Raw genomic sequence first — 72089 nt, 5'->3', positions numbered from 1 at the left:
CTCTACCCAAGTCCACCTAAGTGTTCAAGGCCGAATTTGGATCATATTTCCTCTAAAAAATCTTTGCTAAATACTCTATTTCACTGAATCATCCCTTCTAATAACAAAAATAGATACCATTTGTTGAGTAGATACTAAGTACTAAGACTTCTGTTAGGTTCTTTTATGCAAATTATGTTATTTAATGCTCTCATTGACCTTATGAAATTAGTATAACGTTATTATGGAGGAAAAGCTAGCTTCAAAGTTATAGAGTGTCTTGTTCAAGGTCACAGAACTACAATATTTCAGAGAAGGAGTTCGAATCCAGATATGTCTGGCCATATAACCAGAGTTTTTACCCACTTATCATATTGTCCCATGTTAGAAGTACACCTGCCTCACCAGGCATGGCTGGTTATGGATAGTGTGCTAATGTGAATAATTTGAATGAAGTCATCCTGATTAGAAAAAATGACAAGGAGTGACCAACACAAACGACACAGATCCATATTAAAGATTATAAATTGGATGGTTATATTCGTTTCTTATTGCTGCTGTAACTAACTACAAATTTAGTGCCTTAAAACAACAAAAATTTATAATCTTACTGTTCTGGAGGTCAGAAGTCCTAAAATCAAGATTTTAGCAGGGCTGCATTCCTTCTGGAGTCCCTAGGAGAGAATCTGTTTCCTTGTCTTTTCTTGTTTTTACCGGCTGCCTGCATTCCTTGGCTTATGGTCGTATCCTCCATCTTAAAAGTCAGCAGTGTAGCATCTTCCAGTCTTTCTTTCTGACTCTTATACCTCTCTCTTAGAGGGACCCTTGTGATTACATTGGACCCATGTGGATAATCCAAGATCATCTCATCCCATCTCAAGATCTTCCACTTAATCACATCTGCAAAGTCCCTTTTGACAGATAAGGTAACACATTCACGTTCTCAGGATTAGGACATGGACATCTTTGGTGGGGGGACATTATTCAGCCTATCACAGTGGTGGTGTACAGGACATTCAGCTATCAAGGGCTGAGGAGAGGGAGTTGAGGACTAATTGTTTTGATCCATATTATGGGTCCTTTTCTTTTAAGAAAAGACAGAGAGTAATGTTTAATTCAAAGGAAGAAGCTTAATGGTGAGATTTCAGACACTGCTAACTGCAGTATTTTTCAAAATTCAATAGGCAAACAATTTCCCATTGTACTAACACAGAACACCAGCCTAAGAAAAATTCCCACAGAAATTTCTCAGTAATTTCTTGCCAAGGATAAAAGTTTGGTAATCAAACATCATCTTTGTGAACCCCTTCAATCCCATTGGAGTGCTGTGAGTGGAGACGTGGTCAGATAGCAGGGCAGGGTCGGCCTAGAGTGCCTCCAACTGAAACGAGCACGTCTGTTTTCTAGGTGATGGAGAGATGGCATCCAAGTGCCTGGCCTACATCCAAGTTTTCACAGCAAATGGGTTGAAGAGTTGGAACTAAATCTGTGGTTGCTTGAATCTCAGTCCAGTGCCCCTTTCCATTCTGACTCACTAAAACTGATGACTTTTTAAAGGCAATGGGAGAAAAAGAGGTGTCAGCTAAGAAAGAACAGAGTAGATTGCAGAGAGACTTCTAGAAATGGGGAGTCAGTGGAGCACCAGATTTCTTTCCATGCTTCACTCTTAAATAGGGCCCTACTTTCCATTGTCTTCTCTTGGTCCCTTTGCCCTCTTTAAGACAATGTCAGAGTCTGTGGTGGTAGCCCAAGGTGTGGTTGCCTGGGATAGGAAAGACGAGTTGATGGAGGGGTATAGGCAATGCTTTTTGTCTCACCTCAATTTCTGTCTATGTTGCTCACATGACTCAAGGGTGAAATGGTTAAAGGAGGAAACAGAGTTGCTGCAGCCACAGAAAATGTTTCAGGTTGTTATACTAGGTATATCATGTTATCTGTATTTCCAAGTGAATATACCCTTGAAAGCTGGACTGTAAACTTGGTATTACTCTTCCTTTCCCAGTTCTGCAGCATAGGCGAAATTCTGCAACACAGGCAAAATGGAGAATGCTGAGTTTTTTAAAACCACTTTATTGAGGTATGATTGACACATAAAAAGCTGTAATTATGTAATGTATACAACTCGATGGGTTTGGGGGTAAGCATACACCCATGAAGCCATCATCACCATCAAGGTCGTGAACATATCCATCACCTCCCAAAGTTCTCTCCCATCCCCATGATGATGATAAGAACACCTAACATAAGATCTACCTTCTTAGCAAATTTTAAGTATAAAATACAGTGTTGTTAGCTGTAGGCACTATGTTGTGTAGTAGATATCCAGAACTTATTTATTTTATATAGCTAAATGCTGAATTTTTTGAGGCTACTATTTCAAACACTCAGAAAAAAGATATAGATGTAACTCTAGCATGTTGGAAATAGAGATGCAAATAGTAAGATAAATAGGTAGCAGGCATTTGCAGAGTAACCAGAAAGAAAAAATCTCTTCAGAGAGAGAATTTTAAAATAGTTAATTTCAACTACAGGAGGTATTCTTTTAGCTGGGTATCTGATTATTGCATTTAAGATCTTGGTATACACATTTGGTGAACTGGGTGAGAAAACATTTCTTGAGGAATGCTGGCTTAACAAGAAGTATTTAAGTCTCAAGATACTACATGTTAACACTTTCCACTCTGGAAAAAAGTTGAAGCTACAGCATAAGATTTGCCTCAGCCTGTACAACCTCTCCTTTGTATATTTACCCTGTGCAAGCTGATACAGGCTCTCCTGCTCATCCACACTGACATGTTAGAGCTGATATGCTCCCCATTTCAAGGGAATATGCTTTTGAAAAGAGTCTGAAGTGAATGATGCTTTCTACCATAACTAATACAAAATTGCAGGTAAAAGTGGAGAAGATATTTGAGAAAAAGGACATTTCCTCTTGCAAATAACCAGTGCATTTTATATCCTGGTATTACAACCTCCTTTACCACCTAAAAGAATTTAAATGCTCATTTCTCTCTCCATGAAATATCTAAGTATTTTTTTCTAATGCCTCAATCTCTGGAAATGCATACAAACCTATCAATAGTTGACTTGGGAATGGACTTCCAAAGGTTGATGGACTATCATTTCCCAGGGCCAGGGCCAGGGCTGAATCAGCAGCATAACAACCTACAAGCAGCTGCAACATCTGGAACAACATCAGAGGTGTAAAGGAAACAATTTCTCATGGCCAGGTCTCAGACTAATTCAAACACAAACAAATTCAATCTGATGATAAATTCTCTTTGGCTCTTGCTCTTGTGTTGGAAGCACTAAGTCTTTTCCAGGACAACCAGTTTGGCTGAAAAGAGAAAGCTAAAACTGCAATTAGATGGTACTAATATGGGTCCAATATAATTCCTCCCCTGGTTTCAAGTCTCTGTCTGCCAGGGCTCTTGGCCACCATCCCAGGTCTTAATTGCCTTTTACAAGTAGCCGTAGTACACTTGTCATTATATCTCCCTAACTAATTTCAGACACAATCCTCTTATCCTATCCAGTAAAAAGGAACTGAAATACCTCTGACAGAAAAAAATGAAAGTGTTTTCTAGTGTAAAGACTGGCTCAATTAAGGGAATAGCTGGTTCTGAGGGGGTAAAATAGACAAATCATACCCTTGAATTCTAGAATTCTCTTTTTGTGAAGCACCATAGTAGAATGGTTAATGACAAGGTTTGAGACATTTCTACTGTTTAAAGTTTGTATACATTTTCAAGTGGAATGGATTTTAGTTGGAATTTGGCCTTATAGTAATTGAGGGGCAGTGGGGCTTAGCGGAATGAGCACTGGTCCCATTCTGGAGAGCACTGGCTTTCGGCCGGATGAACTGTGTTTTAGTCTCACCTATGCCAATTGCTAAATATATGAACTTAAAGAAACCACTTGAAAATTCCATATTTCTATTTTCTCGTCAACATATTGAGGATAAAAAACTGTTTCCCTTATCTAATTTGGAGGATTGATTGTTAAAATACTTGGAAAATTACAAAACGATGAGTTTAAGCCCTTATATAAAAATCTAACTAGTAAAGATTTCTAGTAAAATAAAGAGATGTTTATCAGCCACAGTCATCTATAAAATTGTGAGGAAGGATGGAGGAAGGTAAAGAAAAAGTATGAGTTTTATGGAAGACGACAGCCTGGACAAAAAGAACACGTTGAGAATATCACCTCTTTGAGCTAATTCTAATCAGAATACGCAAACCACATTTTTCTATTAGGCTACCGTGCGATGGGAAAGGAGCTGCTAGTCCACCAGTTGGCAACATCCATTGAGCACTTATGGTGCACTTAATACTATACTAGCCATTGTGGGAACTATAGAGCATTCTAATCTCTTCCCTTAAGGAGGTTATAATCCAGCTGAAGAAACAAGACCCAGGTTATCATGCTATTGGACAAGAAAATATGTATTTATAAATTGTTAGGTACACATTTAAGGGCAGTAGGAGTTGAAGTCCTATGAGAAGGAAAAAAAAAAGAACAGAAGAATTTGAAGAGGCTTCACAGAGGAGACAGAATTTGAGCAGGGCCTAAAAGGATGGGTAGGATTTGAAAATAGAAAATATGGAAAAGTTTAGATATTTCAGGAGAGGGGAACATAATGAATAAAAGTGTAGAAGAGGGAATAAGGATGATGAAAAGAGAAGTGGCTATGTTAAATAAAATGTGATTTATAAACCTTTTTCACTGCTCTTATGTAAGCAGATATGGCAAAGTTCTCACAAAAAGGCATCATGCATTTAATACCCATACCAAGCAGTAACTCATGTAATTCCTAAATGTCTGAATCTTCCTGAAAGACAACAGGGACCCTGGATGAATAAGGCTAACCTGAAAATGGTGAGACCATTTCAGATGTAAAGTAACAGATGAAAATAAAAGGACCAAATTTAATAACAGCCAGAATCAGGTGTCAAAGTCAAGATAGAGAATCAAGAGTTTGAAATCAAAGAGATGAGGTTAAATAAGAACAGAAAGAGAGACCTGAGCCTTTGCCTCCAAGGCCAGCTAGTCATCAGTGCTTGCTTTTATGAACAGAAGACAGTCAAGAGTCTGATTTAAAGGCCTAGCAGTGGGGAATGGATGCGAGTTCATTAGATCAATAGTAACTCTCAGTAGTCAAATTCTACATTACAATCCTGTTCCCCTAAGATCCTAGTCATGGGAAGAAAGTCTTATGCTTACTGAGCCCAAAGAACCACAGAGCCTGAAAGAAGACTTAAGTAGGCCTTCTTCTTTTATTTCAAATAAATTGTCAATACTAGGAAATTTGGAGGAACCTCTGGGGAGATTTTACTCTATAGGCCCGAAGAAAAAAAATAATTAAAATCAATTATGTTTCGAAACATCAAAGTTTGACTTTCCATAGTTATAGAGAAGGTTCATCCTATACTATCTGAGATAATGGAAGAGACTTAGGGAGGTAAAATTGAATTTTCAAAGCAGAGTCCCCTGAAACAAGTGTCTACAGGGTAAACTCATATAGATTTATGCATTCTCTCTGCAACTTTCTCCCGAGAGACCAACATTCCTATGCGGAGATATCAATGCCCACTTTTGCAAAAGTAATTCTTATAGTGCCTGTGGTACTCTTGTAGCAACCTCAGCCTCAAGACCAGGTTTGGCAGAAGCAAAAAAGGCAACACAATCAGAAAAACAGTTGTTAGAAAGCACATTCACGGAATTAAACTTTTACTGACAAGCTGAGAGAAAAGTCAGAGTCTATGACTTAGACTGTTGTATAAAATAAGTATCTGAATTTAATTAATCTGGTTAACCTTTTTGTCCTGGTACCTTTGGTTCTGTCTTAGCTTATCAGTTAAAAAACAAAGAATAGAAGCTATGAACTGACAACACAATTAACTGAATTAGCATGTGAAAAAAATCTAGATGCTTACCTCATGTCTTAAACCAAAATAAATTCCAGATGGACTGAAATTTTAAATATAAATAACAGAAGCTCTAGAGGACTAGAAGAAATAAGTGAATAATTCTACTATACTTGGTAAAGGAGAACTGCCTAGGCATATCCCCCAAAACAAAGCTCATAAGGGAAAGTATTGATAGATTTGGTAACAAAATTTTAAAATTTGGTAAGGCAAATAAGCCCATAGACCTAATTAAAAGTCAAATCACAGTCTGGAAAAACATTTAAAATACATTTGACAGATAAAGGATTAATTTCCTTAATATTTAAAGAAATCTTATAGGTAAGAGATGTCAACCCCAATGAAACAACGAAATAACCATAAGAATGCTCATCATCCCTAGTGATCAAATAAATGCTAATTTCATTAACGATAAAAAATATATTTTGGCTTTGAGATTATAAAAGAAAAATACCCAGTGTTGATAAGGGTATGAAGAAGAGACAATCTCATATATTGAAATAACAATGGTTAAATTTTATTTAATACATACTATCTGTGTCAGATCCTATTTTACATTTTTATGTATATTTCCACATTTAATCTTCAGAATAACTATGAAATAATACCATTATTTTACCTTTTTTTCATATATGGAAATTAAGAACTAGAGGAGTTCGGTAAATTGCCCAGTATCTTCAACCAGAGGTTGTTAAGCAAAGATTTGAACCCAGAGTCTATCTAAGAGGCCATAGTCTTACTCGTTACTGTAAGGCTATCTCTATTAAAGGGGAATATAAATTGATAATACCTTTCTGGAAGACAATTTGGCAAAAACCAATTTAATTGCAAAAGTTGTTAAAATGTTCATATGCTTTTACCCAAGCATTCCTCTTTTAGGAATATAATAAATGATGTGAGAGGAATGCAAAATTATATGTGCAATGATATTTATTACAGTATGGTCCGCAGTTAGAAGATAATCCAAATATCAGATATGGGAAATGGCAATATAAATTTAAGGGACATCTATTTTGGAATATTATGCATAATGTATATTAAAAATGATGATGTATAAATATATTTAGAGTCAGGGAAATTTGATTTATTTGACTTCAAAAAGCCTAGTATAAGAGCTCTTCTATTCAATTTGTTCCCAAGTCCAATTACACGCCCTTTTATGGTAATAATAGTCTTCTTATTATTAACATTTATGGGGAGCCCTCTATGTACTGAGTGTTTATGACTAAAATAGACAAATATCTCTGTTGTCATGGAGCTTACACTGTAGTGGGGGAGACAGACTATAAACAAGAATAAAAAGGAAAATATGTAGCATATTAACAGGTAAGGAGAAAAAAATAAAGCATATGCAATGTTAGGAGGAGGGTGACAATTGAAATTTGGGTGAAATGACCAGGAAAGACCTCACAGAGAAGATGACTTTTTAGTAAACAACATATATCCCATGAGGAAATTGAAATACAAAGTCATGAAGTAATTTTCCTGAGGCCTGACACCTAGTTAGTACAAGAGGCAGAACACCAGCACCCTGATTCCACTATGCTATAAATAAAAACTTTAGAGTTGTATGTAGAATTATTAATAGTAACTATTTATGAGTGGTGACATGTTAATTTTTTTAAAACTACCATGTTTGCAGATGTATAACACACATGGTGTCATTAGTGATGATTTATGTGACCATAATATTGGTAAATAAATAGAAGAGTAGCCTATTAGAAATCTTAGACAATTTTTGAATGGATGTCAAGGCACATTAGACGCGACTGACTTCTCTGCTTTCTGCTGCAGTTATTGTGCTTCAGTTGAACACTCTGATTCTCATAATGCTAACCTTTATTTGCCAGTTAGGGAGTCTCCAAAGTGTCTTTTCCTCTGGACCACCTGTATAAATGGCATCACCATTATTCAAACCACTGGATCCCTCCTTTTTTTGCTTGCTACTCTCAGGTCCCATATTCAATTAATGGCCAAATCTCGTAGTTTTGCCTTCATAATTTCCTTACATAAATGTACTCTTCTTTCCATTGTCATGGCCCTAGTACCAACTGAGGCTTTAGTTCTCTCTCTGTCCAGGAGACGACCTTCAGGATAACAGCTGGACTTAACCAAACTGAATCAGGTCATTCTCCTGATAATGTGCTTTCAGTGGACACCTCAGTTCCTGTTAAGTGTAAATTCTTCGGCCTGACATTCATGGCTAGGAGTGACTGACATTTCTCATCTTATCTTTTATCCCAATTGTACATTTTTTGTAGTCCAACTATGACACAGATAGTAATGCTCACCCAATAACCTACTTTCCTTTACATTTCTCAGTTCCTTGCAATTATGGCTAGGTCTGGTTAATTGGCTGTTAGCAAAAAAGACATGTGTCACTTCTGTGCCAGAGCACAGAAAAACAGATGTGAGTTCTCCATGCTTCTTTATTCTCCTGAAGCAACAAGAGAAGCTGTGCATTTCAGATCATGTAGCTACAAACTGGCAGAATCTGAGTCCCCACTGATCTCTGACGGATATTCAGTGTGAGCAAGAAATAAACCTTGGATGTGTTGTGTGTTGTTATGTTGAGTCACTGGGATTTTGGAGTTAATTTGTTACCACCACGTAACCTAGCCTATCTAAACTAATACATCAACCAAAGTGGGTGAACTCACCAATTCCGGAACCACTTTGTGCTTCTTCATATCTTTACCATTGCTGTTGTTTATCTCTCCATTGGGAACTTTTCTTTGAATGATCAATTCCTCCCCCCTTCATCACATTCTCTATTCATTTAAATTTTACTCATCCTTCCAGAAGCATCTCAAATACCAACGCTGTTGCAGTGCTTCTCATTATTTGCCCAATCAGATGTAATTTATCTTTCCTCTAATCATAAAGAGGCTTGGGAGTTACATTTTTGATTGCTCTTCACAAATTCTGTCTCATATCCTAGTTATTTGTATACTTATTTTTCCTCTCAGTCACAATAGTAGGACCTTCTGAGGATCTGAATCATATCTATACGTCTAACCAGCACAGCCCGTTGGATCTAATCGTTTTCTGAAAAATATTTGTGAAACTGAGTTGAAGACTCAGAAGTGTACAAAACAGTTTTCAAAATTTCTACCACAATGGCTAGAATAAAATACATTTTGGGTATTTGGGGAACTAACCTCTACATAATGATTTTTTACACAAACTCTGTTAGTTTCCTCTTTCTTTTCTATTTCCATTATTACATGTTGAACTCTTTTTTCACTGTTGTCCTCTCAAGACTTAGGACAGTGCTTGGCACAAAGTTAAGTGCTAAATAATATGTCAGTGAACAAGGAAAGATTCAGTACATAAAATATTACTGGATTAAAAATTAAGTTAGTGAAGATTTAATTGCATATAAGACCTCTAGATCTGGAAAGAGCCCTCAACATATAAGATGCTAGAGTTTTAAAGCCAATAATAGTGAATTCAGAATAAGGGAAATGAAAACTAAATTTTGAAGAATGTGTTACATTTTGCAAAGGGTTCTCATGTATATTATCTCATCACTTGATTGTTATAATCACTTTCTAAAATAGATAGGTGTTATCCCCACTTTAGAGATGAAGAAACTAAATCCCAGAAAGGTTAGGTGACTTGTGCAAGGTCAAACAGCTGGTTTAGAATGGAATTCTCAGGTCTCCTAATTTTTTGTCCACTGCTCTTTGTTTTACATGTTATTGCCTTTTCTTATCTAAGTTTGGGACAAGGAACATCTTTAGTATCATCATTATGCTTGTGCAATATGTTATCTTGGCAGCAGCAACTACGGTAAGTAGCTGAAGAAGACACACATACACACACATACAGACATACATAATTATGCAAGCCTCCTCCAGTCTAGGCTAAAATAGAATTAATCCTGTGTTCGTTGCTGGTGAATGCTGAATCCTTCCATATCGGTGTTTGTGTTTAAGAATAAGTCAGTATACACACTCTGTAATTGAATGTCAAGAAATATGAAAATATATTGTTTTATTGCTACTGTTCATTGATTTATCGAAGTGATTTATTGTCGATGGACATGCACCGCAACAAATCACTTTGCTGACACCATCAGCTGCCTTAACTAGGTTGTCAGTTCACGACATTAAAGGTAATGGATGGTGATTATTTTACAGTAATGGGTTTAATCAACACTTTGAATGACTTAGCAGTCATGTCAGAGTAGAGCCAACTCATCATTCATCAAGGCAGCATTTTGTTTACCAACATCATCTATAATTCATTTGATTGTTGACAATCATCAGCAAATACCTCTCAAGCAAAGTTTTATCAGAGATGGAAAACTGCACAGCTGCAGCAGGCTAAGCCACCCCATGGGGCTGCCTGAGCAGTCACAGGTGGGGAGCAATGCATATGCCCTAGGCCCCCAGAAAGTGGCTTCTACCAACCGGGCATCTAGTCTTCTCACCATTCTCGTGGATTGGATTCTTTCAATTCCCATCTCTTCAACCCCCTGATTTCATAGGGTCTTTAGTCACTCAGAAAGACTTCAGGTAGGAAGTCTATGAAGGTAGGAAAATGAGAAGCACATGATCTAGTTGCTTGAATCAGCTCAACACAGCTAAACACATGGTCCTCACTCTGCTACTTGTAGGTAGGCACAGTGGGAGCCTGAGCTGCATCCACTACCAAGGTTCAGATATGTCTGGGCAGGTTTGGTGACCTGGTGGGGTAGATGTAGCAAATGTCTATTTTCAGAAGAGATTGTAGGGCTTCCTATAGGAAAGCTCAACATAAAGCTAGGACATGTTTTAGCCCTTTGAGCATCTCATATTTCTCACCAGAAAGAAAAATTTACATACATGCAATGTTTTCACATACAATTTTAGTGAGTTTGCAAACTCTCTGAAGCCTCGCCATAGGCAGTAAGGTACAGTGGTTAGGACTTTGGATTCTAGAGGCAGCCATACTTGGCTGGAATATCTGCTCTGCCATTACCAGTTGTGAACCTTTAGGTAAGTGACTAATCTTCCAGTTTCATCTATAAATGGGGATTAATAATGTTACCTTTGTCAAGAGTGGTTATGAATATTAAATGAGTTAATGTAGGTAAAGTGCTTAGCACCATGCCCAGCACAGAGTAAGTGCTCAAAAAGTGTTGGTTCTTATTTTTGTTATTGTTTGTTTTACTTATAAATTCAGTTTCAGAGGCCCCGTCCTAATGGAAAAGAGAATCCGAAAGCCAAATTAAAGTGGAAACAAAGTCTTAGTTGTCTGAATTTGTTATTGTCTACTCATTTTCAGATGCAACCCCAGCAAGAGACACCAGGGAAGAAAAGAGAAGCCATTAGTAAGAAATTGAAAGAAAGAGCTGTTCTGCTATTTCGGTGGCAGGCTGCAATACACATTGTATTACCTTGCTTTTCTGTGTAACAGGGTATACTACACAGCACACACCTTTGGCATCTTACGGGTCCCAGGGCATCAGTGGGGATACAGTGCCCAGTGGGAAGCAGTGGTGCCAGATGGGATATTGCAACACCAATAAGAGTGGCAGCAGGCATGCTCAGCAGAAGCAGCAATGGGAACCAAAAGATGCCATAGGACCTGGAGGTGCCATGGACCCAGCAGTACCTAGAACATGAGTTAGTAATTCAAAGAGCTGGCCAAGAGAGGGAGAAGAAGAACAGAGAAGCCATGCAGTGGCTAGTAGGACGAGTTTGGTTTTGAGCATATATCCCCTAAGGATGGCTAGAAATTATTGTATTGGATTTGGGCAATGGTTTGGGTATGAGGCAAGCATACTTCACAGGAAGCTGGAGACCCTAAACTAGCAGGGTGGAGACAAGAGCCAGAGAAGCACTGGTCCACAATAATTAGCAACATGTCTTTGGCAGAGCCGTTTCTCCTCTCTCGGCCTTATTTTTCCCCTCCATAAACTGAGAGTGTTAGTCAGGGTATGTAGACACCAGTAGGCAAGGAGTAAGTAGAGATATATTATATCATCTGATGGCCCTTTTCAAAATACACATAATTGGGGCTCTCAACAAATCTTATCAGAATCTCTGGTTGGGGTTTGGTAGATGTTGAAAGGATGGAGATGGGAGACTTGAGGTTGTGTTGTGTGTGTGTGTGTTTTACGGGTGACAGAATGCATATTTAAACTCCGTGTGTTATTCTGATTGCTATTTCCATCTTTGCTAACCATTAGATCACACCATCTCTGATTTCAGTTCAGTCCTATGGTTCTATACAATTTTGCTGCATTAATTAAGTTCTTATAATCATTTTTAGTTTCCTTTTATAGATCTATTCTTATTTCTTAGCCTGGTCCGAGCATCCTGGTCATGGAGGGAGTAGGGTCCTTTAAGTTAGATATTGTAAGAGAGATAGTAGATGTGGATGCCACTCTAAAGTAGTTTAAGAAATGAAGACAAATATTGTAATAATGATAGCATTCATTGAGTGCTTGCAATGTGATAAACACTGTTCAAAACGCTTTTCATGTATTAACTCATTTAATCTCACAACAAACTTATGAGATAGGTTTGGTTGTAGATTTTTTAAAAAATCAAGCACAAAGAAGTAAAACAGCTTGCCCAAGATCACCCAGCTAGACAGTGGAAGAGCCAGGCTTTGAACCCAGACATCTAATTCCAGGATCTAGGCTGTTAACCCCTGCTCTATACTGCATCATTATGATTAATGCAGAAAGCGAACCACTAGGGGGAAAATGACTCTCAGACCAGGTTCCCTCTTTTCAGACCACAATTAGTACGTAAGTGGGGTATTAATCGAATGGATGACAGATGTTCCTAAGATTGGAAACGACTTCACTAAGACATGAGACAACTTCTTTACTCAACGTGTTATATATGCACTGGTCATACCCTCTTTGGTGCTGAAAGGAGACAGGAAGTGTGGGGACAAGCTGGCCTGGGAATCACAAAGGGACTATTGCAGACGTCCGAGCCTGAAGCAAGGATGACAATTTTGCCTACTTCAAAACTCAGTTGGGGACAGGCACCACTCTTGAAATGGTGAGCTCCTTTCCATGGTGGCCTGGATAAGCAGTCTTCTCTCTATACAAATCCCAGGGAAAGAAGATCATGTGAAGGAAGGAGAGACAGAATCATGCCCATGATAATGAGACCACCACCATGTTCCTGTGCCAGGATCAGGACATAAACATGGGCACTGAAACCTGAGGCAGTAGCAGAGATTTAAAAAAAAAAGAGAGAAAAGAAAAGCCTCCTAAATCCTACTTTAGACGCTGGTGGAAGAAAGCAATGATGCACTTTTTTCCAAAACAAAATTGCTTGTTTAATAGCATGCCCTTTATTAGATAAACATTCTTTCTACTTATTTTATCATCACAAAAAGCTAGGAAATATTCAGATTTAAACAACTAGTGTAAAAAAGAGGAGACAATACAGGAAACTTTTATTGCTTTTGAAACAACCCCACTTCCTTATATCTCCATAATGCAACAAGAGGCGTCTGCCTCCACTCTGGCTCCAGGAAATATTAATGTGTGAGTCTTTTCTCTGCCAAAACCATCTTCTCTCATCTCCGGATGATGGAAAGGACACTTAGGAAGTGGGTGAAGAGGAAGGAGAGGGGGTCTTCCAAATGAGTTTGTTCAATTTGTCGTGAGTAAAAGCTGCCACTGCAGAGATGCTTCTCCATTTATTAAAATGCCTTCTTGCAAATGCCCTTCACAAATCTCCAAAACAAGGGCGTACTTGCTCCAACACCAGCACTTCCCACTTATAAGGAGCTTCCCTTACCAAAAAGTAGTGTCACAGCTTGGGAGAAATGACAAGTGCTCATGAGCAGCAAGTCTATACCCCTTTCTCTCTTGCTACAAAGGAAAGGATGGAAGCTGAGATTGCCCTTCACCTCTGAAAACCCAAAGGCTCAACTGATTGAAATTTGAAGGTACTTAAATAATCCAAGTTTTATGTTCAAGTGCTGTGCTCAAAGCTCAGAGCTTCAGAGAGATTTAAAATATTCGAGTAACCACTGTGTTTGTTGGGGGCCTACACATGCAAAAGATAAACCATTAAATGACAATACAAAGTTGAACACAACCAGGTGATCAAATAAACTGTGCAAAGAGCAGATATCAGTGTGGGCTGAGCTAGTTAAGTAAGGCTTTGGGACAAAGTGGGCCCTGAGGAAATGATTGACCACAAAACAGGTGAGGACAGTCAGAAGGCAGAAAGCACGTTAGCAGGGCTTTAGAGATGGGAGTGTTATTGAAGAACGAGGTGACCCTCATGAGTATAACTTGATGTGGCTACAAGTGTGTGCGTATTGAAGTCACTGTCTGAAAGCATGCTAATATTACTGTAATTTTTGGTAAATAACACATGACTCATATGTAATTTTCAAGCCTTCAAAACTAAAGGGATGGGTGAAGTTTAGCAAAGTTGTGAAAAAATAGCAATGGCAGTGTTGCAAATTTTCTTCTAAAAGAATGAAGGAGAGAAGGAAAACAATGTCTCTTAAGTGGTACTTTTGCTATGAAACATGCATCATTCAGACATTTTAACAGTTGAACCAACTCTATATTGTTGGATGGGAAATATCTACAGATAATTTTATTTGAACTAACTTTGAATCTTTAATAGAAATAATGCATCCTATATATGCTCACTGTAGAAATTTTTTTAAATGCACATTAAAAAAAATAAAGAAAAAATACTTATAAACTCACTCTCCACCCCCCAAAGATAAATTCGTGTCCTTCAGACTGTGTGTATGAGAATGTGTGTGTGTTAGACTGTGATCATAGTGGCATACAATTTGTGGAATACAATTACATATACTATGGCTTCCAATGAATCATCCCACCATGTGTGTATATGCCCTGGTGTAGTGTCTTCTCTCATTGACTTTGGGATTAACCCTGTGACTTTCATCAGCCAATGGGACATCAGGAAGCATGATGCAAGCAGAAGGCTTAGTAACCTCCCGGTCTAGCCTCCTTGAGGATAAAAGTCCACATTTATAGAAAAGTCCAGTCATCCCAGATGTCCCAAACAAGCCAGGTCCCAGGTGAGCCTTTGGATGCATTGCATTGCATCCCCACATCAGTAATCCCAGAAGAATCTAGCAGAAGAACTCCTTAGCCAACCAAAAGATTATGAGATATACTATATTGCTATTTTAGGCCACTAAGTGTTGGGGTATAACTGATGGTATATTTTAAACCTAATCTTTCATTTAACATATTAAGAACAATTCTTATGTTCTTAAATAGAACTCCAGAACCCTATTTTTAAATGATTTCATTATATTCCATTACAACACGTATCATAACCCATTTAACAAATACCTTATAGTTTGGCAAGATTGCAATTAACTTTTTATGCTGAATTGGTGACTCCTAATGCCACTTCCACTATATGTGGTTCAGGGAATGTAAACTTACTTTAAAACAAAGGTTATTTATCACTGCATTCTAAACTGTTTGAGAACAGTACCCATGAATTAATTAGCTTTTTTTCCCTTTAAGCCCTTGCACTGTGCAAGGCAAATAGTCGATGCTCAAAATATTGATAGAATGAAAAAATGAATAAATAAATGTTTTATAAATAAATTGGGAAAATAGCAGTTAATATCCTATAAATGTTAACACAGTGCCATATCCAGGCAAAAGGTAATGAGGAAATCTCGGTATTGGTGGTCTGTCTTCCTCTGGACTTTCATGCTGTCCAGCATCACTATGAAATGAGTGTTTCCATTGAATTCAGTGTTGTCACATCAAAACTTATTATTCCTATGTCCCATTCTCTCAATGTCCTGCTTCAACTAGAGGTGACAACTAGCTAACCTGATGAACTAATTTGTGCTAAATTGATAGTTGACTGTGTTTACCATCCCAAAGATGTAAACGTTCATGAGGAAATAGTTGGTAGTTCCTCAAATCATGTGACATTACCCATAATCTGATCTTTATGACAAGAAAATACTTTGAGGCAATCTACTATTTTAGGGTTTTTGTTTCTTTGGTTCCCTCTGTAAGTAAGGATAATTCAGAGATGGCCACACTGTATTTTTCAAGAAATCACCAGCCTTCATTACAGCTAATCCAATATTCAATTTAGGTTTGAATTGAAATGTTTTAGAAAGGCAAAAGAATCAAGGTAAGTTCTTTTTACCGTTAACCTCTAGGGCAACTTCTCTTGTATTTTTTCCTTTGGATAAGGGTAAGTACATTGTAATTTTCACTTTTAATTAGGTTTTCAAGTATATTTAATCCCCAGGTTAAAGCATACTGTTCATGTTTGATAGAGAAAATGAACAACCTTAAGGATGTCAGCTTCATATTGAAATCAAAGTTCTAATCTATTTGGGTGACACTGTCTAGAAGACTTCACACCTTCAAAAGACATTCTTGTAGTTTCATACTTTGACCCAGAAAACTCTTTTCACTCACTGCTTTTCATGGTTACCCATTGTGAATAGCCACTCATTTTACTTCACTTTCCCCACCACCACATTCTCCCTTTTCAGGAGGCAGGTCCAGGAGTGGGAAGAAAGGCTCAAAGGGAAAGAGAACCAACATTAATTGAGCACAACCTGTGGCCCCATGAAATAGACGCTATTACTCACATTTACAGCTAACAAAACCGAGACTGAGAGGATTACAGAGGAAATTGGTTGTAAAACTGGCATTCAGATCTCTCTAGATCCAAAGCCTGTTATTTCTGAAACTGAACAATCAGAAGGTCTAGATTCTAATCATGGTTCTTGTGATGCCCGTGAGGTCTTGAGAAAATACATGGGCCTCAATATTCTTATTAGCAAAAAGTTTCCACCTTTCTTATGCATTCACAGAGATAACAATACTTTTCCTCCCTATCTCATGGGGTTGATATGTAATGGTTGAGAATATGTTTTAAAAACTAAAACATCTCACAGAATATATATTGCCTTAAGCCCCAGATTCTCAATGAGTTTAAATAATCTAATGACTCGGCCCACATATGGTACATAAGCATCTTGGCCATCACCACGAGTGAGAAAGAGTAGGGCTCTTTAGGGAGTCCCTTTGAACTGAGTTTTCTGGTCTTCCTTTTCATGGTGATTCAACGATTTTCTTATCTTCCTGCCTCAAAGCAGTCTTTGGGACTTTTTTTTTTTTTTAATTTATGTAACAAGACTTTTTTTTTTTTTTTGATTTATGTAACAGGGCTTAGATCTACTCACCAAGAACAGTTTTTGAAGGGAGAAAAAGTGACAGCCATATAGGATTGGTGTCTTAGGAAAATATATTTTGAATCTGATTCGAGAAGAACTGAGATGAATTGGATGATGTCTAAACTTAGAGTGAGAAATTTTTTTTAGTTAGTGATTGCAATTACCGACTTGTGTGTGTGTGTTTAGTGAGTCAACACCCCTTCTACTGTCCTCTACATTCTTAGGTACCTTCCCTTTTCTTTCACAACTTTTATTTCTCTGCAACAGTTTCCCTCCTATTTTCTTGTTATCTAAAAATATCAACTTTCTTGCCAAAAATTGGACACTAAGTGATGAGGAACATGTTGGCCATCAATTTACATTATGGTTGGTCAATTTATTCTTAGTAGTCCTTTAAACCTTCCACCTGCAAAATGGGGATATAGTGTTTGCTCAGGTCTCTTCATTTTGGATATTGAAAAAGTGTTTGGAAAACTTTTGTGTTCCTCTGAATCACACTGATTGCCTACAGTGCCTTTTTGTGATGGCAAATACTACCAGTTCAATGTTCCAGCACTTTTTTTCCCTCCATTGGCAATATACACTTAGTAAAACACTATAATGTTTCTATTGGGTTGAAACATTATGTATGTTCATTATGTATGTATGAGACTGCTATATTTGTAGGGGAAAAATAGTCAAATACCAGCAATTTCATATCATTCACCCTAGTATCTCAAATGATTATTTTTCTGCATGCATGTTTACCTTTTAATACGTGGACCAAACTGTATCACTCCTGCTTCCCTAAAAAGAAATAATATCATCATGTGTTCCTGTTAATAGATATTATGAAGTAATAAAGTTTTCCTCTTTTTCTGCAGTCTAGAGTGATTATTCCTCAGATGATACAGCTCAGGAGCTTGATACAGACCACACGGTCGTGGGGAAACAGTGTATTGCCATTTTGCAGGTGGACAAGTTTGTGGCATTTCAGGGCTCTGGGAAGGGGGAGGTTGTGCAGACTGTTCCTAGGAATACAGAGGAAAGGATGGAGAAAGAACGAGTTAGACTGTGGCCTGGGCCAGGTAGCAGTGAGGGAAGGGGTACTGGGAGGATCCCAAAGCCTTTTCTCTAGGGAATTGTTTTATTTTAGAAATGAGCTTCTAACTATTAAGACATCCACTGAGAGTAGAGAAGCCCAAACTCTGGAAATTACAGTCTTTGCCTCTATAACCCTCTTTACTACTTACTCCAACTGTTATATATATTCTCATGATGAAAACAGAATTTAGTGATTTAACTGTGATTTTTAATCTTCATATATAAGTGTGTAAATTATATTCTTTTGTCATTAATTATAGTTCTTTCTATAAATTAGTTCTCAAAATTCATGTTAGAGGACAGTGTTGCAATGCCTGGTGGGGTAGATACTTCTAGATATGTCACTGAAACCATGCTAAGAATGGGGGAGTACTCCTGGCGTCGTGGCCTAGGTCTGGAGTGGCAGCTGTAACCTCTGAGAGGGCAGCAATGATTTACCACAGTCAGTCATTCTGTTAAAGGGGAATTCACCATATATTACAAAGCAAGGAGCTTGGGAGGCAATTAGATGTGGAAAACGTGGACGATACATTTTTTTCCTTTTTTTTCCAGTTGATTATGCTTTGAATACTATTGTACTGTTTTTCACTCACAGATATTGCCTCTATAGCATTAATGATTATAAAAATGATATCAAATGTTTATTGAGCACTCTTTATGTGGTAGGTTCTCTACTAAAAGATTAATATGCTTTGGGGCCAGCCCCGTGGCTTAGCGGTTAAGTGTGCGCACTCCGCTACTGGCGGCCCGGTTCGGATCCCGTTTCGGATCCCGTTTCGGATCCCCGGCGCGCACCGACGCACGGCTTGTCCAACCATGCTGAGGCGGCATCCCACATACAGCAACTAGAAGGATGTGCAACTATGACGTACAACTATCTACTGGGGCTCTGGGGAAAAAAAGGGAAAAAATGGTAATAGATGTTAGCTCAGGGCCGGTCTTCCTCAGCAAAAAGAGGAGGATTGGCATGGATGTTAGCTCAGGGCTGATCTTCCTCACAAAAAAAAAAAAAAAGATTAATATGCTTATCTCATTTAATCTTTACAAAATTCTTGCATGCCAGGTACTATTAGTATCCCTATTTTGCAGATGGAGAAATATAAAGTTTGAGAGGTTAATTAACAAGCCTCAGATCATACAATTAGGAAGGGCAAGACCAAGACACAAACCATGATTTGTGCGACAACAAAGGCAGGTTCTTCTACGACTGTAGATTTTAGCACTCTGATGAGCTTATGAAAGGACAGAGGAAGAATCCAGCCAGACACTTGAATGACTCCTGAAAGAGAGATGAGACCTAAATGTAGATAAGGGTATGTAAGCCTAGTGAAACAGCCACACACTCTTAGCATCTATATACAGGAATAAAGTTACGCATTCCCATAGCCATATTATCAGGTAGTCTGACTGCCCGTTAATCTCCAGATGACCCTTTGTTCTTCCATTTAAAAACCCGAAGTATTTCTAAGTGAAATAAAATGGAGATCTACACAAACCTTCATGCTCTTTCTCTTAAAGTTCGAAGCACTGGCATTAAAACTTAAATATTCCACTGGCCTAATATTTCTTTTCTTACATTGATTTTGCTCACCTTGGAGATGGAATTTGAAAGTAGATTAAATAATTTCAGAACCCGTGTTACTATGGTGACCCAGGATGGAGTGTGTGAGATTTCTTCCCTTTATTCTCGATACTGAGAATTCTGCCTATTTGTCCCTGTCTTTTACAGAAGCTCACGGTGTGATAGAAGGGATAATGTGTGGGCAGAAGTGTTATTACAGACACATTGGGAGAAATGTAGCTTTGGAACTGGCTTCTCTCTGCTTCCAAGAGGTTCAGGTGTGATAATTCTGTGGCTCATGTTTAAGGACTAATGAAGTCTTGGATGATTTGAAGCCTGATAACCACACTGTACTATTTATTTATGAACGTGGCTCCAAAGTATATTCTTAAGTCTTGTCTCTTTTCTATCCATATTCATTCCTAGGTGATTTCAATCAGTCTCAGTTTTTAAATGCCATCTACATAATGATGATTCCTAAATTCATATGCCAATCAAGAGTTCTTCCCTGAACTCCAGATTTAAAACTCAAATGCCTTTTTGACTAGCATTGCCAGATAAAATACAGGACACCCAGTTGAATTTGAATTTCAGGTAAACAATGAGTAATCTTTTAGCACAAGTAAATATAATATTTGGGTCATACTTACGTAAAAATTATTCATTGTTTATCTGAAATTCAAATTTAACTGAGTGTCTGTATTCTACTTGCTAAATCTGGTAATCCTACTCCTCAACACAGCACTTCTATTTAGATAGTTAAAAAAATGCCCCAAACTTATGATATCCCAAGCGAAACTCCCCAAATTCCTCACCTAAACGTTCTTTTCTCACAGTCTTTTATAAATCAGTGAATGACAACTCCATTCTTCTGATTACTCAGGCGAAAGCTCTTGACGCTTCTCTTTTTTTACACACCTATATTGAATCCAATTGTAGATGGTTCTATCTTTATTACCTGTCCAAAATCTGACTACCATTACCACATCCATTGCTACTACCTTGGATCAAGTCACAGCCATCCTCTGCCGGGCCATTGAAATAACTGCCTAGCTTTCACTCCTATAGTCCCTTTTTTACATTGAAGTCAAACTGATTCTCTTCAAACATAAGTCAGAGCACGTCAGAAAGCTCTAATTCTGAGTAAAAGCCAAGGTCCTTAAAATTGTCCACAAAGCCCTATGTGCCCAGCTGCCCTCCTACTGTCTTAACGTCTCCTTCCTCATTCTCCAACACTCTTCCTCTCACTTGCTTTATGCCACACTGGCCTCCCAATTATTCTACAAACACATCTCTCAAACTTGACCTCAGAGCCTTTGCACTGCCTTCCTTTGCCTGTAAGTTTCCTTGCCCCATATACACATGGCTTGTTCCTTCACCATGCCCTTCAGGCTTTCAAATGTTGTCTTATTGAAGAAACTTTCTCCCCTCTTCTACCATCCAGCACTCACTAGTCCATTTACATTGTATAATTTTTCTTCATAGACTTTTTCACCACTTAGCATGCATTTACTTATCTGTTTTTTGTCTGTTGATCCACATAGAATATAAGCTCAGTGAGAGCAGGGACCTCTACTGTCGTAGCCCCAGAACTTAGGACAGTACCCGGCTGCATGAAAATCTGGTGAATAAATGAATGATATCAACCATAATTTTGCAGGTGTCAGATGCAGAAAAAACTCCAAGAAGAAAAAGTGAGTATATGTATGTGTCTGAATTGGAATACGCACATTGGTGTATCAGGAGACACACGTGGGCATGTAGGAGTAATCATCTTTGTGTGTATGTGAGGGTCTCACCTAATCTTAGTATGCTTGAGTGACAAGGATGCCAAAAGACATTCCTTTCCTTCTCTGTTCTCTTCTGTGTTATTACCAGTAATCTATTTATGTCTTTGTCTAATGCTTTGTGTATCTATAATCAGAATTTATTTTTTTGCTTACAGTATATAGATGAGAGACTAGGGAGTTTTTTCTTTAACATTTTGGGTAATGCCTCCCTGAGTCATATGTTAGCAGTGATACCTGTTTATCTGGGCCATCCTTCTTTCTCCTGGCATCTGCATGATTTCTTTTAATCACATTCCTATTACCCTCTAATTATGTAAAATTATGTTATATTAAGTATAATTTCTGCTGGTAGCCACAGGGTGGCATTCATGTTCTTTGCTATCACTTTAATGACTGATAGATTACAAGGTCACTTTGAGTAGATAAATAGCCTATAGATCCTTTCCAGTGAGATTCACATTCTGATTTTTCATATTAACACTTGTAAATTGCAGAACTTATTATGCTATCCCACCTGCACCTCATTTTGCTTCCAGCACCTCCAGTCCCTTCCTGCAGGAATCCAAGATGACTCTATCAGGTCGCCTTGTTTTAATATTCTACTCAGTCAAAGGGAATCTAATGAAAGCCAGCAGCTGACACTGCCTTGGTATTCATTTCAGCTCAGCCATCATGGGAAGATCTGCCAGCAGCCTTTAGCACAGGACTCTGACTGAACGCTTGCTGGTAAACACTAAACTGAATAGCAAGTAGGATCATTCACCCCAACAGGTTTGTGCCAATCTAGGTGGATTCTCCAGACTAGTCCTTGAGGCAGTAAAACCATCTATTTAATATTTAAACACGACTTTGATTACTGAAAGAAAACACACACACACACACACACACACACACAAATGTTTACATGGGGAAGTTCAGCTCTAAGGTAGCATCTGGATTGTGTTTTCGAGATGCAGAGCTTCTCTCTTCTTCCCTCCTACTCTTACACCAGAGCCAGGCATTTGTTCATTCATTCTCTTAGATAACTCAATTTCATTCATTTAACTTATGGTGAGTTCATATATCATTATATATTTTATCACATTTATTTCTCAAGTATTATTTTTCCTATTTAATAGATGAGGAAAGTGAGGATTAATAAGGTTAAAAAGTAACTTAAAAAGGCAACACTAAAAATAAAGTATGAAGGCAAAATATATAGAGAGGGTTTTGACTAATTTTATTTTCTCTTTTTATCTCCCCATAGTTGTTTTGGGGGTGACACAAACACCTCTTACCTCTAGGTGCCCCAGAGCCTGAAAGGCTTCCCTTCTCTCACTAGCCCCCATAGGATTATTGTAAGAGGGGCTTCTGTTGGGATTTTGCCCCTGGAAACAACCGTTTTGATGCAGAATCACTTTAAACATGATCTTAGGCTCATATTTTTACCATAGATTCCATATCTGGTCCTGAATTCATGCATCTTTGACAATCATTGAGAGTAGTTATTCCCAAGATAAAGCATTTTACTCTGCTACTGTAAGCTGCTTTAGCTGGCCTCTCATCTTGGGATTATTTCAGACTGAGTTGGCACTATTCTTCTGTGTTCTCCAGCTGCAGAGAATGTTTCTCAAAGTTGTAGACTAGTATCGTAAATCCTTTCTCTGGGCTTCAGAAAATCTATGCTTCTGTTGCATTTCTCTCAACAGATTATTGTCTTCCTTAGGGGCCAGTTGTCCACCTGTTCAGAGGGTTTTCAGTTCTCTGAAATCTACTTTGAAAAATCTGCCTCTTTGTTGTCTCACTTTTGTATTTAATATCTATTGTTTGGGGCTTCAAATTTAAATCCCATTACATGTATTTTAAAAATATTATTTAGATTCCAATCTTTGGAACTTGTGGACTAGGTAGTTCAGACTAACCATCCCATGGAGGACAAAACATAAACCAACTTTTGCTTTTTAATCCGTTGGGAGGAGGCCTTGGAGAACTAATAAGTTGGTGAGGAATTATTGCAACAGCATCCTGGAGATCCTAGCATTTGAGGTCCACTTTTGTCCAAGAGCCATTTGCTGATCAGAAGAGACACCTAAGAAGAGGAGTGGCCCTTTTAAAAGCTTAGAAGGGCCATCAGAACAGATCTTAAATATAGAAGTTTCCCTGAAAGCTCCTGTAGAGCTGCACACTAGGTGAAAGGACAAACTTGTAAACCAGCTATCGCATTGACTGCAGTTTTGAGTCCTCTCAGTAACTCAGGAATTCCTGGTTATTCCTGATTGCAGTTCTCACAGGCACCTGGACAAAACAAAGTGAAGTCCCCTGTCAAGGAAATTAACATCATTCTAAGCCCCAATTAATCCCATAAATATCTTAAAAAATCTAATGCCTGGCACAGAATCAAAGAACCAAGTAAATGCAGATAAGAAAATGTAAATAAGAAACATTGAAAATAGAAAACAGGCCCACAAAGGCTCCAGATACTAGAATTTAGAACAATTTTACTTATCATCTTCAAAAGGATAAAAGACAAAATACAAATATTGGCAAAAAACATGACACTCTAAAAAGCAACACAACAGGTTTGAAAAGGAACCAATATAAATTCTCAGACTGAAAATGCAATAAACAAAATTACAAACTCGATGGATTTGTTAAACAGCGTATTAGACATAGATGAAGAGAAAATTAGTGGACTGAAATGTAAGTTGGAAGAAAATATCTATAACAAAACATGGAGAGACAAAAGAATGGAAATGATAGGGAATGGGCAAGAGAAAGATGACATAGTAAAATCTAACATATACTTACAATGGAGAGAAGATTATGCGGCAATCACATATTTTAAGTGCTAATGGCTAAGAATTTTCCAAAACTCATGAAAGACTTCAACCCATGGATTCAAGAAGTCCAACAAAACCATAGAAAAATAAATAAAAATAATTCAATACCTAGACAAATCACAGTTTAATCACAGAAAAACAGAAAGACATTTCATCTTTAAAATAAATAGAAGGTGGGAAAAGAGATTACCTTCAAAGGAGCAATATTGAGACTGAAATCTGATTTCTCAAAAGTATTATAGCTTTTGAAAGTTAGAAGAAGGCAATGAATAATATCTTCAGTGTGCAGAAAGAAAGTAATTGGTAACCTAAAATTTTAGCCCAGTGAAAAAATGCTTTAATAATAAAGGTGACTATGACAGCTAAATGCAACGTTTGATTCTGGATTGATTCTGCATCAGAAAGTATAATGATCTGAAGGATAGTATTGACACCATCACAAATATTCGAATATGTACATGAGATACTTGCCAATCAACGTATACTCCATGGATCACCTGCATCAACCTCACCTATGAGCTTATTAAAAATGCATAATCATAGGTACCACCCCAGGCCTACTGGATTAGATTCACATTTTAACAAGATCCCTGGATGATTTGTTTGCATGCTAAAGTTTTAAAAGCACTGTATTAGTTAATTTTATTTTATTTATGTTAAATTTCCTGAATTTGGTAATATGTAAGACTGTGATATGTCAGAAAATGTCCCTGTTCTCTTGAGATGCATGCTGAAGTATTTACAGTTGAGGGGTCATGATGTTTGTAATTTATTCTGAAATGCTTCTTTAAAACGATGAATGACAATAAGTAAACATACATAGTGACAATAATAAATAAAAAAATATTATTACTGTGAGGGAGAGTACAAGGTATGAAGCAAAGTATTTATAATTAGGGAACCCAAGTGAAGAGACAAGTGCTCATTGTACTATTCTTGCAATTTGGGATAATCAGTTTGGAAAACATTTCCATTAGGATTGAAAATACACATAATCTATACCCCAAGAATTCCACTACTAGGTATGTATCCAAGAAAAATGTGTGTGCATATCTACTAAGAGAAACATGTAAGAGTAATATTGTTTGCAATGATCCAAAACTGGACACACTGAAATTTCTATCAACAATAGAATGGATAAATTTTGACATAAACACACAGTAGAATATTATACAGCAATGGAAATAAATTAACTCCAGCTACAGACAACAATATTCATGATGCTCACAAATACAATATTGAATGAAAGAAGCCAAAACTAAAAGAATGTATACTATATAATTCTATTTTCATTGACAGATGCATGATTAAGTGGTAAAAGTGTAAACAAAAGTTAGTAATTTATTACTGTACAGGTCAAGATAATGGTTATCTCTAAGATGGAGGGACATGATTGGAGTTGAGAAGGAGCTTATTTCAGATTTATGTGCTGCTAAGAGTCTAGACCTTGAACTGGGGGTGCTTCCATAGTTATTTGCTTTATAATAATTCATTGAGCTAATCATTTATAGTTTATGTACTTTCTGTATATGTGTTTTATTTCAGGACAAAAAAAAGAGTTTTAGAAAATAAGAAAAAAAATGATTACTCTGGTTGCTATATGGAAAATGTACTTGAAGAGATAAGAATAGAAATAGGAAGACAGGAGGAACTTGCCATAGTCTATGTGATAGATGATGGTGGTATGGACCAGAATCATGGCCAGGGAAATAGAGCTAAGTGGATGGACTCCAGACATAGTTGGAGATAGAATTAGTGACACTTGTTGATAGAATGTATGGGTATACCGAGTCCTCTTCCCTCCAAAAAGAAGGTATGAAGAATAGCATCTCAGTTTTTGGACTGAGTAACTATACAGCTAATGGGGCCATGACTGAGATGGAGAAGAACAAGGAATAAACAATTTTGAATGGAGGAACCATGAGTTCGTTTTTGGAGTATACAGAGAGACGGCAATGGAGACCAGGACCAAATCCTAGAGTGCTCTGGAGAATATGGTGTCACGGGAGGAAAGAAAAAAGAGTGTTCCAAGAAGGAAGGATTAGTCAAGCAAGATTAAGACAGAGAAGTGACTTTTGAATTTGGCAAGATGGTGATTACCAGTAATTGTTGCCAGAGCAGTTTTGGTGAAGATGTAGATAAGAATATAAGCCTGTTTGAAATGAGTCAAAGAGACAATGGAAGTGAGGAAGTTAAGAAAACAGAAATTGGGGCCAGCTGGTGGCGCAGCAGGTAAATGCTCGTGCTCAGCTTCAGTGGCCCGGGGTTTGCAGGTTCGGATCCTGGGTGTGCCCCGACACACTGTTTGTTAAGCCATGCTGTGGCAGCATCCCATATAAAGTAGAGGAAGATGGCCACAGATGTTAGCTCAGGGCTGATCTTTTTCAGCAAAAAAGAGGAGGATTGGCATCAGATGTTAGCTCAAGGCTAGTCTTCCTCACACACATACAAAAAAAGCAAGAATTGACAACTCTTAAGACATTTTGCTATGAAACTGAACAAGATAAATAATGTAGTAGCTCAAAAATGTTTTTGAGACATAGGATCAAAAACATTTTTTTAATAAGGAAGAAACAAGGGCCCATTTCTAGGTTGATGAGAATAATTCAATGAAAGGAAAATGATGATGTGGAAGAAAGATGGAATACTACCAGGGATAAGGTCCTTGAGTTGAAAAGAGGTTATGGGTTTTATTGAGCATCCATTCTGTGGCAGACATTGTCCAAGGAACTATATGTATTCAGCATAAAAATTCATTTTCTGCCCTCAAGGACAGCACAGAGCAGTGGGGGCAGAGATTAGGAAACTAACAATTGCAGCATCATATGCTGGTAATATAGAGGAAGGCATGGAATACTCTAGGAGTACAAAGCTCCTAAGTAAGCCTTGGAAACAGTGAAGACTTTCTCAAAGAAATTATACTTAAGCTGAATGTTAAAGGAATTATTTAAATCTAACCAGATGTGGGAGGGATAATATATTAAAAGTTCTTTCATAAGTTCATCACTGCTAAACTTTCCAGTTTTACCATTTGTCACAGTGTCCCTGCCTCCAGACACACTCATCTGAAGATGCACTCACATCAAAATACCTGTAATTTGCCTAACATGTCATGCTGTTTGATGATGCACATGCTGTTGGTGTTCTGTGAGATGCTCTTTCCTTCCTGGTAAACTTCTACACATCTCTGAAGACTCAGCTTGAAAGCCGCTTATTCTCTAACACCCTTTCTAACTCTACAGGCAAAAGAAATTGCTCTCCCCTCTGTGCACTTTATAAGTGCCTCTATGGCATGGGGTGATTGTGATTCTTTTAGGGAGGGAGTTACCTTAGTGGTTACAAGTAGGGACGCTGGTGCCAGGCTTCCTGGGTCAAATCGTAGCTCTGCCATTTACTAGCTGTGGCACTTTGGCCAAGTTCCTTAATCTCTCTGTGTCCCAGTTTCCTCCTTTCTAAAAGGGGAGTAAGAAAACTAACCTGCTGGAGTGGAAATGAGGTAGAGCTCAGAAAAGGGGAAAGGTGCAGAGGATGTAGAATCAAGGGTACCCAAGATGAAAATTCCAGACCTTGTGGGTTTGCCTGCAGGTCTGCCCTGCTCCCCCTTGATCAGCCTTGTCCACCTTCCGTGGAGAAAAGATAACATACATGTTGGAGGGAAAATTGGTCCTGGTTTCTATCTTTGAAAACATAACTGCATTGACTAAGAATTATGTGTTATTCTAGAAATGAAACTGGTTTTATTTTTGACAAGATCTTTTTTGTCCTCTGCATTCTCTCTCTCTTTATTTTTTTAAGTGTACTGTCCATTTTGCCAATTTGTTCCCATAGAAACCACTGAAAATTTATAGCTTGTTTAAGTGGGTCTGAGAAGAGGCACAGGTTGATGTGGGTATGAAATGAGTTTATACTGCAAAGCACTTAGAGCAGCATCCGGCACGTGAAAAAATGCTCAATAAATTTTAGCTATTATTACTGTAATTATATATATTTTTCCACTATGATGATAAAAATAGCTCTTATTTATATTTATTTTTTGTATCCAGCTATTCTTCCACCACCCACCGAACTTGCCCTTACATGACTTGAAGGAGCTCAATAAAGACATATTGGAAGGGATAAATGAATGAATTTCCCTCCCCTCACCCTAACTGGTTTTATAGCAAGGCTATTTCTTGGTATCTCCTTTAGGCTTAGCATACGTTTAGATATAAAGCCCTTATGGCATAGTGTTGTTTGAATGATTTTTTAAAGTACTGGCCTTTAAAAATTTTTTAAATTGCAGGAATAACAGGAGAGATGGTGCATTAAATCCTTAACATATTAGTGCAATTGCTAACAGAATCAAAGGTTGCCATAATAAAACTTGAAGCTCGAGGAGTTGAGTTTCCTTTTCGGCTAGGGCATCCCTTCTCAAGATCCCTGACTGATGTTCTGGTAGTTTAAGCTTTGCTTAAAAGTAGGTAATCAGGAAGCTTCTCTCCGGGGAGAATGTCAACACTGGATGCCAGAGTGGGAGTAAGAGAGAACCAAAAAGAGGGGGAAAGGGCAGAGAAGATGGAAAGAGGGGACACGTAGCATAAAAAGCCCAGATCTTGTGGGTTTGCCTGCAGGACTGTCCTACTTCCTTTCAGCCAGCCTTGCCCAACTTCCTTGAAGAAAGAGTCATGTGCTTGCTGGAAGGATAATTGGTCCTGAGATCTATCTTTTTAAACCGTAGGTGTAATGATGGTGATGTGTGTGGTGATTTTATAAAGGAAACTGGTTTTATTTTTTGACAAAGTTCTTTTTGCCCTTCATATTCTCTCTCTCTCTCTGCCTTTTTTTTTTATCCAAGTACACTGTCCATTTTGCCAATTTGTTTCCATGGACACCATTGACAATTTACAGGTTAAGTGGATCTGAGAAGAGGCAGTAGTAATAAGTAAAGCCCTGACATGGGCTATAAATAGCAAGAGTGCTCTGGACTGACCCTCTTCCACCTGTCTACTTACCACTTAGTAAATCAAGTTTACAGCAATAATTTAAAGAAAACTTTTTTTTTTTCCCCTGGATGTGAGTGGTAGGAGGGAGATGAAGGCTTGTCAATCCCTCTCTCTTTGGATATTATAATGGCACTTATGGCCAATCTAAGGAGAAGGGGACATTTTGAAAGGAACCTATGAATCATTGGTTGGGATCCAGCCCATACACAGCTGTTAGCATTTTCTCTTATCAGGACAGCTAGGGCAACTGTAGCTCCTAGAATGATTGCAAACAGTGAAGAAAGAACTAAGAATTTTGTCCTTTTCACTGATAATGAAGGAGGTGGATGGAGCAGAGAAGACGTGGTTGCTCAGAGCTACAACAGACAAATATCAAGAGTAGGAGGCAATCTCTGCATTGCAGGGGACCATCTGCATAGCATCCACAACAGAGGAGGCAATGCAAGGAGAGCATGGGAGTTGGGGCCCAAAGGACTGGGTGGCTCAAAGAAGAGGGTTTCCTTCATTCAGATAAGCGCACCTCCTACCCCATTTCTACCCCCTACCCCTCAATAACCATGATGCTTAGATACCGTTCTCTGTTGCTCGGGTTTAAATTAGGAAAGGGAATGTAAAGAAGGCTGAGACTCATAAGAATAAAGACAGAAAAGGAATAAAGGTAGGCGAAAAGATAGGAATGGAGACACAGAGAGGACATAGAGATGGAAAGATAGAATCCAAGACTATGTTGAAGGAGAAAAATAAATCAATAAGTTCTAAAGGTAAATCTTACAAGATTGACTAGTGAAAAATGAGTGATTGTCATCTGTCCATCCAGCATTCTGCTAGGCACAATGCGGGGAGAAAGTGAATGTCAAAATTTCTTCCCTGGAAAATTTAAAATGGATGAAGGAAAGCTTGAATGTCAAAATAAAGTTTATTTCTCCAATCCCATAGGTCTTCTCTGTTGGGGAAGAAAGAGTTAAAGCTGAAACAGAGATTGAAGGAAAGTCATAATTTTGACAAGGCCATACAGCCCTAGAGAATGCAGCCACTCCTGTTGCTGTAGATTAGTGCTGGATGAGTATCAATCTAGGATGTCAAAATGCTTTGGAAAATAAAGCAGTTGAAGAAAATAGTTTACATTTATGGTATGGTAATGAGCTAACCAGATTAGCTGTAGCAATCACCCCTGTTCCCCAGTCTAGAGCTAAATACTTGCTCTAAGGCTGAGCTGGAATTTTACTTAACACCAAGAGGTGGCAAAATTGGGGAGCCAAGAAGAGGCTGATTATCATGCTGAACCACTTAGAGCTCTCCTCACCAGCTAGAAGTTCTAATTGGCTCAATGTGGAAGAGAGATGAGATCTAGAGAAATCTTGTCTGGTTCCTCTCTGTATACTCATAGATTAGAATCTCTAGGAAGTATGGAGATGGCATTCTTACAATTTACAGTGCTGAAATATATACAATTTGATGGACGTTTTAAAGCATACTAAAATACTCATCCTATTTATCAATTCCAGTAGCCAAAAATTGCACTGTCATTATATGAGGTGAGGGGCTCCAAGTAGGTAAGGTAATCGAATAATCAAAAAGATAACTTGGGACCTTGGTGTACATCAATGATCAGAATAATTAGAGTTAAAGGGCTAACGGGGGTCTAAACCTCACGAAGGAGCAAGGGAAATTTCTCAAGAAGGGCTGATAAGGTGGGCCACCCCTTTAAGAAACCTGAGGAACAAGCCAAGTGGACCAAGTGGACCAAATATGTAGTGAATGACGTATCCTGTACAAGATACTGAGAAACTGTCTATTGACAATTTTACCAGCTAATCAGAAGACACGCAAACAGATGAATAGCCAGATAAATGTTGCATTTGGTAATTATGCACCAGCTATAAATATGGTGATGATGTTTTCTGCCCTCAGGGAAGTGTAGTTAAAATTGGAATAGCAATTTTGATGAGAAGGGAATCAGAACTCAGAGAACCTGAGTTCAAAATTTTAAATAGCCCTGGAGACTGGGTTGTCATAATAAAGCATTATATACCACCAAGGAGAATTTTATTTTCCTGTGTTAATTCCAGAGGTTTGCAAGTGAAGAGGTTAGGATTCTCTCCTGCCTCTTTGTTTCCAGCAGCAAGATTCCTTGGGCTACGATGTCCATTTGTGTTATAGTATTTAGCCACAGGCAATCTGGTCTGGTTGCTGTTTTCTTTGCTTGGATGCTCCACTGAAGTAATAATAAGATTAGCTCCAAAATACCAAACATCTTGACCTCTGTCTTTGCTGAAACTTGTTCTCTCATGTTAGGGAAGTGTAAATTCTGAAGCTAAATCCTATGGTAGAGGGAGAAAAAAAAACCTGAGTGCAGCTCAGAAAGTTATCTCTCTGCTAGTGATTTATGTTTTCTACTTTGTAAGCTGTGATAGAAATATGGTCTTAGATATGAGGATAACGTGTAATATCCTAGTGTTCAAAATATATATCCCTAGTGCAAACTTTCCCCACTCTGAGTTGCTGTAATTTTGGTTAACTGTTTTCTTTCTTTTATTCTTGAAGAATCTTTGTTTCTTGTTATTACATGACACTCATAGATCAACGATGATCCTAGGAAATTGCTGTCGTTCCTCCATTTTAGTAAAGGAAAAAGGTAAAGGAAGTGATTCCCATTGGCGTGTGCTTTTGTCTATTGTGGGTTAGTCTAGAACTTGTAGGGGAGGGAAACTAGAACCCTTGGGCTCATGCTCACATTGTAGATTCTTGTGCATTCCTCTGCTGGAGTTCTTCCTCAACGGGAAAGTGCTCAGGACACATCTCTACTCAAAAACATTTCCTTGGTTCCTTATCACTTGCTGGTTTGAGTCTAGATTTCTTAGCATGGCATCCAAAGTCCTTCACAATATGGCTCAATCATGCTAAGCTTTCCTGTTCCTCTCTGTCCACTGATTACTCATCCCTAGAACCACATCCAGCCCGCCACGTTATCATTTCTTCTTGCCTTTGAATATTCTGCCTTCTCTGCTTAGAATGCTATTATTTTCCTCTCTCTATCATATCCCCTCCACAAGTCTTCTTCCTGACCTACTCATCCTCAAAGATCCAGCTTAAAAGTCACTTCTCTGAGTCCTCCTGAGCAACATTCCTGATACTCAGGTAATAAAATGATCCTTTTACTTGTCTCTTCTATAATAAGCTGGCTCATTCAAGGTTGAGGATGGTTTCTCGTTAACCCCCATATTCCCAGTGCCCAGCAGGATGCTTAACACATATTAACCACCCAGTAGGAAAAAAAAAATAAGCAAGTAATGGATAGATACTAGTGAAATACAAATATTAGTGAAAAGGAACAACTACTTTAAAAATTACATATTATCTTTTTGAACATGTAATTCATGTTTTAATTTATACAGTTATATCACTCATTTATTTTATGGAAGTAGACTGGAAAATAAACAAAAATTTAAATTCAAAAGAAAGTCACAAAATCTAATTGTTTTTGTTAGTCCATAGAAGAACTTCAGATTTACATGATATGGATAATTATTTTAATTGTTTATTTCTGCATCACAAGCTACCCTAAAACCTAGAGGCTTAAAACAAAAATTAATAATTTTATTCAAAATTTTGTGGGTCAGGAATCCAGGAAGGATTTGACTGGATGATTGGTCCCTACAGTTGGAAGATCTCTTTCAAGATAGTAGCTTTATACGTGGGCACTTCAGTGTTCCTTGGCTTCTTTCTCTCTGTCTTTCCATGTGACATCTCATCCTCCAGGGTGTCTTCACCTAGCTCGGACTTCTCACATGATGGTCTCTGAGTAGTTGCACTTCTTACCTGGTGGCTGCTTCCTAGAGGCAGGATGCTACCAGGCTAGTTAAGAACTATCCCTGGAACTGGCACTGGTCACTTCTTTCATACTCTATTGATCAAAGCAGACACAGAGTCCAAAAAGGTTTGATGGAGTGGAGAAATGGACACAATCTCTTAGTGGGATGTGATAAGATTACATTGAAAATGCATGTGAGATGAAGCATGTTCTTGCAGCCATCTTTTGGGAAATATAACCCATGATATAACTAATATATGTTTGTTAAATCAATACCCAAGGAACCTTGTCATAAAATCAATTAACCCTCTAGAAGTGCTCAGTGCCTCTCACTGTGATAAGGCTTAATCTAGTGTAAGCTTCTTTTTGTAGTCTCTGCCAGAGAAATGGAATCTCTGAGGAAGAGAAGGAAAATCAAGCCTACTGTCCTTCATCTAGATCTTTTGATCATATTTGTCTTATCTAACCCACTACAGAATCACAAGTGAGAGTAAGTCCCACTTCAGATTGTGAGTACTTACCCTTGTAGAATTTATATCTCCATAAGGTGTCTTTAGGTAAATTCATGTGTAATAGATCCTCACTGGGTTAAAGAAAAACAGAAGTTTTAGAGATATATCCCTAGACTTTGAGGGTTACAGCATATAGAGCAAAGTTTTTCAAGCTGTAAGTTGTGATCCTATTAGTGGGGGGTCGGTAGTTGAAAATAAAAAAGGAATGGAACGGAATACAAAGTATCAGTTACATATAATATATAGATACAGATACATAAGTGTGTATACATGTGTTTTTTTTTGAGTGTGTGAGTACTGGATTACAGTGCAAACTCTATTTCTAACTGTAAGCCACAGTCAAAAATGTTTTTACAGCCACTAAAATAGAGTATCTGTGTCCTCTCGTGAACTCTCTCTTGGTGCCACTTTCAAAGGCGAAACACAAGACTAGAGGGACCATTGGTTTGATCCAGCATGGCATTTCTGATGTTCTCATGAAAAATATTTTGTTTGGGGCCCAGAATGACAAATAGCTCAGAGTCCAATAGAAACATCATTTTCTAAGAGAAGAAATTGCTTTACAGACAGTGTACAGCAAAATAAAATATCTCACCTCTACAGCTTATGCCCTCCATCACCTAGAAAGAGTTTTTATATAATACTTTTTTTTCTTTCCCTCTTTTCAAACTTATATTTGGTTGAATAGATTTCCCAAGAGCTTCATTCTTCACCTATCCAATGTTTCTGATGCTTGACAGGCTACAAGGCATGGTCCAGGTGAGGTCCTGAATACTGAGAAAGACCTGGTTGTGCAGTGATGCTGCATCTGATCAGAATGGGAAACTTTTTCTGCACCACCCTCAGCACAGATGTGAGGGGTTCGACAGAGAGATATGTTTTCAGACTCTGATCTTTCACATGCCACTCAGTCTCTTTCCCTGCGACAAAATATTTCACCACTCTTGCCTTGTCCTCACCTATAAAAGCACAATGGTTTGTTCTAGTGTCTATTTTTGACTTTCCAAATCAAGCCCCTTTCTGACTATAATTTGTTCAGAACAGTAAGTATAGTTTACAAAGTGCTTTTCAAATATATTCTTTCACTTAATATTCAGAACAAACTTAAGTGTTGGTTATCATAAATATTTTCATTTTAAAGTTGGAGAAGTTGAGGCTCAGAGAGGTTAAACTCTCAAGGTCATACATATGTATTCAGCAGCAGGCCTAAGATTTGACTTTTGACTCCAAATCCTACACCATGCTGCCCTGGGCCAGAGAAATATGGGCCTGAACTATGTCTCCGGATTTGAGCAATTTTCTTGATTTTGTTTTAAGTTTCTTTCCTAAGGATGCCTTCAGGGCACCTATCCATTTACTGATCCAGCTCTCAAAATTAGGAGATAGTTCAAGTTTTGTCCTACTTCTAAAACTCAATGTCACTGCAAAAAAAATAAAAGTGATATAAAGGAAAGTGTCCAATGATGGCCGAGGAGAGGTATTTAACATAGGCACCTTGTCTATCTTGGGCTTGTCAGACTTCTGCACCTCTGCTTGGCTCTTGGTTTGGGCATGTGACTATTGAGCCCTCAAAGCATTGGCATGTGATTTAAAAAGGAGACATCTTATGACACTTCTATGTTGTTCTTAGAGAGAGATGTTCTTTAAGGGTATGTAACATGTGAAGAAGAGGTAGAGACTTTGGTTAGACACTTTTTGTGTTGATTTTCTAGGCACCTTAGGAACTTGTCAGTTTAGTATAACCATTGTAAGTTAACAAACAAGGGCTATTCTACTGCTTCTGTGCTATGGGTTGAATTACATCTCATTAGCCAAATAACTTAAGCATAACTATAACATAACAAACTACATTATTATACACTGCGTTCCAGTACTAACTTCCCTTTCTTAATGGAATATTGGTGAAACTCTCATCTTTATGTGACCCAGGGAAATGTCTCAGTTCTCCCTTTTTATACACTTCTTTCACATTTAGTTTTTTTGTGTCTTATAGCAGTGCACATCACATTCTTATCTGGGTAAAAATAGAAATATCCTTATATTAGCCAATACCCTAATTACAGATGTAATTCACATGTCACAGGCCTGAATAGTGTGAGTCTATAAAATAATGACCCAATTACACTGATATCCAAATTACTGTAAAGAGTTCCCATCCACTCACGTTCAGAAAGTCTAGTCTTTTTGCCACATTGTTCTTCCCCAGATTCTCCACAAATCAGCCCGATGTCATCTTCCTATCTCAGCCAGCCTCTGGGTCCTGACTACCACTCTGAGCTTCTGCCCTTCACCACTTGCCTTCTTGAGTCTGACTTCCTTTAGGTTCGCCTGCTCCTTCTGTACCACAATCTCCAGGCTAGTGGATATTACCAATACCTCTGTTCTGGCTTCCAGAGGTGACATGGCTTTCTCCTAAGTTACTCCTTCTAAAGTACAGCCATGTCCTCTAACTATTGCAAAAAAAGACAATTCCTAAAGACCATATACCCAAGTCAGATTTCAGAGCTCCTTGTTGGACACATTCCTTGCCTAGTTCCTTGATGTTGACCACATGACGGGAACAAGCTCTCATGACCCCCGTTTTACATCAATTACTAAAAATCTCCAGAGTTCTCTATGCTTTAGCATCCAGACCCAGCAGAAATTCTCTGATTCAGAAAAAGAGCTGTTGCTGCCCCTAAGAAAAATGGTTAATGCTTACTTTACACCTGTGTAATCAAATGGGCTTTGCAAAGCATTCCCTCCTAGAACAAAGAGACTCCTTGCCCTAAAGGAAAAGCCCACAAGCACAAATCACATCTCTTTTAAAGTAGGGGTTTTTCCAGATCGGAAAAAATGGTTAAGGCTGTCTTTGCTGGATACCCCATTATGCAGAGAATTCTACATCTTGCCATTTGCCATTGCCCAGAAGTTCAAAATCGTCACAACTGTTTAGGCAGTTGTTTATATGTTTGTGACTCTTATAAGTTGAGTGTTTAGAAGTTGGGAGTACCAATTTCCCTAAAACAGAAGAAATGGAGAAAGAGTATGTGTCCCTGTAAATCCATTAGTACTGATCTTTGACTATTTACATTTTTGAAACCTTCTCATAAGTTTCCACTTGATTTTATTCTTTACTCACCTCCTACCCCATGCACACAGCCTCCTCATCCCACACCCTCAATAAGGTATAGAACTTGTTGGCCTCCTATAGCCACAAGCACATCATTCCTATTCTACTGTCTCTTCCGCCAAAATTCTGGAGCCTCCAGATGAATTGGGGAGGTGTTTTTCCAGTGCCCCTGCCTGGCCCAAGTTCTGCCTTAGGCCTGAAAGTCCGTCAGAAATCCAGCAATGTTGCTGGATAACAAATGAATTGCCAATTCATTTCTGTCAACCTTGTTCCTTGCTCAGGGCACACCAATTGGAAGGGGTTCAAACTATCTTCCCTAACATTGATTTTGAAGGACAGCTGTCTCTGTAACTTCCAAGATCCTCTGTCATCAGCTGAGTCAGAATCTTGGGCCAAACTCCCATATGCAGTTATGGGAGCTAGTGTCAATTTGCTGACAGCTGACATTTCCCATTGCCAGTCAGCCATAGAAGCATCGCCTGTTTGATTAAGAGGTAGTAGATCTTGGGAAAGGAGGAGGAATAGGCATGGATGAGTGAGGGAAAAAATGTGGTTCTAAAATTATAAATAAACACATTAGTTAGAAATGACAACACCTAAGGCTTTTTGGATTATATTTTCAATATGTTTGTTTTATTCATGTGTTACTCTCTCTCTCTCTCTCTCTCTCACACACACACACACACACACATACACACACAGAACTAAACATAAATAATAAAAAGTTCCCGTCATCACGTAAGGTCACTAAACCCACCTTTCTAGTTTACAGAGCAAATTCTATCTTATCATAACATTCCTCCTTACTTACCTGGTGTTCATCATGATTTGCATTAGACATATGGCCTTTTCTGAGACTTACTAGTATGAATGAGGATTTGGTTGGGTAGATTAGAATTTACAAGGCTTTAGTCAGTTCTGCCCTCCCTCCCTTGCTCCCTCTCTCCTTCCTTTTCTTCTTTTAAAAAAGTCATTGAGGGCCGGCCCCGTGGCTTAGCAGTTAAGTGGTCACGCTCTGCTGCTGGCGGCCCGGGTTTGGATCCCGGGCTGGCACCGATGCACCGCTTCTCTGGCCATGATGAGGCCACGTCCCACATACAGCAACTAGAAGCATGTGCAGCTATGACATACAACTATCTACTGGGGCTTTGGGGGAAAAAAAATAAATAAAATTATAAAAAAGTCATTGAATTTCTACTACGCATACAATACTAAGTTTTCTGAAGGATTCCAAAAAGAGTAGATGAAGGGCTTTGCTCTTAAGGTTGTTATAGCCTGGGAAAATAAAACAAATGTACAGGGTATGTTAACTGTTATATAATAATAATAATAAGACAATTTATTTCACAAGTTGGAGTAGGAACCATTAAATGCCAAAGGGACAATACAGACTAGGTGTGTTCAAAGGAGGGAAAGAGTGTGAGCTCAGGGAATGTATCACAGAAGTGGTAGACCTGTAATACAGCTTTTATGAAAATGTAGGCTTGGAATAAATGGAAATAAGGTAAAAGAATGCATTGTAGGTAGAAAGCAGAGTGTCTGCAAAGTTTCTTCCCAGTAGGGAAGATCTGCCGGTGACCTCCTCAGAGCAGAGGCTATGCCTTTTGCCACTGAAAGTCTAGCAAAGGGTCTGGAACCTGAGCATGTGCTGGAAGAGTGATGAACACAAGGATGAGATTCCAAACAAAGCCACGAGGGCATCCACACTTAGCTCCTATACCTGAGGCTGTATATTTTGATATGGAAGATTTAGGGAACGAAGTATATTATTTGTTTTGCTTTGCTTTGCTTTTTAAGTCTATGACAGCCACTGTAGACAGACGTTATGGGCCACTGTATGGGAAGAGAATTATTTTAGGGAGAGATAGGTGATGAAGACAGGGATGTTGATTACTCATAACTTACTTGATTATAGCCCCCAAACAAGAAGCCGCCTTATGTCCCTGTGCTCTCCAGTTCTCCTTTCAAATAAAGTAGATCTTGGCAGTCTGAGTGCTCATAAGCTTTTCAGTGAATAACATCCTAACTTTCCCTTTTTAAAGTGCTTCTCATGATCTTGGAATTATTATTTCTTTTATTATAATCAAGGGACCATAAATCAGGACAAGGTGATTTCTTCAATTCTAGCCCAATACCGCAACCAATGAGTCTATGAAGGGAAATGGCCCAAAACCTACACCTGTCCAAGTTTCCAACTTTTCAGTGAAAAAAAAATAATCTTAAGAAGTAACCTTTCAAAATGTTCTATTTCACATAAGATTATGGTAGCTGCACAGGAAATAAAACAATGATCTTCTCCATCCCTGAGACTATTTTGTTCCTTGTGGTGAACTTGGTTCAGTTTACATGGATGAATTGTCTTTCATCCTTCCTGCTTGTAAATAGTAACATGTAATCCAATTGGTTCAGTTGTCAATAGTTTTCCATTTCTTCCCCCAACAGCATAGTTGCACATAATGCATCAAAGTTTGAGATGAGATCTTATTGTTAATTTGCCAGATTTATTGGGTTATTTTTTTATTACACTCTTCAGGGGCAAAGGTAAAAAAAAATCCAATTTCTGATGTATCTTTTATCTGGTGAATACTGGTGGAAACTAATAGAAATGCAGCCATAAATTCAAAATGCACAAAAGTGCTGGATGGGGGCTGAGGGTGGAAGGGAGATTTGCTCATGTCACTTAGAAAGCAGCATCCACATTTCCCAATGATACAGCAGGCAGCTACAGAAGTGCACAAATGTCAGGGAATTTTAGGTCTAATTCCATTCATTTTTTTGAGTTTGCAACAATTATTAGATGAGCTTGAGCTTATGTTCTTTAATTATGAAGCTTCAGGGCCCAGAGTGCCCAGGGGGTGTACCTACCTCTGATAAGACTTGGAACAAGTGGCTGCTAATGTCTTCCCAGCTGACAGTCTTGGGCAGCTCTCCCGTGCTGATGGTGACTGTGGATTGAAAAGATGAGTCATCCTGCTCAGAGGGCTCACAACATGGCTTGTTTGTTTTTGTGTCTACAGTGTCAACAACTGTGCCTGGGACAAAGGAGGCCCACAGCACATGTTTGCTGAACTGAGTATGTCCTTTAATGTCTGGTATGGGCTGCTGCTGTGACTTTACCTCTACAAATTTATCAAATATGCGTAGACTAAATGAATCACCAGAGAAAGTACAAGTACTATTTAACTTTCCTTTTTCTCTAACTTCACCGGAAGAAGTAGAAGGAAAAAAGGATTCTCTCTTTGTTTTCTCTAGCAGAGTTTTATTGAGTCCTGAGGAAGTGCAGAATCCTCAAAAACTCCGTTGCCTTTCTAAAGTGTTTTTTCCGGTGGCCTTTTCTAGCCCAGATCCTTAACCCACTCAAAAAAAATCATGCCCCTGGCCACCTTAAAAAGTCCTAGATTGACACCAATGAAGTTGAGTTTATAACGTCCATGCCCAGAACAGTGAAATGTAAGTGGTAGTGGAAAAACTATGCCATACTTAGGCAATTCCCACAATGCTTCATGCTCTCGCACCCCTGTGCCTTTGCACAAGCTGTGCTTAGAATCCCAGAGTCTGCTGGTTACTGCCAGCAGTTCCACAACACTCAGCCCAGGGATCATGTCATCTGGGAAGCTTTTTCTACACTCCACTCTGGGATAGAGTTGTTCCCTTATACTCCCATAAGGGAGTTCACCTGAGCATGTTCACCAACTCTATTACTTGCTTTTCTGTCTTAGGCTGCTGGCTTCAGTTTCTCCTACACACATACACACACACACTCACACTGAATTATGAACTTCTTAATGATAGGCCATTCATGAATTTTATTCATCTCCATTGTCTCTCTACCTAGCACAATGTCTGGCAGATATTAGGGATGCAATACATGTTTTTGAATAAATAAGTGAGGCTGTTCCAAAGAAATTATCCAGTGTGATTTGGCAAATGAAAACATGGTAGAAGGAAATGAGGAGTGGAGAAACTGTTTCAGATATTTCTTGGATTGATCTTATTTGTAAAATCAACTAAAGTCATGGATCAAGGATGGTAGGCCTGGGATCTCCAGTCACTAGGATGATGAGCATGATGCCCTCCCCCTTTCCACAAACTGAGAAGAATGGAAAGGTGCTCATGATTTTCCTGAGCATAGAGACAAACATCTGAGCATCTCCTCCACAGATTATTCTGTTCGCAAGATACTGAAAAACTAGGATGCTCAAGACCAGGTTCACAGTAAAGGGAAAAGGCAGCTTCTTAAGCCCTCAGTCCCCCTCTACCACCTTGAGTCTATGGCTGCACTGGGTCTGTCCAGGTGAATGACTGTCACCTGGGGGAGAAAAGAAGGTACAGTGAGGGCTGGCCCCATGGCTTATAGGTTAAGTGCTCATGCTCCGCTGCTGGCGGCCCGGGTTCGGATCCTGGGCGCGCACCGACGCACCGCTTCTCCAGCCATGCTGAGGCCGCGTCCCACATACAGCAACTAGAAGGATGTGCAGCCATGACATACAACTATCTACTGGGGCTTTGGGGGACAAAATAAATAAATAAATAAAATTATAAAAAAAAGAAGGTACAGTGAACCTTATAGGTCAAAAACCTTTTATAGCCCTGAGAGAAAAGATAATACTGTTTCCACAAGCTGCATTAACACTTATTGAGTCCCTTTTGTCCAGACTTAGGCTGGGTGCTAGTCTATTATTTGTGTGAGGTTGTACGGATGATCAATGCTAAAAGGATTTATGACCCAGCTCCTTCTCTTCTGGGGCCCAGAGCTTACAGTATGGCCAAAGACAGAGAACAGTACAAAGCCATATCTGTTGACATATTTATTGAAAAGTGAGTAAAATCAGGTGTCATACATGTATATTCAGTAAATTACTTTGAGCAGTCCAGAGGAAAAAGGTCAGTAGTGACTGAAGTTATTAGGAGTTGAGAGGTGAGATTGTTACGCTCCTCATGTCCCAAGGACACTCTCAGCCCTCTGGGCCCCTTTTGGTTCCTACTATTAGGCTCTCTTATCTCTGCCTCCAGTCTTTTCTTCAAATTCATCAAATGATCTGGAATTGGCTCACAGCTGCTCTCTTACCCCACTGCCTGCCATGTTTTTTGATGATTTCCTGTGTACAACTGTCCCAAAACCTTGGATTCTTGGTTTCTTAATCTACTCAATCTTAGTGACATCCCTACTCAGAGTTATTTAGATCCTGATGTCACTAGAACTGTTGCTACTCTAAAAGCCTAAATCCAAGCTCTTAATCACCTAGGGAGACAGAGGAGTACAGATGGAGAAGAGAAGAGGGCAGAGGTAGAGCTCTGGGATGCTGCAGAGTTTAGACATCAAGTGGAGTAGAAGGAGTTAGGAAAGGAGAGTGAGAAAGGAAGAAAACCAGAAAGGTGTGGTGTCACAGGAAAACAAAACATGTTTTTGAGAGACAAAGTGGGTTCAGCTGTATCAAATGCTATGGGAGGTGATTATGATAATGAGAGAAAAATGCCTATGGGACATGGCAGTATTAATACTATTGGTAACATTGGTCAGTGCAAGTTAGAGCCTGAGAATGGTATCCTGAACAATACAAGTCTCGGACTAAACACTCCCAGGAAGGTGCTACGGGCTGGAGGAAGAGAGATAGCAGTAAATGAACTGGCTTGTACTCCATCGGGAGTGTGATCTTTGACAAATGGGAATGATTAATCAAGTAGGGAGCAGATTTCGGGAGATTACGTTGAAGTCTTTAGCTAATATTGGGGGAAAATTAAGTTAAGCAGCCTAAGGAGAGCAAGAGAACCAAAACAAGTATTCCTTGGATAGACATGGGCAGATAGACAGATAGACAGAATGAAATAGGAGTACCAACAGGGACTAGAACTGGAACTAAATATTTCCTGAGCATATGCTGGGCATTGTTCATTAAATAAAGAGGACCTGAGAGTGAGATCAGAGAAGGGATTTCAGGGAAAGAAAGGAATGTATATACTGAAGAAAGACATGGGGCTGCTGAGGGAACCAATGGGTCAAAACCAGACACTGGAAGGGTTTTGTCACAGGCAGAATGAATAGATGGAATGCATATAATCTCTTTGGCTGACCACAATGCTACCTGTGTTCCGACTTGCAGTGTAATGTTGCCGGATAAGGGGGATTAGTTAAAGCGTTCTGCCTAAAATAGACCAGGAGAGTCACAGTTTTCTGAAAAAATTACACCTTCAAGTACAATGTTGCTTTCAACCAACTAACAAATTCTCTGAGCCCCAATGTACTCATCTGTAAATTGAGTGGTAATTACCCACTGAGTCCTAGGAAACCATTTACTTTCCCATCTTTCCAGTGACCTGCCTAAAGGATGATAATTACAAGCTGACCAAATGCAGAACAAAGTTTGTTTCCAATGATGCATATATACATTGAAATGGAGCTGTGTACCCAGCAGAAGGAAGCTTGAAATAGCAATATCTAGAAAAGATGTGCTGCTGAGACTCCATCTTTAGCCTCATGCATTATGCCTTTGTTTTAAAAGACACAGAAATATAAGCAAGGAACTGGAACAATTTGCTCTGGGCTGGTGACAAATCCTGTGGGCTGGTACGTGGCAAGAGGAGTTGTTATCTCATTGTCAGCTCTCTCCTTTCTCGTTTCTGATGTGTCAAGACAATTCAGAGACTGTTTTTTAACCTATGTGATCCTTTATTCAAACGTGAATTCAAGATCTACTATGAGGTGGGTATAGAAAAATAAATTTAGATGACATAGTCTCTGCTTTTGAGGAACTCGCAGTCTGACAAAGAGGACAGGTACATATCACAGAGTTAAAATAGTTGTAGGTGCTATAACACATGAGTAGTGCATATGGCGGGGGTCTCTCCCAGCCTCCCTTCCACCAACCCTGTGTTGAGCAGTATGAAGGATTGACCCTAGACTAGGAAGAGGGCTTCGTCAATCGTGCCCACATTTGTGTCTTCATTGGACTCTTTTTAATTTAATATTTTGAATATGTCGTCTGTAACTCTGAAAGGTCCTACAAACTGATATAGGTAGCAAACATTTTAAAGTACCTACCTTAAGTCACAGGTAATCCATAAGGCAAGTTATTAGCACCATTTCACAAATGGGTATACTGAAGCTCTGAGAGATCAAATAAAGTGTCTGATTCAGTGTGTTTCAGAGGCACCTGGGAGGTTTGTTAAGCACAGACTGCTGTTCTATATCCCCAGAGTTTCTGACTCAGTAGGTCTGGGATGAGGCCATAGAATTTACATTTCTAACAAGTTTCCAGATGATACTAACTCTGCTAGTCTGAGGACTACACTTTGAGAACCACTGCTTTAGTATTTGTTAGTATCTGGCAGAGCTGGGTTATAAGCCCAAGTCTGTCTGCCTGTAATAACGGTGCCTTTCCACTGTACCACATTTCCTCCTGTTACACAAGTATTGTTCTTAAACTTTCTTTTATGGAAGCTTAGCTTAACAGCAACAACAAAAAGTTACATAGAATGAGTTTGGCAAACACAGATATTCTATTGCCTTTTCAAATAGGGTGACCATACATCCCAGGATGCCTGAAATAGTTCTGTTTTCTGTCTATTAATCTGACATACGGTTATTAGTCCTCCTTTTTCCTCTAATAAAGTCCCAGGCTGGCTAATACATTATATAGCCATCTGCTTTTAGGGATTCACAACTCAACATCTCACATTCACATTTTAAAGACTCCATGAAGAACTTGAAAGGGTTATTGAACTTTGTTTACCCCAGTGTTCTCAAACTTACTTAAGCATGGAAACTTTTTATTCTACTCAGGTAACACCTTTTAACACTGTGGTGAGTGCTGACCCGCGTGCATTTTCTCATGTTGTTATCTTTTCATGCATGTGCCCAACCAGAAAGTGGACTCCTAAGTGTTATGTCTCACACTTTCTATCCCTCTACTGCAACTTACTGGGCACCTGCCTGGATCTCGGTCAACGATTGTTCCTTAATCAATTGATTTAGGTAAAGAAAACATATTTTCTGAGTAAAGACTTTACAGGGCAGGGCAAAATTTTCTTGTTCACTCACACACTGTGGAGACATGAACTGTGAGCAGAGCATTTCATTGTGGGGGAAAACAGACCTAAGGAGCCATGTAATCTTTCAGCTCAACCCTGATTGTCTTGAGGTGAGACAGACAAACAAGAGCTTCCTCACACCAATGAACTTGTAATTGTGAAACTCATCACCCCGGGAGCTCCCTCTCTTTGCAAACCAATGAGAGGGAAGGAGTCTCAGCTTTGAACAGCTGTGCCATATCCAGGGCATGTGCCTTCCTGGGTGGCTTTGCTACTTACCACCTGATTGTTTACTGATAGGTGGAGATGGAGGGCAAGAAATGCTGTGGACTTAACACACTTGGCATTGGGGTGGGGTCTGTTCACTGATGTTGCTCCTAAAAAGTAAACTAATAAATCTAATATCTCATATTTATGTATTGCTTGCTAGGTATCTAGTACTGTACAGAATTTGTATACTCACACATATGCAGACACACACACACACCAGACTCATTCTCCTATTTATAAAAGTGGAGTTTTAGGGCCGGCCCTGTGGCTTAGCGGTTAAGTGCGCACACTCCGCTGCTGGCGGCCGGGGTTCAGATCCCGGGCGCGCACCGATGCACCGCTTCTCCGGCCATGCTGAGGCCGCATCCCACATACAGCAACTAGAAGGATGTGAATCTACGACATATAACTATCTACTGGGGCTTTGGGGGGAAAATAAATAAATAAATAAAATTATAAAAAAAAAAGTGAATTTTTAAAATGTTTCTTAGGTTGTACACTCACTGTGTACATGAGCCATTCATATTAGTAAAGGGAGAAACGTTTCCTTGTTCCCAGTTTATCTCGTAATACACGACAGACACATCTCAAATGGCTATCTGTCCAAATCCCAGGCATAGTTCTAGAATGAGTCCAAAATCCACATGCTCCATGAAGATTTGTTTAACTACCGTTCTATCTTTGGTTAACTTTTCTCAACCTCGTGAATCAACTCACATGCCTTCTCCCCTAGAATATCTTCTCTCAACTTCCATCTGGGCTAACAACCCTTGTCTGTGGGATGAGGGCATTCTGTGCTCAACTCTATTCTATTGCTTACTGTGTTATGCTGGAGTTATCTGTTTACTACATCTGTCTCCCAGTGAGTGCTGGATAGGGACAATATATTACTCATTTACGTACCTAGTCCCACCAGGGGCTAGCACAGTGCCTGACACATAATTTGTTCTCAGTGAATATTTGTTGAACCCAACTGCGCTGTCCATGGGGGTCTGACCCCCTCGAATGTGGGTGATATCTTAACAGGTGCCCAATGTCCCCCCACGGGGGTGAATATTGGTTCTTGGAAAGTGAAAAAAGTTTAGACATTAAAATGGCCTGTTGCCTTCCAAAGGGCCATAGTACATAAACAGATATACAGTATATCTGTGGTATTAAATTTTGTTGGGGGAGTGTGGTTAGGAAAAAAATATTTAGAATGTCTCCTTGGTGAGTGATCATTGACAAAGTTTGAGAAACACTGCCCTAGGATAGTATTTCTGGAAAAATAGTCAGAAGATCATTGCCCCAGAATCGGCTTGAGTGTTTGCTGAGATGCAGGTTACCAGCCTCCACTCCAGATTCCTGCTTCACTCCCTTGGAAGGAGACGGAGATCGCCACATAGCAAGTGCTGAATAAATGTCTGCTGAGTAAGTGCTGGCTCCCCTAATTTCCCATTTCCAGCACAGTCACAGGACATCTTTTCTGTATAGATTCTCTCTTGTCAAGTAAGATTTGCATTCCCACTGGCTTTCATATTCATTGCATTTGTTACTCAAGGAAAACTTGCACTGACCATTGGAAAACAGAATAGCCCCAGTGGAACAACATCCACAGCATAGGATGAATCATGCTAACTTAACTCTGGCTGGGTTAAAATGTGCAGCTGCGTTAGGCCTCATTGTTAACTTCAGAATATGTAGCATCTCAACTCTAGAATGAAGTTAAAATTCCTTTCTTTCCATCCTCAGCCACTGTCCTCAGGTCACTAATTCCAGAAGTCCCTGTCCGTCCCATACCCACATGACACATGACTTTAGTCCAAAGGACCTCTAACTAGGCCAGGAAACAGGCTTTCTGAAGACATTGCAAACCTGTGAGTCATAAGGAGCCACTGCCAAGGGCCTCTTCAGAAGGTGTCAAGAAATTATGCGCTGTTTCTTTTCTATTTTTTATCCAGTTTTTAATATTCCTGCCAGTGACCAGCAATGCCTTCTTGCTTTTTCTCCCTTGGGTGATCTCTTTCATCTCCTTCTTTCTACTCTATTTTTTCCTTCTGCCATATACCTTGATCTATTTATTTCCTCCATTGCCATTTAGTGTCTGTTTTCCTTTGGGCAGTTGTCCTAAATTATTTAATAGTTGTTCTATTATTTTTCCCTATTAACTCCTTCCCCTTACTTTCTTCTGTCTGTTGGTGTTTCTAGGTTTCCTTATGCTCTGGTATGCAATTCATCCAGCAATCCTCTTCTTTCTAAACTATAAATCATGGTGGGGAAGATCGTGTGTGGACACCAGGCAGGAGAGATGCGGCCCCAGGTGGGTGGGCAGGGGAGGAACATGCATCAGTGACTTGCTTTTAGGAGGTAACAGATTTGATCATTTTTCAGGAAACACAGCACGCAGCCTGTAATTGGTAATGAAGATGCATCTTTCCATCATTTTTGCTAGACTGTGCAGAACTTGGGTTCACTGTGTCTGCAGTTTTCAAACTTTTCCACTGAGCTTTTTTCCTGGCAGCTCTGGGTCAAAGTAAAAGGAAAATAATTTTATTATTAATAAAAAGTTTATTCTAACTTTTCAATGTTTTCATGATTTTCATTAGCTGGAAAAATAGCTTTCAAAAGAAGGAAACTCTTTTAAGCATAGGTCTACACAAATACACAGAACCACATACACATTTTGGAAATTTGTGACATTAGATAAGTTAGTCCTTAAGTGATCTTTTTCTAAATCCTCTTTTTTTGTTTTCCCCCCAGGAGCCTCTCCATGGAAGGTACCCACTGTCTCCTGTGGCCTTCTCTCTCCAATCTAGAAAAAGAGGCCTGTAGGGTAAAATTGCTAGGTATACCTGAGAGACTCCTACCAGGAAGACTGCAATTAAGAGGCACAGGGAGGAGGCATAAATCAAAAGAAAGAACCTCTATAAACATTTTATTATTCTGTCAAGCCAGTGTAGGAGATACTTTTAGGACAATGACAGGCCATATTGATATTTCCTAAATCTTTGCTGTTATTTTCCCCTACTTGTGCAGTAAACTGAGGAAGAGTCAGCCACATGCCTTGTGATGTCCTCTGTCAATTGCTGCTTAGACTGCTCTTTGGCCTAACTTTGTCATAGGGATGCTACCCTATATGGTACTTGTAAATGAGTGCTTCCAAAAGCGAGTTTTGTGGAAGGGCATCCAGAGTTTACATTCTGTCTGTGGTCACTTAGGTCCTCTTTACTCAAGTATAAAACTAGTTATTCATGTTCATTCATTCAACCAATATTTTCTCAATGCCTATATGCAAAGCAATGGGTAAGTTGCACTGAGTGATACAAAGATAAAATCTGGTCTTGTGTCCCTGAATCCATGGTCAGGGAGAGATAACGTATTTCAGTATCCCCTAAATTGTGATCCCTTTGGAACACTGGAGCCATGTGGTATTAAGAGGTGTTTGAGGGAAAATGGGTTCCAGGGTAAAATAAATAGGAGTAAAATTGGGAAAAATAGAGTTAAAGAACATTTCTGTGCTGCAGGACTTCTCAAGGTCTTTAATATGCTAATCAATATTGGCGGTGGTAGGACTAGGTGAGTAGAGTTCTTCCAGATTCCATCTTGGGAAAGGCTGTGTAATTCAATGTGGAAAGTGGTTAAGAACTATAAGACAGGTACAGATAAAGTGGTTTGAGTGAGTAAGGCAGAGGATTTTTTTTTCAAGCTTAGAAAATCAAGGAATCCATGGAGGAGACTGCATTTAAATTGAACCCTAAAGGATGGGTAGAATTTAGAACTGGGATTTATGAGGACAAGTTATTTAGCAGAAGGGTACTTGAAAAAAGGCAAACAGGAGATTTAACACATATGTGAAAGATTAGGAGAGGTGGACTGATAAAAACAGCTTGTTTAAGCGTCAACTGTGGTGGATGAGGGCTGGAAAAGTAGATTAAAATTCTGGAAGATTTGACTCAAATGAAGGAGACTTTTTTTTCCCCCAGTGGAAACGATAACCACTTTTTTCTATCTGAAAAAATTTTCCTGGAACAAGTAACTACCAGCACAGAGTTTAAGAAACTAGGCAATGGAGAGAAACTCAGCTGTGTCCTTGAGCAAGTTGCCTCACTGATCATACTGATCCTCTATTTTCCATCTGAAAAAATGAGGATGACCGTATTGACTCCTTGGGTTATTGTGGTCATTAAATGGATGTGCCATAGAACGTGTTTAGTACAGCATCTGATATATACTAATTATATAAATAATTTATATATTAAATTATTTATTATTAAATAATATAACATAAATAATTTGTATAATATATTATAAATTAAATATATTATAATTATATATATATAATTTATAGTAATTATAAATGTTAGTTATTTAGTTACTAGTTTCTGTGAAGAGAGAAAAGTATAAGCAAAGACTACAGGGGTGCTCAAAAATATAGAACACTGGTCAATTCTACCTGCTTTGACCAGCATCTGTTAATTCTTTCATTTTTAGATTTCCTGTGACCCAAATTCCCATCTGTACTTCTACATTTTAAATATGGAAATGTGGTCATTTCAGGCCTCATTTTCTTTGCCTATGGGGATTTTACTTTTGGTACTGTCTGCCCTATCCTCAGTTTTCTGTGGGTTCATGCTAAGTGTCTAAAAACTGACTCTCTTAACACGCACACACACAAACACAAGCTTATAAATTTATTGATATAAAGAATGTGTAGCACACTATTTAAAAATAATAACAAGATAAATAATACTCTTTATTGTAAATTCCATAAAGGCAATTGATTTCCATAGAGTATTTTTGTTGATTTTTCTTGAATTCTTTTATCTGTAGACAACCTATGGTTGCAATTGATGAACAAGCATAGTTCCAACATGAATTATTGGTTGAAGTTTTCTTTGCATTAAAGAGAAAGATGAAAGTAAAACAATGAAAATGTATGTCAGAAAATTATTCTTTCATCAAAGACGTAAGAAACTTCATTGATGAATTGATAATAGTTTTTGAATACTGGAAGAATATTTCTTCAACTTTTTGTGCTATTAACAATGGAATAACTACAGAATGACACACACAAATTTCATATGTATTGTCACTATTTTCTCCATCCCTTTAAATAGTCTAGATAATCAACAAGACGAACCCTATCCTTAGTGCAGAATACTGGTAGTGTATATAAAAAAGGTACAGTGTCCTCTTTCTCAAACTTGAGATCATAATTTTTGGATCAATCACCCAGCATGGAGGGCTGGGTATGTACCATGTATCCGGCACTGTGCTGGACCTTCTGGAGGATTGAGAAGAAAATTAAATAATGGTTAACACTTTAAAATTGGCTCTTGCCATACTCTATCCTTTGATTGGGCAAATGGATTTACTAAGTTGTAGCCCAAACATGCCAGACTTGAATTAAAGAGACAGAACTCTTTTCTCTCCCTTATTCACAGGCTGATCTAGTGACTTGATCATTTAAGATGATGTTGAGGAATGTGGACAATGAATTAGCTGAAGGTGGCATTTATATTTTCTGAAGATATTGGTACTGAAAAAACATTCTTATTGGCAAGATGCTGGCACAGCCTTTTCTCCTGCTTTCCCCACTGTAGCTTCTTGCATTGAGAAGGAAGAATGTTCTGCTTCAATTTTTCCAGCATAGACCTGCCTCCACTAGTGCCATTTTAATTTGGTTCTAGGATACTGCCTGCTTTAATTTCATCACAGCACGTTCCAATAACATTGCTCGGCTCCTGTTTTTGCTACTTGGCATCAGTAACTCTAAAATGAATGCAGTATTTTATAGAAAGTCACATGGTTAAGCTCCGGGAAAAACATCACAACTCTGGTCACTGTTTCAAGGGGTACTCTGACAGGCATTAAGTTTCTGAAACAATTTCATGCATAGAGATTTAATTAATTCACCAGCATTACAATTTTGCTTAGATTAACTTGTATTCCCAATTTATGTCATCAAAATATATTCTCTTCAGAAAATGTCAGTGATAAACCACCATGATCCATTCTTAGGACCTTCTTTAAAATCTTACATGTAAATGAGAAACATCTAAGTTGAAGGGCATCCTTTCTCCAATTTGATACTTTTTTATAAATGTGTGAGTATCACTCTTTCTGTAACTTGTGAGTAACTGAGGTCAAAATGCAGGAGTTTCTCAAAGCCATGCTAAAGGTATGGAAAATAAAATTGCTGTATACCGACCACATCTTGTTGAGATTAGAGTTAATTCTAATCACTAAAAATGGAGCTGTGAACAGCAATTGCCAATTGCACAGGTGTGGCTGTCCACAGCACATTTAAATTATGTAAAGATTAGTCCCCAGGTTCAAATATCTCTATCTTTCCTCCCAGACTGCTCTTTGAAATGATGCAGCTGTGTATTGGGACCAGTGTTCCTAAGTTGGCTGTCCTGCTGGGACGTGTTTAAAGGCATATTCCCCTACCCAGACTATTGCCACTGCTTCCACTGGAATCCACTGAGCTGATCTGTGTCTTTACTCCTTAGAACATATTTGCGGTTTTTGATTTAAGCTGTTCTTTTTTTCTTTTCAGTCCATTATTATTACAAAGGCTTTCCTGCAATGTCACTCTAGACCAAGGCACAGTCACTATTTACGAAATTGACAGCTTGCCGGTGCCCCTCGTATCTTTGGGGTCTTTTCTTTCCCCTCCCCCTACTTCATGCAAAGGCAAACGTTATCCCTCATCTTAAAGGTTAATGTGGATGGAGAAATCCCACGATCTCAGAGGCGGGGCAGTGATTTTCACGAGCATTAACACCTGCATTGTTTACAGAGGACAGCAGGGACAGGTTTGCTCACGACCACATGCAGGCTGAGAAAATTAGGACACATGTGTGCTTAATCATCTCCCAGAGAAATAAAAATGCTGTCTTTTTCAAACGTGCCTCTGAGAAGGACATGCTGAATGTTAAAAATACAGGTCTCCAATTACCAAATGAAACTGAGCTACATGTTCACTGTATACCCTGAAAAGTTCCATTCCTGGGGATCTTGCTGTGTTGTCAGTGTCCTTTCCCCTCTTCTTTTCTTCCCTTTTTTCTCTCCCTACCTCCTTCGTTCCTCTCTCCCTACCTCCCTACCTCCCTTCTTTCCAGACAAGTGAGTGAATTCCCTACTGACAGTTCAGTAAGCTTTTGGTAGAATGGAAGATTCGTTTTAAATGAATATGCTTAAGGTTGCCTCTGGGGCCCATAGCTACAGGGAGTGAATATATAAGGGACAATATTCAAATGTTGGAGTCAATTATTCAGTCATCTCCCTGAATGATTTTTCTCTGACCTATCATACATGAGCCTTTTTAGGGATAAAGCATTGACCACTATAAAAGTGAAAATTCTGAATACTTATCTTAAATCTGTCTGTTTCTCTCAGTCTCCACAACCAAACAACTATGATTTCTCACTTGTATTATTGCAATAACTTCCTAATTGGTCCCTTTGATTTCATTGTTATTGGTTCTATAATTCATTCTACAGCTTCTAGATTGAGCATTTGTGAACACAAACCAGATGATATCACAACCTGTGTGCTTAGAATAAAATCCAATCCTTTATCTTGATTTGCAAAGCTCTGCATGACCTGGCCCCCATTTACCTCTCTCGTCTCATTTCCTCACTTCACATCTCAGCTACCATGCTCCAGCTACACTGTTCTTATTTCTGTATTTCTAACAAACTAAGTGGGCACCCACCTTAGGACCTTTGCATATAGTCTTCCCCATGCCCAAGGCACTTTATTCTCTCTGATATTTACATGGCTGCATCAGTCCTGTCATTCAGATCTCGGCTTAAATGTCACCTCATCACAGAAGCTTTTCTTGACCTGTCCAATTAATCTTTCTCACATAACCCAATTTTAATTCTTTGCATAGCTGTAAGCATTATTTGGTTTTTTTTTTTTTTTTTTTATTTCTTGTCTATGATCTCTTTTTCCTTGACCAAAATGTAACTCAATGACATGAGGGAACTTTTCTGTCTTGCTCAGTATCACATCCTCAGTGCTTAAAATGGTGTATGGCATATGGAAGCACTCAATAAATGTTTGGAAAATGAGTAAATAAACACATGTAAGAAATGCAAATATGCCACATGCAAAAAGAAATCTGTCATTAACATGTCATTTATCCTCACTTCCCTCCTTACCCGTGTTAGATTCCATCACCATGATGATGTCTACCTGCATATCCGTCAGCTCCCTTGCCCCCCCTCTCCGTTTGTCAATTATCACCTGGTAAAATTCTAGTGCTGGGTAAATCCAGCTGTCCACCTACTCTTAGCCAGCTGAATATGGGTGGAGAGAAACATAATCATGCCAGCCAGTTCCACTTTGAATCCCTGATCATAAACTTCAAATGGGATTCTTGGTGTAGCCCTGAAGTTATGCTACCTTATTTAACCTATTCTAAGACTCATAGTTTTTCACATTTCAACATCTCTAAAATCAGGATGTGATTTACAGTCAATGTCGATCCCCATCATCAAGATGGCAGTTGGGAAGTTAGAACTTGGCTGTATTTCTGGGGATAAGGCTCACACATATAATTTCATATAGACATAAATATTTAAGGTAAATCCCCCCAAATAGGTTGCTGGGTCGAAGGGAAAATGTATGTTGTGAGTTGAATTGTGTCACCTTTGGAACCTGTGAATGTGACCTTATCTGGAAATAGGGTCTTTGCAGATGTAACCAAGTTAAAACGAGGTCATATTCAAGTTACACTGAGCTTAAGTAAAAACGAGGGTCCAAACTAATCTGATGACTGTGGTCCTTATAAGAAGAGGGAATTTTGGACAGAGACACACAGGGAAGAAAGCCATGTGAAGATGCAGGCAGAGATTGGAGTGATGTGTCTACAAACCAAGGAACATCCAGGACTGCCAGCAACTACTAGAAGCTAACAAGAGGCAAGGAAGGATCCTTCCCCAGAGCCTACCTCATGGCCTTGACAACACTTTGATTTCAGACTTCTAGTCTCCAGAACTGTGAAAAAAAATTTTTGTTGTTTTAAGCTACTCAGTTTGTGGAAGTCCTAGGAAACTAATACAATGCATTTGTGATTTTGGCAAATATTTCTGGGTTAGCCTCCATGGACACTTACCATGTACCCTCTCAACAGCAAAGCATGACAATAATTGCTATCCTTTAGCCTCACCAACAGAGGATATTGTTAAATTTCTGGGTTGCTGCCCTTCTGATAGATGATAAATGATACTTCAGTGTAGTTTTAATTTATATTTTCTTTTTCATGAGTGAGTATCTAGTCATATTTTAAGGGCTATTAATATCTCTTTTTCTGTGAATTCTCTGTTTATATCTTTTGCCGTTTTTTCTGTTATTGTCATTTTTGTTCCAATTTATAGTTATATTAGGGGATTAATGCTTTGTGCTGTGTATTACAAGTATCTTTTCCAGTTTATTATTTGTCTTTTGAAATACTTATTTCCTAAATTTTTGCTTAGAGTAATTTATTAATCTTTTGTTTGGCTTCTGGAATTTGAGTAACAGGAATGTTTTCTCTACTCCCAGTTTATAAAGAAATTTACCCATGTTTTCTTTCAGAACTTTTTTTTTCTTAATCAAAGCAGTCCATTGGAAATCTTGAAAAGATAAAGTTGGATCCAACTTTATCTTTTTCCAGATGGTACAGAGTTTATTTCAACACAATTTATTCTTGAAATGTTACCTTTATCATATACTGAATTCTCATATATATTTGGATCTATTTCTGGAAATTCTATTCTGTTACATTGGCCTGTCTTCCTATTCATACGCCAACAAAATCCATCTTAATTTTAGAAGTTTTGTATAATATATTTCAATATGTAGGCAACCTAGTCAATTTCCTACCCACTTTCTCTAATGAACCCACCGGAATTAAGCCTCCATCCCCACTACTTTACCCAAATTGCTCTTATCAAGACTTCCTGGTCGGTTCTCAGTCTTCATCTAACTGGATCAGTCAGTAAGCTTTGATATTCAACTATTCAGTAGTTGAATAATCCCTCATTCTTAAAATATGTTCTTCAGGAATGGCCTTCTCTTCCTACTTCACTGGTTGCTCCTTCTTAATCTCCCTTGCACGTTCTTTGTCATTTCTCTGACCTGTACATGCCCTATGTGTCCCATGGCTGAGTCTTCTGACATCTTTTCTACCCCTCTATACTCATTTTCTGGATGAGCTCATCTAGGGACAGGGTTTTAAATACCATCTGTATCTTAGCCACTACCACAGTTTGTATCTCCAGGCAGGTCCTCTTTCATGAAGTCCAGACTGATATACCCAACTGTTTATTCAACATTTCTTCTTGTACTCAAAAATTACTCTCCCTAAAACTGAATTCATGCTTTCCCTCTACTAAATCTTCTCTTCTTCCAGTTGAACAAATCAAAAATCTAGGAGTAATTTTTAACTCTTCTCTCTCTCATATCTCACATCCATTCAATCAGCAAATCCTCTGAGCTCTAACTTCAAAATATTTCTGGAATGCAACCACTTCTCAATATCTCCACCGCTATGCTCTGGTCCAAGCCACAGTCATCTCTTGCCAGAATTATTGCAATATCCTCCCACCTGTTCTCTCTGTCTCTCCTATGGTTTATTCTTCCCATAGCAGGCAGATGGATACTTTATAAGACGTAAGTCTGATTATGTCACTTTTCTGCTTAAAACTCTCCATAGGAGTATCCTACTTGACACAGAGCAAAGGCCAAAGTCTTTATTGTGACCTAAAGGCCCTAAATTATGTGATCTCCATGATAATCTCATTTCCTACGACCCTTGCCCACTCTTTCAGCTGCAAAGCCTCTCTTCTATTCAATCTGCCAGCACATTTCCGCTGTAAAACCTTGTCACACGCTATTCTCTAATATCGTATTTCATTGAATTCTCACGATCAGGCAGTGTGAGGATTATTATCCTCATTTTGAAGATGAGAAAGTAAGGCATGGAGAGTACAAAGTTCTTCCCAAATCTGTACAGTTATTAATTAGCAGAAGTAGCACTCTAATCCAGATCTCTTTGGTGGGAAATTCTATGCTCTTTTTATTATAGAAACTTTCTGGTTTCTAGTTCCACCTCTGTTGCTGTCATTTGGAGCACCTCTCTGGGTAACGTATCTTGGCCTAAATTTATTCACCTAATAAATGAGGACTTCAGTCCAGGTGCTCTCAAAAGTCCTACTCATTCAGATGCTCTGTAACTCCATGACTCTGGAAGTGTCCCCAGTAGTGCTCAAAGTGACAATATTAGAGATTTTGGTGAGATAAGGGGTAGGTAGCAAAACGTGGGCAGGTCAGTAGGGAGGAAACCTTACTATTGCAGAAGTGGGGAGGTACCAAAGATTTATTATTACTTAGGGATTTTTTCTGCGTCTATCCCTCTTGACTGCAGATTATTTCAATTTAGCGTCTACATGTAAATAAACTACTTTGTCTTTACAGGGTACTCTTCTTACCACCTCCGTTGTCCAAGCAGATAGTCAAGATATTGAGACAGATGAAGTTTGCTTTTATGCAAACTTGTGGGCTCAAAGGAGCTTCTGTTTATATTCTTTAAATTTAGGAGCTTTGTCTAGCCACTCATCTCCCTAATTCTGCTTAAAGTCAGGACAAAAGTGGTCACCCCAAGAGGTGAAGTTATACCTATAACCCCAGTGGGATAAAACCAATTGGAGGGCCAGAGGGTTGATAGAATGGTTCCCAATTCTAAAACTATCAGTGTCATCGCTCCAACATACCTGCCTCCTACTCACTCTTCCTTAGCTTCTCCAGGGTTTGTCAGGTGCCCACGACATGACGCCACCTGGGTTTAGTGCTGCTCCTGCCATTTTTTTGTGATGTCATCTGCTTTGCCTATAGCTGGTCCTCCTCTCTCCTAAAGCCCAACTCTCCTGGGCTTGGAGTAAGGCCTTCCCCAACCTCCTCCAGTCTTCCTCCTTTAGTCTCTCACAGTACTGTTAATACTATCACTCTTTATTTCGCTTATTCATTACAGATTCTTTTTCCTTCTAGCTACCTGGATAAGTTCACTAGAGACTGGGATAGAAGACAATTTGACAGAGGATAATATCACCACTCCACGTTTCTGTGGTAGAAATAAAACCACTTAACTTTGAGGGTGCACAGAACTGCTGCATTTCCTTATTGCCTTTCAATCAGATTAAATCCAGCTCAGAGCCTCATCCTACCTAGATGGCAAGAAATTAAAACTCAGTTTTCATTTGTAATCCCTCCTCAGCCTGAAATAAACAAAGTTCTCTAGTTAGAGATTTTCCATGATCAAACAAGCACCCAGGCCAGCCTTCTAAGATCCACACAGCTGCAGCATACAACTGGTCTAGGAGTGGTGTTCCCATCAGACTGGCATTCCACTCAGACTATGATGTGAGTGGAAACTCTGGAGATGAGCAATTATTGAATAAAACTATACATGCAATAATAAATAAAACCATAAATAAAGCAGTAAGGCAATAAATAAATCCAGATGTCCTTTCCTATACCACTGCAATTTGTGATCCCCTCTCCTCTGAACCCAGTCCAAATGCCCCACATCTGTGTTCTCTGTGGCCTGCAGAGTGGCAAATGACACTGTAACGAAGGACCAGAGAGCTCTCTGTGCTTTACCTGTCATAACCCAGTTAGTCCTCACTACCCTGGTAGGTAGGGGCTATTGTTTTCCCCATTTCACAGAGATTCAGAGATAAGTAACTGGTGCAAGTTTACACAGCGATTAAGTGGCAAAGCCAGGATTTGCGCCCAGCTGCTACAGCTCCAGAGTCCATTCTCTGAACACATGCCCCTCTTTGTTAATCTCATGTAAACCCAAGATGTCGGTGATCTTATGAGTCCTACTTTATGATAATGGAATGAAGGCATTTTCCCCTGATTGCTCAGCTAAGAGAGTGAGAATGGACCCAGGACCCAAGCCCAGACCTTTCCAATCCCACAGGCCTCATTCTTCGTTTCTCTTTAATACCTGCCTTCTTCTTGATTCCTCTTTTTTAAAAAAGCAGATTCCCTTGAGAGGGTAATGGAACCCCTTGACTGTAAGTGTGTTTCCCAGCTTGCTCTTGTATGCAGGGTGTGTGAGCAGTGGAGGGGCCCAAAGGGATGCAGTGACTAAGGTCACCTATGCCCGAGTAACTTTGCCATGACTCTATTTCTTAACATTTCTAATCAGATACAGACCAACATGATGTAGGCAAATACCTAAAGAGACAGCGATATATCCACTGTTGAGCACACTGAGAGAGAATATTCCGTCTCCAGCCAAGGCTAAAAATAAAGAGTTTACAGTACACACACCCTCCCTCATGCTGCAGTATCTTGGGAATGGAGACATAATTTAATCATTTCATCCTCTGATGTGAAGGCCTCTATGGTTTCATATGCACACATCACAGATTTCAAATTTTGCTGCTGATATCCTGTCTTCAACAAAAACCTAGCTGTCTCTTTGACTTGAAACGTGTTCTAAAATGTGTAATAAAGGTCTATTGAAACCAATAAAGCATCTCTGGAAAATACTGGATTAGCCCACATGGCCAAATCTCTTTTTCATAAATTCAATTTGTGTTATTTGGTTGAAAAGACTGTTCTCTGAGCCCTGACATAAGCGGGTGGTGAGGTTGACGCTCAGAACCGAGTTTGCATGGAAAAATCAGTGGGAAAAATCATGTAATTGATCTCTTTTGTTAGGTTTTTCAGGCCTTGCCTGGCTCCGAGTCTCTGCAGGCCTTTTCTCCCCACAGCTAAAAGCTGCTGGACTGAAAGGATGGACCCTTCTCCAATCCCTGGATCTAAGTAACTCCAGCCTGACTCTGGAAAGGGGCTGGGACCTCTGGGGTGCACTTGTGCTCCTGAGTAGACTCATGTTGTTTCTCTCCGAGACCTTGTCCTTGCACCTTGGTCCTAGTACTGAGCTCCCAGCTCCTATGTTCACACCTCTGCTTGCCTCCCTACTAAGTTCTCCAATTCTTCAGAGAGTCGAGAAGCTCACCTGCTTATGCTAATCCTCCTTGTCCTCAAATCCAGGGTTTCTCAACCTTGACACTATTAATATTTTGGGTCTAATACCTCTTTGTTTTGGGAAGCCATCCTGTGCACTATAGAACATTTGGCAGCATCCTTGACTTCTTCCCACTAAATGCCAGCAGCATCCCCAACCCAGTCACAACAATCAAAAATGTCTCCAGACATTGCCAAACGTTCCATGGAGGGAGTGGAGCAACTACTGTTTTATTTCCATCCAATGGAAATAAAAGGACTCCATTGGATGGAAATAAAAGGACTCATGCACTGTCCTTGTATCCCAGTATGGCTGTCAGCAACAGCCAAGAGGCTTCAATGATCTCAGTGCTGCCCAGTAGAAATATAATGTGAGCCTCAAATGTGAATCTCACATGTAATGTTAAATTCTCCAGTAGATACATTAGAAAAGTAAATAGTAACAGGTGAAATTAATTTTGAAAATATATTTTATTTTATCCAATATATCTAAATTATTATTTTTATTTTTATACTAAAACTTTGACATCTGATGTGTATTTTACACTTACAGCACATCTCAATTTGGACTAGCCATATTTCAAGTGCTCAATAGCCACATTTGGCCAGGGGTTTTTGTATAGGCAGAACAGATCTAGATTTCTAAAATATCCCCTATTTTTCAATTCACTCTGAGACTCAGAATAGTATAGTGATGTAAGCATGGGGCTGGGTGTCAGATGTAACTGGTTTGAATATTTCTGTATCTTTTTCTGATACTATGACCTTGAAATAATTATTTAATCTCTCTATACCTCAGTTTCAATACTTGTATTGGGGAAATAATGATAGTTGCTCTTCAAAAAGTTGTTATGAGGGTTACATGAAATAATGTGCATAGTGCCTAGCACAGAGCAGGTGCTTAAAAAGTGGGACAGCTCCATTTTCTATTCCTCCACTATCATCAGCAAACATTAGTATTAAGTTCCTCTAGTGCTAGCCTTTTGCTTGAAACAACACCCATGTTCTATGCTTTGGACACCATGCTCTGGGCCTAATTGGACACTCAGTGGGCATGCAAAACACTGAATCATCCCAGGGAATCCAAGTTCATCCCACTTGGTCCTTCCCGACTGCTGTTAATTAAGCCATGTTTCATTGTGCCTAAAGAAAATGACAATTAAAAAGCATTACTCAGCCCTTTCGGTTTCTTTTTATTTCAACTGGCATTTATTCCAGCTTTACTGCAGGTTGAATAACACACGGTAGAAGCGAAAGCATTCTTGGATGCTTCTTTACTGTCAAGCAGGGTCCTGTATGGCATAGTCCTTTAAGCCACAGTGCCATATTGCTGGCAGGTTTCATCTGCAGAGACACAACATCAACATTTTGGCCAATGTTAAGACGAGAACAAATGGCTAGTCCTATCTGCCAAGAAAAATGGCTAGTTAATCCATCCTAACGGGTGGGATACATAAAAGACATAAACTCGTTATCATAGCAAAGACAGCCCATGTTAGAAGTATATCTATTACATTTCTATAAATATGTGTTTAGTTCAGAACTCATATCCAGAGGTATTGGGGTCAATTGTTTATGATGGGAAGCTACAGTCTTTCTGCACAGAATTAATTTCTTGATTAAAAGGTAGCTTTTCTACCTTTGTAGGGGCATTTCTCCTCCATGTCAATCCCCTTTCACCTGTGTGCAAACATGCACTGTTCAGCACAATGTGCTAATTAATACTTTCCCATTTGGCCCTGGATTTTCTTTGTCAAAACCTTAAAGGAGGTTATGTTTTCCCTGATCACCATGAAGTTATTGGGAGAAGCCTATCAGCATTAGCTAAGAGACATGTTCTAAGTGTCTACTATGTGTCAGGCACTGGGGAAGCCAGATGATTAAAGGAGTTTCCATGCTCGAGGACTTCACAGCCCAGGAGGAAACAGCACGTAAATAAATGATCACAGTAAGATATGCAACTTGTACTATACAGGACTTTGGGAGCACAGACAAAGGAGCAATTTTTCATTCATTCACACATTTATTGAGCACCAAATACGGGCTAGATAAGCACAATGTGGTGAGGAAAAGCTATGGTAAAAATAAATTAAAAGATCAAACATAAGAAAGGCATATATTCTAGATTTTTTTCTTTGTAAAATTGTTCCTTTTCCCATGAGAGAAATAGTGAAATAAATCTTTTTATCTCTGTGTCATATCACGTATTTTTTAGATTGTATCTTTTCTAATAGCTATTTACCATTGATTCTGAATTCACGGCTACACTCAGTAAACCAGACAAATCCAAAGAAAGACTCAACAATTTTACTGAGCATTTGTGACTATTACAAACATTAATTTCTCTGGCCAAGTTAATGAAAAGAGGGCTCTAGTTAATAGAGAGTTGCTGTATATATGCATAATATAATTTGATGATTGGTTTTCAGTTAAAGACTATAACACAATGAACTCTAAATCTGTTTTAAAATGAATTTATTCTCCTATTGCTAATTTAAATATTCTTTAGTACCTTGAAGAGTCTTAGAATCTTCACCATATATCAATAATAATTTCACAATATAAATATGGACTTATGATGAATTATATATTTTTAAAAAAGAATAGCATCTTAGATAAACTGTCTTTTCACAGCAAGCTTTTCTTCTTCAAATTTGTTTTTAATTCAGTCTCACAGTAGTCCTAAAAGGTTGATATATTATTACACTATTATTTTTCTCATTTTATAGATAGATCAATAGAACACAAAAGATTAAGTGACTTGCCTAGGGGTACACAGAACAACTTTACCTGTAATGGCAGGACTATATCCCAAGTTTACTGAGTCTCATTCTTTGAGCCTAACCAGAGAATTTCTGTTTGGTTTATTTAAAATGTGTCTAACTTTTAAGGGATTTTTCTCAACAAGTTCCTAGTCTTTTAAATATTCTAACATCATTCTTATTTATCTATTAGCTGAGAAACTTCACAGTTTGATATAATGAATCATTATTGATTGTCTACTAGGTATAGGATGGTCAATTACAAAACAGGCAGCAAAATTGCTTTCCTCAAGGAACTGACAATGTAAATATTGATGTATAAGATCACCATAGCATGGGGTAGAATAATTATTATCATGAAAACCTGTTGGTTGTCCTAATCATTGAAAGTACTATTGGTCAGAATTCACTGTATGGTTATTCCATCCCTGGTCCTAGCGTCCATGTGATATATTGGCAAGATGATAGACAAATAGACCAATGGAACAGAATACAGAGTCCAAAAATATACCCACCTATCTATAGGCATTTGATTTAAAGCAAAGTTGTCACTATAATTCAGAAGAAAATGATGGTATTTTCAATAAATGGTGCTAAGTTACATGGATATTCATATGAGAAATAAATATAACTTGATGCATACCTCACACCATACAAAAAAGTAATTTGAGATGAACCATAGACCTAAAGGTAAAAGGCAAAGCAATAAAGCATCTAGAAGATGGCATAGGAGAATATCTTCATGTCCCTGGATTAGGCAACTATTTTTAAAATATAGCTCAAAAATATTAACCATGTAAAAGATTGCTAAAATGGTCTTTATTAAAATTAAGAATTTTTATCTACCAAAAGTGATCATTAAAAGAGTGAAAAAGTAGTCGCAGGTGGGAAATATATTGCAACACATATATCTGACAAAGAACTCTTTTCGAAATACATAAAGAAACACCTACAAATCATTTTAAAAAGAAGATGACTGAACTAAAAGTAAAGTGGGCAAAAAATTTGAAGATAATATGCAAAAAGCCAATAAGCATGAGAAAAAGTGCTCAACATCATTAGTCATCAAGAAAATGCAAATTAAAACCACAATGAGCTACTACTATAACCCCACCCGACGCCCCAAATCAATAGGTCTGATAATATCACGTGTCAGTGAGGATGCAGCTGGTGAGAGTGTAAACTGGTACAATTGCTTTGAAAACTCTTCAACAGTATCAAGTAAAGCTGAACATATGTATACATATGAACCAACAGACATACAAAAGAAAGTTCATTATAGCTTTATTCACAATAGCCCCAAACTGCAAACTTAAATGCCTATCGGTGATAGAATGGGTACATAAATTGCAGTATGTGCACATAATGGAATAATACACAGTAACACAAAAGATAAACTGTTGTTATAGTTGTATGAACATGGATTAATCTCACAGATAAAGTATTGAGAAAAAGAAGCCCAACACAAAAGTAGTACACATTATTCGATTCCATTTGTATGAAGTTTAAAACAAGCAAAACTAATCAATGATGATAATAGGTCAAAGAGTGGTTATCTTTGGATAAGTGTGTAGACAAGGAGGGGTCACCATGAAGTTCCAGAAAATAAGAGTGTTGAAAGTGTGCTATATCTTTTCCTAGTAGTGGTTTTATGCATGTATACACATAAAAATTCATCAAGTTGTATACTTAAGATTGATTTGTGCAATTTACTGTGTTTTATATTTTGTGGTAAAGAGAATAATAAACCCCCAAAGATGTCCACAACCTAATCCCTGGAATTTTTGAATATATTACTTTACTTGGCAAAAGGGATTTTTGCAGAAGTAATTAAGGTTAAGGACATTGAAGTGGAGAGATTATCCTGGACTATCCGAGTGGGCCCGATCTGTTCACTTGAGTCCTTAAAAGTTGAAGAGGATAAGACGAGTGAGTTAGAGAGATAGAGGCATAAAAGGACTCAACCTAACACTGCTGGCTTTGAAAATGGAGGCAAGGGGCCATGAGCCAAGAATACGGGCACCTTAGAATCTGGAGAAGGCAAGGAAACAGATTCTCCTCTAGAACTTCCAGAAAGGAACATAGCCCTGAAGACACCTTTATTTTAGCCCAGTGAGACCCATGTCAGATTTCTGACCTACAAAACCGTAAAATGACACATTTGTGTTGTTTGAAGTCACTAAGTTTGTGGTAATTTGTTATGGCAGCAGTAGAAAATTAATATACTTCAACAAAAAAATTTAAAAGATATTAAATAAAACAAAACACTCCTATTCCTCATTTTGGAAGGGTCTTAAAAGTGACACCTTACCCACTTGCTTTTCCTAAACCTGGCTACTCTATCCCCGGAACACCCACAGAACTCCATTTTACTACTTTTCATCCTGTTTTACTTTACGTCCCTACCAGACTGTGAGTTCTCTGAGGGCATCTTTATATCGTCCACAATGCCAGGCATCGTACATACGTACGTCCTATAGAGTAGCTGCTCCATACATATTTGGTAAATTAAATTAATTTGAACCTCATTTATCTGTATGAGAGGCAGCAACCAGGACAGACGCGATCCCACAAATGTGTTCTTTTAGCCCACTTAGCAAGCTTTCCACTGCAAGGATACATTAACATTAGCTCTGAATAATGAGGCTGAGGTTGTTTAAAACAGCAGGCTGGCATCAGATGAAAAAATTCCATATCATTCTAGATGAAATAAAACATTTACCACTTCATGCTTTCTTTCCTGGTAATTTTGCCTTGGCCTTCTTGTTAATGATTTGTTCCACATGGCCACTCATATTGGATAATAGCAGGCCAAGAAGTGTGACAAAGGGAGGCAGGGCCATACCTGTTCGCCAATATTCTATTATGCTTCCTTGAGCTTTGGGCCTGGTAAAATGTCGTTGTCTCAAAACAAAGGAACTGTGCTTGAGTCTACATATTAGGAATTCAGTGATGGCAGTAGCAGTAATCAAATTATACAATAAGTGGGGCAACATGGCTATAAAGGGAAGCCACTGTCAAAATGAACTGTTTTCCTTGTGTCCAGTTAAACAACAAATATTTTTTAGCACCTATTATATGTGCTACCCTGTGATAAGTACTGTGGGGGATATGAGAGAGAGAGAGAGGACAGATTCCTTATACTTCAGAAATGTATAATCGAGTTGAGGATACAAAACATTTAAAAGTAACACAGTAATGGGACCAATCTACCCCAGACAACTTCAGAAGAGGGAGGGTGAAGTTTCACTTGGAAGGCTTCGGGGTTGGTAGGAGTGGATGTAAGAGTTACACTTAGGAATTAAAGGTGGAAAGCTGAGGATGCATGATAGAGAGTATGTGCACGGAACATTCCAGCCCCATTTGTCTAGAGCAGGGTTTCTCAATCTCGGCGCAATTGACATTTTAGATTGTGTAATTCTTTGCTGTAGGGGGTTGTCTTGGGTATTGGAGGATATTTAGCAGCATCCCTAAACTAAATGCCAGTAACTCCCCTCCCCTTGGAGTTACCACAACCAAATGTGCCCTGGGGGGCAAAATTGACCCCAGCTGAGAACCACTGGGCCGGAGTGAAAGTTCACAGAGACAAATCATGGGAGTTACACGCCATGTGAGGAGTTTGTATTTTATTCTACATATCGTAGGGAGCCACTGAAAACATTTTGCTAGAAAATGGTAGGCTGAAAATTGTAGTTTGAAGGTTATTTACCTAATTGAGGTCCCCAAGAAAAATTGGCGGAAGGTATCAGGGGAAAAAGGAAGAACAACCCAAATTCTATCATAATAGTCCAAGCATGAAATGATGAAGATTGGTGGCAGCAGGACTAAACAGCACTCAGGGCCTGCAGATATTCTTAATGCCCTGCAACTTCAAAGGACTTTTATATTTAGATCCGCTTTTCAACATCAGATGGCACGTTTTATTTGAATATCAAGTTCTCAGAGATACTGCTCCCTTCAGGAAAAGGAAGCAGCAGAACACCCTGCACCCACTCCTGGGCTTCCCTGGAGAGAGGAACAACCACGAGCAGCATCTAAAGCAATCTGTAGCTTGGGAAGCTTGGCCGGGAACGCTCCACAGCCTGATGGTTAGGACAAGCAGTGGAGCGGCACAGAACTAAGCATGCGGTAGCAATCCTCCGGGACCATCCTCTAGGCCCACAGAGAGAAGACTAGCGGCAACTTCTAAGCCTCCAGGAGCCCCCAAGGCAATACATTCTCTCTCACTCTCCATTCTCTCTATAAATTTCAAATTTATACCTAATTACGGTAACAAAATATTTTAACAAGTATTTTTTCTTTCTTTCTTTTTGGCCTTGTGAAATGGCAGTGAGAGGAAAAGAGGAAATTTGTATCGTGGGCTCTCCACTCTGACGGCCATTTCCTGAGCTCACTGAATCGGGCTGGAACATTGGAAAATCTGTCAGCATCACTGAGATGTATGGAGGGCAACTTCCTTCATGATTTAAAAGCAACACTGTAATGCATTTAGAGGAGTGTTTAAAAACATATGTAATAAATATGTTCATAAGAAAAAAAACACAAAGGCTTAAAGGGAAAGATTACAAAAATTGAGAAAATTTGCCAAATATAATAATACAAAACTTAGTAATTTCAAAAACATAGCAAATACTTTAATTAGTAAATATTTCAATTCTCGAACTCAAAAAAATTAATTCATCTCAGTAATATTTTAATGAGAAATTTTATGGGAGAAAACTTCAAGTGTTATTGATAGGTTTAAATATAAACTCAAGTGAAGTGTCACAAAAGCATATATAGGTGGAAAGATGACACAAATATTGAAGATGTCACTCTTCCCAATTCAATTTACTTAATTCTGAATATTTTGGGGAATACAACAGGCTTTTAAAGTTAATTTAGAATTCATGTACAATTGAGATTACCCTCTCTCAAAAGTTTTAAAAAGGTGAGAAATGGAACAGGATACAGTAGACTTCCCAAATGTTAAAACATGAAGGAAAAAAAACCAAAACAGCTGTGCTAGTTAAAACAGAAGATATGGCTGCAAAAACAGATTTCTAGCATACAATAGCTTAGAAGAATGTATAAACACTGCAAAATAGTATTTTGAATAAAATATTTTTAAAATAGTAAAAAAAAAAACCCAACACTGAAACTCAATCTATAGGTGTCCATCTTTAGGATACACTGATAGAATTCAAGAGATTTCCTCAAATATATTAAAATTTCCACAAGGACAATGACAACACATATTCCTTTATTCTCCACATCCTCACTCAGTAAAGTGATGGGCAAATAACAACTTGCAATTGGCACCTGTCTGAAATTAACTTCACCATGAGTAAAATGATTTGTCAAAAGAATGAAGTTCCTGAGTGTCATGATATTCTATCATAGGTTGAGGAAATGTTTTAACCAACAGAGATAACATGTATTACCTTGAAGTATGAGCTCAGGACTCAGACAACTGGGGTTCAAATCCTGCCTTCACCATCTTCTAGGTATATGACCTTAGGAGATTTATTCATTCTCTGTGTTCCAGTTCCCCAAATTATAAAATGGGGCTAAAATAGGACCCATCTTACAGGAGAATTATACAAATTTAATGCATAATAGGTATGTAATGCATAAATGTTTCATAAATGGAAACTATTATTGGAATGCTAAATGCAAATTAAATATAAAGTAAATATTTTAATATTTTTAATATTAGTATTTTAAATGTTAGTATTTTCAATGTGCTAGCTATTTAAAGAGACCTGCTAAGAAATCCTTTGGCATTATGAAGAATCACCATCTGATTTGTTATTTAGTGGCTGTGGATTTTAATATATTGATTTGCTGAAAGCAGAGAGTTCCCCTCAGTCATGGGTTGCTTAGGAGTCATCAGTGAGTAGGAAAAGCAGGGTCTTGAGTCAGATCTGCGCTGTGACACTGACTGTCTCTGTGACCTTTTTACCTCCCAACGTGGGGCCTTCTGCTCGCCGGAAGACGTGCCGATAGTCAAGAGGCAAGGTAGTAGGAGAAAAAGGACTTTTTTATTACAGCTTGCTAGCAAGAGGGAAGATGGCCAACTCATGTCCAAAAGAACCATCTTAAGGGGGCATGAAATCTTACAGCAGTTATATAGGCCAGTGGGTTATTGGGGAGCGGGTTAGGAATGTTGACCTTCCGGTGTTACAGACTGAGAGTGCCACACCAGATCTTTCAGTTTTCACTGATGATGGCTATCAGCATAGATTTTCTGTTTGGGGGTCATCACATTCCTAAGGAACTCAAAAGAGCAAAGTTATCATCTTATCACAGCTGGGAGGTACATGCACAAGCAGGGGTTGTAAAATCTACAGAGCAGTTAGACCTCCTGGAGGGTGCATATCCAGCTGAGTTAGTTTGTCAGAGGTCATTCAAAGTTACAATAGAGTTTTTCTTTTCTACAATATGGCTTCCCTTATGTCAACATAGTCTTGAGCCGGTATCAACCTTGCTTCCCAGAGCCTCACGCCCTTGCATATAACAAGGAGACGATACTCACCTCCCTTAAGAGAATTGTTGTGTCTAAGTCATGCACTGCAGGGTCTGGGCCACAGAGAAGTTTAACGCCGCATTTACCTGTCTTAAGAGAAGAGATTTCTGTCTGTGTTACCATGTGGAGTCCCTTCTAATCTGAGAACACATCACAAATCTGAGAACTTCTGGTAGAAAAGTTCTCATTCTCCATATAAAAACACAAATATTTCCATTTCAATGACAATCAACCCCAAATGCATGTCTCTCAATCAACTTTACTTTTTCCATCATATACATCAAGTAAATGGGCCTGATTCAAGTGGGCTGCAAAGCATGCTGGGGAGGGAGCAGACAAAACATCAGAGCATAAAGTCCTGCGTTATGATTTTCGAGGAAGAGACATATCTGCTTTGTAGCAATCACTTCCTTGGCTGTGAAAGTCTTTTTTTATTGCCTATAGAATGTAGACGTACTGTCAAAGGATTTACATCAATTTCATACAGTTGCTTTCTTGAACTACCGTTACTCCAACAAGATTCATATCTGCAGCTGATTTGGAGAGAATTGTGACTAAAATATCAGAGCGGCACCTCTTATTGAAAAATTCCTCTCTGTAGATTATTATTTTTCTGGCACTTAAAAGCCTAATACCAGAAAGAAATGAAATCCCATTTTGCATCTGCCTCTTTAACTGTGGGCTTTTAACTATCATAATGCCTAAGCCTGGGTTCACACATATCACTTTACTCCAAACAGAACATTGGGATTAATGGTCTGGTATTAAAAGCAGAAACAAAATGCAATTGCTTTGGGAGGCACTTAAGTACAGTAATACCTGGCAGAAGAAAAGGGTTTGATACACAGCTGAAAAGCTAGCTTTGCATTAGTTATCAATGCAATAATGTTGGAAAGTAATAGATCATTCTTCCATTTACTGGCATTCTGAAACTATGAATGTACTTTATGTGTTTAACTCTTCATAAATTGGGTTCATTTACTGAAGCATTGAAAATCAATAAAAAAGACCAATTCAGATGTCTCTCCTTCTTCACCTTCTGCTAAATACTAAGCTTCCTGACAGCTGGGATTCAGGTCACCAGCCTTCTTAACAGCCACAACATCAAACCACAGCAGGTCCTCAGTATGCCTGTTAATACTGTCCAGGCACTGGAGACATAAAGAAGGAGAAGAAATATTCCTGCCCCCACCTACTAGAAGCAAAGGGAGATGTAATGAATTAACAGCAAATAAAGATGTCTTTTACTTTTAAATTTTTTTTGTTTATTGCAGTAACATTGGTTTATAACATTGTAAAAATTTCAGGTGTACATCATTGTACTTCTATTTCTGCATAGATTACATCATGTTCACCACCAAAATACTAATTACAACCCATCACCACACACATGTACCCAATTATCCCTTTCACCCTCCTCCCTCCCCCCTTCCCCTCTGGTAACCACCAATCCAATCTCTGTCCCTATGTGTTTGTTTATTGTTGTTATTATCTACTACTTAATGAAGGAAATCATACGGTATTTGACCTTCTCCCTCTGACTTATTTCACTTTGCATCATGCCCTCAATGTCCATCCATGTTATCACAAATGGCTGGATTTCATCGTTTCTTATGGCTGAGTAGTATTCCATTGTGTATATATACCACAGCGTTTTTATCCATTCGTCCCTTGATGGGCACTTAGGTTGCTTCAAGTCTTGGCTATCGTGAATAAGGCTGCAATGAACACAGGGGTGCATGTACCTTTGCAAATTGGTGTTTTCAAGTTCTTTGGATAAATACCCAACAGTGGAATAGCTGGATCATATGGTAGTTCTATCCTTGATTTTTTGAGGAATCTCCATACTGTTTTCCATAGTGGCTGCACCAGTTTGCACTCCCACCAGCAGTGTATGAGAGTTCCATTCTCTCCACAACCTCTCCAACACATGTTGTTTCCTGTCTTGTTAATTATAGCCATTCTGACGGGCGTGAGGTGATATCTCATTGTAGTTTTGATTTGCATTTCCCTGATAGTTAGTGATTTTGAACATCTTTTCATGTGTCTGTTGGCCATCTGTATATCTTCTTTGGAGAAATGTCTGTTCAGGTCTTTTGCCCATTTTTTAATTGGGTTGGTAGTTTTTTTGTTGTTGAGATGCATGAGTTCTTTATATATTTTGGAGATTAAGCCCTTATCAGATGTATGGTTTGCAAATATCTTCTCCCAATTGTTAGGTTGTCTTTTCGTTTTGTTGATGGTTTCCTTTGCTGTGCAGAAGCTTTTTAGTTTGATGTAGTCCCATTTGTTTATTTTTTCTATTGTTTCTCTTGCCCGGTCAGATGTGGTGTTTGAAAAGATGTTGCTAAGACTGATGTCGAAGAGCGTACTGCCTATGTTTTCTTCTAGAACTTTCACAGTTTCAGGTCTTACATTCAAGTCTTTAATCCATTTGGAGTTAATTTTTGTGTATGGTGTAAGGTAAGAGTCTACTTTCATTTTTTGGCATATGGCTATCCAGTTTTCCCAACACCATTTGTTGAAGAGACTTTCTTTTCCCCATTGTATGTTCTTGGCTCCTTTGTCAAAGATTAGCTGTCCATAGATGTGTGGGTTTATTTCTGGGCTTTCGATTCTATTCCATTGATCTGTGTGTCTGTTTTTGTGCCAGTACCATGCTGTTTTGGTTACTATAGCTTTGTAGTATATTTTGAAATCAGGAGTGTGATACCTCCAGCTTTGTTCTTTTTTCTCAGGATTCCTTTAGCTATTCGGGGTCTTTTGTTGTTCCATATAAATTTTAGGATTCTTTGTTCTATTTCTGTGAAAAATGTTGTTGGAACTTTGATAGGGATTGCATTGAATCTATAGATGGCTTTAGGAAGTATGGACATCTTAACTATGTTAATTCTTCCAATCCAAGAGCACGGAATATCTTTCCATTTCTTTGTGTCTTCTTCAATTTCTTTCAGAAATGTTTTATAGTTTTCGGTGTACAGATCTTTCACCTCTTTGGTTAAGTTTATTCCTAGGTATTTATAAAGATGTCTTAAAGTACAAGTAATAAAATATTGACATCTAGTTCTATCTCAGTTGGAGAACAAGTAGAGAATTATTTCCTTCCTTAGAATCTTAGAACTACACAAAAGGAAAAAAGTTAATGGATTTCAGAACCAGTTTACCAAATAAAATAAAAACATTGTGAAACACTTTGGGAATAAGGTGACATGGCCCCTGGACATGTGTTTGTGGGAGGGGGGCTGGGATGTGGCTGAAGACCAAGAGAAGGATGAGGGGATAAAAAGCAGACTGCAACGTGAGAGGGCTAAGGGGGCATTGGGGGTTACTAGAAATTATTTTCTAATCACGTCCTCTGCTCTCTATTGTATTGCTTGGAATAGATCATCTCCTACACAATAGCTACCACGGGAGAGAGAAGTGGCAGATCCAGCCCAGTCCCAGCCACAGGCAGGAAGCTCATATCAGCATAGAAATTGGATGGATGGACAGATGCTACATCAAGAACTGCAGACATGCCTGTCTGTCCCAGAGCATCCTTCTCTCTGCTTCTTAGTCCTTCCATCTAAAACCAGGGGACTAATTAAATATCAAAGAAGATGGAGGACCCCAGAAAAGAGTATTACCTGAGACTGAGATATTAGAAGAGACTTGTGCTCATGAATTGAAAGATAATATTGTTAAGATGTCAATAATAGCCAGAGCGGGGCTGGCCTGGCAGTGTAGTGGTTAAGTGTGCAAACTCTGC

The sequence above is a fragment of the Ceratotherium simum genome, chromosome 11, assembly GCF_057802395.1.
Source record: "Ceratotherium simum simum isolate JZ-2026a chromosome 11, ASM5780239v1, whole genome shotgun sequence".
Classification (NCBI taxonomy): Eukaryota; Metazoa; Chordata; class Mammalia; order Perissodactyla; family Rhinocerotidae; genus Ceratotherium; species Ceratotherium simum.
This window is presented reverse-complemented; position numbering follows the sequence as displayed.